This window comes from Ambystoma mexicanum, chromosome 1p (genome assembly GCF_040938575.1).
Source record: "Ambystoma mexicanum isolate Mex_15411 chromosome 1p, UKY_AmexF1_1, whole genome shotgun sequence".
Taxonomy (NCBI): domain Eukaryota; kingdom Metazoa; phylum Chordata; class Amphibia; order Caudata; family Ambystomatidae; genus Ambystoma; species Ambystoma mexicanum.
In genome coordinates, this window is record NC_090921.1 from 898,278,432 (window position 1) to 898,350,520 (window position 72,089).

A 72,089-nucleotide genomic window follows, 5' to 3' on the forward strand; every position below is an offset into this window, starting at 1 on the left:
GTGACAGTCCCGCAGCCTTGGGTAAGGCCTAACCTCCTGTACCGCAGCAGGCTCCCACTTTTCCCTGCATCCGTATTCGCCAAAATCACATACCCCTTTGATTGTTTGCACATGTTCCAGATCTGCATCCTCATAACTCTCCCTCTAACTTCTGAACGTTTTCCGGGATGCCAGCACTCCTACATTTGCACATCTCTGACTTCCTCTGAATGTTCTAAGTCCTGCCTTAATCTTTGTAAAATGTGACTTAACGTCCATGCTGCCAGAAGCAATGTTTATCTGCTCTCGTCATCTGATTCATACCTGTTTCCTGGTCAATTGGTCCGATCCCCTGCCGCGGTGCAGAATACCGCTTGAGTCACTCTGTATGTACCGTGCCCTCAATACTGCTGCAATCTCCATGTAACACTGTAACTCTGCACTTTCAGTTCTGATAAAAAGCTGTACCTTGTTGTGCTTTGACCTAGTGTATGTCTCCTTTCCATGGCTGGATCTTATTGTACCTATGCCTACCACATACTTGATGTAGCCCCATGTAACATGAGGCATGGCTTCTCCAAGGTGTGCACTTTTACCTGACTTCCTAATAATCACATCTAGATGTGCTTTAAAATCTATTGCTGCCTACCTGTACCACATACTTGATGTAGCCCCCTGTAACACGAGGTGTGGCTTTGCCGTTGTGCTACCCTACCTACTGAAAACTTACTGACATGTATTACATACTTGATGTAGCACCCTGTAACATGAGGTGTGGCTTTGCCAAGTTGTGCTACCCTACCTACTGCAGCCTTACTGACATGTATTGCATACTTGATGTAGTCCCCTGTAACATGATGTGTGGCTTTGCCAAGTTGTGCCACCCTACCTACTGCAGCCTTACTGACTTGTATTGCATACTTGATGTAGCACCCTGTAACATGAAGTGTGACTTCATCAGGTCGTATATACACACCAACTCTGACAGTAACCATATGCATATTCCTGCACTTCAATAAATTTACCGTGCACTATCTGTAACTAAATACGTTACATTATAAGATATCCTGGTGCTAAGCAGAGGGCCACAACAGAGAAGAAGGGTCCCAACAATGGGTAGTAGAAAAAAAGAAGGCAAACCCAACAACAGGGCCCAAAGATTACTGGCTACCCCGGAATGATTTTGTTGAGTGCAGATGGTGCTCAGCATTCTGAAGAGACATGGGAAGAGGATTCCACAGTGCAATATTCCACAGTATTCGGTCTCCCCTCTTGCTTCCCCACTCTTTTTGACTGCTTACTCTCTGTTCTCTCCTCCTCTCCCTTTCTCCCTTTTCCTATCTCCTCCCCTCCTCCCCTTATTTTCTTCTATGCACTTACTCTATCAGAGTTGTCCCTGGACCTAGTATTATAGCAACCTCGTCTGTCTCCTCCCCATCCCCTTACTTGTTTCCCCCCACACCCCCTCTAGCACTATCTGAAATGTTGTCAGACCTAGTTACGACAGTCACTTGCTTGTTTTGTTCCTCCCCTCCCTTTCTGCACACCACTCCCTCACCTTTTGTTTTCCCTGGCTCTACCAGAAATGTCGTCAGGCCTAGTTCAATAGTCGCCTGTCTGTTTCCATTTCCTTCCCACTCTCCCCCTCCCTTTCTTATCTTAGCTCTTGCACTATCTGAAATGTCGTCAGGCCGAGTGCGATAGCTAATTTCACATCCTTACTGTTCATGGCCTGTACATGTCATTGTGTTTTCCCTTGTTCCCTCCCTTGCCTTGAAGTGCTTTGAAACACATTGTGTATAGGCGCTATATAAATACACCATCATATCATATCATACCATATCATATCGTATCTAGAGAGGCCTCAGAAAAAGCTCTACCCCCAACAGTAGCTTTACAAAAATGCAGGACTTGGAGCAGGTATTCACTTGCTGCCCAGAGATTCTGAGACAGAGAATATCGCAGGAATTTCTGACAAAGAAAAACAGCTCCAAGGCAGTAAAGTGCCTGATGGATCCAACAAAGGATTTTAAATTTAATTTGAGAGTCAATCGGGAGCCAGCGCAGCTTCTGAAGCACTTAGATTAACATTAACATAAATTCCCTGGGGTCATCCAGTCTGGCTTTAGACCAAACCACAGCACATAATTGGTCTTATTAGATATAATGGGTGCATTTTTGCTGTTTTTGCATAGAGGTCTTGATGAAATGCTCATGCTGTTGGATCTTTTTTCAGCATTTGGCACCCTTGATAACCAAGCACTTCTCTACTTCTCTTACGGCTGGTGTAGACAGTAGGGGTGTCACATCAGCTGATGAGCGGGCTAAATGCATTCCTAAGTAATTGGATTAGTTGAGTACACCTCGGAACATTCTGATCAGATGTTACTCATCTGACATTTGGAGTGCCACAGGCTGCATGTCTCCCCCCTCCCTTTTAATGTGTATATAAAGCCCCTGCATGGTCTTTTTATGGTCCATGCTGTGGCAGCTCAGATATACACCAACGACACCCAATTCGTTTTTAACCTTCGAGCTTAGCATAATGGTGCTCTAGACAGGATTCATTTTATATTCAATCTAATTGAACAACGGATGTGAGAAATAAGGCTCTCTTTAACACCCTCAGACAAAGTCCTCGTCTCTACGATATTAATGTTACAAGCTGGGTCTGCCTCTTTTAAGACTTTGCACATTTAAGGCACCGACATTCTGAGGATAGATAAAAATACAAACACTAGAAGTCATCTTTAATTCCAATTTGTATGTGTATAAACACGCGATTAAGTAAGCAGCACTTTGTACCATCTCATGCTCCTTCAAAGGTGAGACCATTCTCAGCACAAGGTCATCTAGGACTGACAGCTCGCTCACACATAGGCTCAGTGACTCTGGTAACTCTCTATTCTTAGGAGCTCCCAGGTAGGTAACCTCTCGCCTGCAGACATTGATTACTGCAAGAATCATCACTAATGCATGCAGAGACACAAGATAACTAATGTATTATTGTATTACTACAGAATCTGCATTGGTTTGAGTCCAGGTTCCCGTTTTAAAGCTTTGGTGCCAAATCAGAAAACAATCGATGGCAATGGGCTGCATTTCCCCAAACATTCGTTTGAAGTGGAAACCCCAAGGAGGCCCTTGAGGTGACTGGGAATACGTCCTATGGCCATGCCTCTAGTTAAATGTGCTGGGATCATGTTAACATGCAAGCAGGCATTGTGTGGAGTTCCCTTCCAGAAAATATGCATATGGCCCTGAACCTATTAGCCTAAATTAGGACACCAAAAACTTGGCTGTTCTAATAACTTAGTTAAAAATGACATTGAGAAATCAAGGGTGAACACCTTTTACCTAAAATTGCGTGTTCTTATTTTCATCAGCAGTGCACTTGGGCACGCGTGTGGGTCGTAAGTGCATTACAAATAAGATCATGAAAATACAAAATATTGTGTTACTGTATGTTTTGTGACCCTGCCTATAATGTTGCCCTACGAGGGTGCCTCCCAGCTCTATACTTTGGTTTGAACGTTTTTATGAAGATTTATTGAAAGGTGCACATTCAAATGCATCTCAAATGGTGCTCTTCTTAGTATTGAGCCCAACGTATCCACAGCTACAGTGCCACTATCGCCTAATCTGTAATAGTATCATTGGCAATGTCAGCTGTTATGGCTAAGATGGGCTCCCACAGAAAGAATACTTATTTTGAAGGTTAGAAATTGGGTGTTGTTTGACAAAACGACATCAAGAAATCCCAAAAGAAATATGCATCTCACTCTGAATTTATTTGGAAAAGTTTCAGCCCAGAGTGGAGGGTGAAAACCCTAACACTGCATTTTAATTCAACCTCCTTTTGAGAATGTTTTATTTCGGCAACAGAGCATGTTTTCTTGTCCTATGTGGAAACTTCACTTGTTCCTGGGGCAACATTGGGCTTGATATATGTCCATCTTGCTGACTGATCCTGGGCCCTGATTGCCAAAATCACAGAACCAAATTGTCTTTTACATATTCATTGAACGGTCTGCAGGGCGGATAGGGCTGCAACATTAGATTTTATTAGCAACTAGAAGTACACCAATTCTGAATGGATAACGCTGGGTTGAATATTTTTAAACGTTCCACTCTTGGTCTGAGGTTTTCCATCAGGGCACTGGAGTGTCAGTACAGAAAACAGCGACCATACAAATGTAAAATCTGACTCATTTCAAAGTTAAAGAAAATGAATACAAGTTTGAATTTGGTGATATGGTTTGGGTCCTCAACTTTAGATCCACAAACCTCTATGAGGTCCATGGATCAGTATAAGGAACCATGGATATGGCAACTATATGGGAGCTATTACTGTCTCTTGCAGTGGCTGGAGCATAGTCTTTGGTCATTCCCTCTGTAGAGGGTCCATTAGCCAATTGCTGCTATTGGTCATTCTCTGCAGTGTCTACTGAGAGTACGTACAGGCTATGTGATGTCTGTGTCATGTCTGGAGCTTTAAATAAGCTCGTTGAGGTAGTTTGGGAGCCTTGCTATATTCAATGGGAATGTAAGTCTAGATTAGGTCCTGCCCCAGAAATGTGTACACTAGGCATGGCCACAGATTACAGGACACATTTCTGCCCAGAGAGGGTAGACTTGTTAGGGGGAGGAGGGGATGACTTTACATGCAATATCTATCTGGGCAAACGTCTTACATATAGCAACAACTGAGGCATGGATAGCAAAAAACTGGTTGAAGATGGTGTCTAGTCCCCCAACTGTGTTTCACCTCTTTGTTGAAAATATGGCATTATTTTCAAATATACATCAAAGTATCCATAATTCAGTGATTCTTAATTTTTAGTGTTTGTTGGCCTATTCCTAGACTCACATGAATGCTTCTGGTCTGGAGTCCTCATCGCCAATGTAGGAGTTTGGGACACAGGAAGTGTCCTCATACTTTGCCAGGATAAGTCATATTGGCTAATAACAATACAACCATTCTTATTCATGGTGTTGATCGGAAGAGTGTCTGCCACTGGTGCGTTGCAGAATTCTTCCTGCTAATAGTATTGAAAGCAGAATTTTGCACCCTCTGGGATATTGTACTGACCAGTGAGGAATTCCCATTTGGCAAGGGTCTAGAAGCTATGTTTTATTTTAAATTTCTATAAATTAATACAATGATGGGGGCAATATTGCATGAAGAATGGCCTGCTAATCAGGCCTTCTAGCCAGACACCCTTTTGTAAGCTTCATGCCAATAGCATAAGATACATCTGTCTTTTGCTGCATTAGTAACGTGTCAACACTGTGATCACCGGCCATCTGTGGGAGGCATGTGAGTAGTCCAGTCAGAAAATGTGGCATGGAGTAAGGAGGATGACAAGGTGGTATCATTTTGGCTATACACGTTTATCCAAATAAAGAAAAGAACCTACCCCTCCCTATTTCAAGAGGGGTTTTCCCTACCTTAACACAGAATAATGCGGGTGCTTGTCAGGATGTAAATCAAAACCAATATACCATCCTCTGTTCAAACCAACTACTCTACTGTACCACTAAAACAGAAACCAAGAGATGAAAGGTTTCCATGAACCTCTTATCCAAGCCACCAGGAGAATGGCTTCCTTCTCCTGGTGAAATAATCCAGTCTTAGGCTGTTTTAACAGCAGTCTCTTGCATCAGGGTCTGATTTACCAAATACACCTAGACTAGGAGAATGACTCCCTTTCTCCTGGTCTATCTGGAAAGGTTTTGGAGACTTTTCCTTGATAGTCCTTTGTAAAAGAATGAATAGTCTCTTTACTTCCTCCCAAGGATTTGCAAAAAACAAAGTTAAGACTTTATCAACTCTTGTTCTTATTGCTGGGGCTTTGTCAGGACTTTTTATATCTTGACTATTGGGGAGATTACTCCCTGACAGTTCTTGGTACTTTTGGTATCTTTCACATATGTTGGGTTTCCCACTGTGATGAAGGAGTTCACTCCCGAAGCACTCTTGAGATTTTGGTTTCTGGTGTCACCACTGTGATGAGGGAAATAACTCCTGATGAATATTTGACTGTTGTTTCTCCGTGTATAACTACTGTGAGAAGGGAGATCACTTCCAAGGAATATGTGACTCTTGGTTCTTTGGGTATCACTACTGTGATGAGGGAGATCACTCCCTAAGAAGACTGGACTCTTGCTTCTTTGGGTATCACTACTGTAACAGGGAGATCCCTGCTGAGGAATACTTTATTTTTAGATCTTTGGGTGTCACTACTGTGACAAGGGAAATCACTCCTGATGAATATTTGACTCTTCGGACTCTTCGGACAGGCTTTCCTGATACTTGTCTTACCTGTATGTTCACTGAGGGGCACTAAGAGTTCTTCCCGGGGTCTCAGGTCGCTGTTCGTTCTGCATACGTTCAGTGCTCATTCCTGTGCTCCTCCTCTTTGGTCTGCTTGGCTCCAGGGAGCCATTACTGCTGCGGTCTTGGTGTTTTTTATGGACCACCAGGTCCACATCAGAGGGACCGCATCACTGCTAGATTACTCCAGGTAGCATGGTTTCCTTCAGCTTCACCTTCCGAGTCTGACTGACTGTGACTATGTTGCAATCCTTCGGGCAGAATGTGTTTGGATTTCCTGGGCTCTGCAGGACAGACACCAGCTTCCCTCACTGCTCTTCCTGCTCACAAGCAACACTCCAGTTCTTCTTTGGTTTTACATTATATTGCTCGGCCCACCCAAGCATAGCATCAATGTTTGCCATCAATGCCATTGAAATTATCGTCATGCCTCCTATTGGCCACCTTGTCACAGGTCTTTGACTCAAAGTAGTAGCTTCTGGTTCGGAGGGAGAAGTAGCGAATAGGGCCATGGTTTCATCTCATAGGGAATGGCTCTCCTCAGGGGAAAAGTGACGAGATCCTGGGAATCATCACAAAAGCCTGTCCCTACCAGCATGCAACACACAAGCTTTGCCACTGATGGTAGTGAGCAGATTGACTGTGGGCATAAACAAGATCTCAGTCCCATATCGAGTATGGATTGAACACATGAGACCTAGCCTGAACCCACAGACCAGGTGCACAATGCTAGTAGTGTCCCAGGGATCCAGCATGCACAGTGGCCATAGCTGGTTGCTTTGGGGTGACTGTGGCTTGGCCAAAGACTGCTGTGAGAGAATTCATTCAGAGGGTGCCATGTCCTGAGCTTTTTAATTTTTTGTATGCAAAGTGAAGGCAGTTTGTCTTCAGGAAAGTTTTTCCTGCTAAACAGAAAATGTTCCTATGTGCTATTTTGCTAAACAAGTAATGTTAGCAGTTGCAGCAGAGCTGGCTTAAAGCTCTAAGTATGTAACAAAATCACTGCCTTTTAGGCAGTCAATACATGTTTTCTTAGTCTCTTCAGTTTGCAATGATCACCTTCAAGATACCAAATGATCATGTCCTTCAAGTGTGCAAATACACAAAGTGATACTCAGAGAATTTCATACCATAGCGATGTCTACTTGGCATATCCTAAAACATAATATAAACCGATACAGTAAGGCAAACAATGGCATGGTTTATAAACCAATGACCATATGTCCAATCATCATGGTTTAAAGTTTATCCTAGTCTACCTTCCTTTAGAATCCTAATATTTTGTATGCACCCCATGAGGTATGAAGTCTAAAAGTCCCCTTATGAAGGGCTATTTTTTTTGTAGTAATCGGTTTATGAGCCTTATTAGTCTCAGGGGTGTGTTACTTAATTTACAGACTACTCTGAACTTAGAAACATTCACGACCATATCAGCATGGCGTCCCTCTCTGATAAAATGCTTGGCTTATAGGAAAGAGTATGTACAACAGGGCACAAATCAGTACCAATCGGTGGATTAAAAGGGAACATATGGGACGCATGTGGGAACGACCAGTGGGATGAACTGGTACAACTACATAATAGATTAGTGTGCAATGTCAGACTGGAGCATACAATTGTGTTGGACACCAATGAAAAGGTATCAGACAATTGCAAATGGCATTTCATTCCTTTTGCGACACATTGAGCAGTAGCCAAGGTGAGGAGGGGGTTGATAAAATGTGATGCAAATTGTGAATTATAGAGAACATTTATTCAGTAACACTGGTCAATACTACTAGCCACATGGTGAAGAAACCTATCAAACTGGCACACATGGGCCAATAAAATGTCTCACTTTGACCAACAAAAAAAAGGCCCACAGTAGCATTTTGTGGTTTTGGTTTGAGCATTGCCCTAGTTCTGTTCAGCTAAGTACTGTTTGCTGCAGGTGCTGTTTTCTCTTCCACGTTGACTCTCTGGATACTTTGTTGCCTTCCTGTCCGCTCATGCTAACACGGAGTGATTTGCCCAGGAGGACGTCTTTTCTGGTGACACCTCGCGTGCCTGATCTACAACAAACAGAAAAGAAGGCTTTTCCTGGAACGAGGCTCCGCCCCCACCTTCGTGACGAGTAAACCTTTTTCTTTAAATACAAACATCCGGGCGCACCCGCACAGCGCACCAAGTAAAGCTAAGTACTGTTTGCTGTAGGTGCTGGTTTCTCTTCCACGTTGACTCTCTGGATACTTTGTTGCCTTCCTGTCCGCACGTCCTAACACGGAGTGATTTGCCCAGGAGGATGTCTTTTCTGGTAACACCTTGCGTGCCTGATCTACAACAGAAAAGAAGGTGACTAAGTCCCTGTCTACGCTTTGCTCCTTTGGACTCCTTTGGTCTCCTTTGGTCTTTTTGAACAGTGGAATTAGCTTTACATTTTTTCTTTTTTCTTCCAACTATTAAGTGTATTTTGTTTTTCTTCCTTTAAAGGCTCTTCCTGGAATGAGGCTCCGCCCCCCCGCCTTCGTGACGAGTATACCTTTTTCTATAAATACAAACGTCCGGGCGCACCCACGCCGCGAACCCGCGCCGTGCACCAAGTACAGCTAAGTACTGTTTGCTGTGCGTGGCGTTGGCCGCCCAAGCCTTTGCTTGTTTTAGTTTTTGCTTTTTTACTTTTACTGGTTTTTCCCATTTTTAATGGATTTCTCTGTTGTGGCCTATGTTCTGGTATTTGATAGCTCCAAAGGATACTGAGTGGTGTTTGAAACTTTGTCATATCATCCCTTGTCACCCTAACACACACATCAGGCTCCAGTCTCTTGACCCATCAGGTATGTGTTACTTTACCTGTATTTATGGTATCTTTATGTGACATGTCTAAATCAATAATTTCCTTAAAATCAGGGATCCCAAAAATTGGCAATGGTCCGTATGATATTCTACCCTTGGAATCCCGAAAAGTCTTCTTAGCTAAAAGACTTAAAGGGAACCAAGAAAAGAAAAAAAGGTCAATTTCCCTGACTGTTGATATTTGCTCTTTTTGTTTACCCGATGGTATAAAGTTCCAAAAATGCATTCCCCATCACCCCGAATATCATTCCAAAGATGAAAACAGTGTTTCCTTTGTCTGTTGATCCAATACAGAGTGAATCTATAGTGCAGAGTGAAGTTAACGTGTCAAATATGACTCCTGAAATTGAGTCTAGTAAGGAAATTGCTGATGCTGCCATTGCCCTAGCATGTAAATCTGGTGAGATATGCGTCACCCAAATACCTGAAACACATGCTGTTCCACTTCAGACAGCAGTTGAACTTCTACAGACAAATCCGCCATTATGTTCGGTACAGGCTCAACATTTACTAAGAAAGGAATATGAGAAATATATCTTAACGGGTGAAACAGATGCCGAGGCTCTTGAATTATTCAATTCATCTTCTCCTCATGATCCCTCTAATTCTGATGTGCAATATATTTGTTCAAACACCGGTGATTTGATACAATTAAATGATAGATCACGCAGGTCGAGTCCTCCAGTTGTATTGTCTAATCCTCTTTCTTCAAGCAAGCTGGAAGATAATGATAAACAAGAATTGTATAATTTCATCCAAGATCCTCAAACTTTGAGTAGAAATGATGGATTCTGTTTCCCCGAAGCTCCAGTCCTTAACGACAACTTAACTACCATGAACACAGCTCTAATATCACTGGCCAAGCTATATGAAACTCTAGATAGCAAAATACAACACTAAACTGACCGTATGTTACAATCTCATGACTATATCATTTGAGAGATAGGTTTGAAGGCTCAAATGGATGTTAAGTGCCCTTATCCATATTGATCAAGGTACTCAAACTACCTGTAATGATAAAGTTCTGTTAAAGCCCTTTGTACCAACTGTGCCTGTGACTATTACACTTCATTCTGCTAATGTTGTTGCTGATGTCTCTGCAAAATCTGTCTCATCTGCTCCTGTCTCTGAAATTGTTGTTGTTAATGGCTCTCACCAAGCCTCTATGCAAAATATGGATGTTAATCCACTGACTACAATCTTCAGTTCAGAACAAAAAATCGACAACTACTTTAGCTCCAATGTTTCTCAGTTCTAAATACGCTGTTTCAAACCTTATAAATGATACTCTGTTATCGAAATCAGCTCAACCTCTTAATAGGTTGCCTCCTAATATCAAACATAAAAAGGTTGCAAGATTAATTACGACAGTGAAGAAAAAAAGACGCTTACAATTTAAACAAGATGTTGAGCGTCAAACAAAAGAGCCTGTATCATACAAGCCTTTGGAGGATCTCCTGGTGGCTTCGGCCTCAATGGTATCGGCGAAAGCCACAAATCTCATTTCTAATCAAACTTTGAAAACTACTGTGTTACCTAAACAAATGACGAATACATCACAACTCTTGGGTTTTTCAGGGATGCTCTTTTCATCTGACACTGTAAATACCACTCAACGACAAGGTGTTGATTTGTCTGTTGACAATCGACCAACACAAGTTATAACAATATCTGACACAGAGTGTACCTTGCAGGAGCTTCACAATGAAATACGAACATCATTTGCGAACTATAAAAGGGAAAATTAAAATATCAAGCAGCTTATGCTACAATCGTGCCCTGGCGTGGTTAATGATACCACACATATGATACAAAGTACGTATCCAAATGTCAAAACTCTCTTGAAGGGCCCAATCTTGCAAAGCCGAGATCATGAAACCGCGCCTTTGAGCTCTTATAAATCATCAGATGAGGGATCAAATCTAGCATACCACAATGAGTCTAGACCCTCTCTTACTACATCTAAGAACCAAGCGCAATTTAAAAAACATAATCGACTATTAATTCAATGTTGAGGTTATCCCTTCAATAAGTATGATTTAAATCGCACACGTATTTTAAATATTTGTGCAGAGATTACAGCACTGGAAGATTTCACCTCTGCCGATATTGACCTTGTTGAATTTACTAACCCTCCAGACCTCTCTGAGGTTCGTGTATACATTCGATCAGGTGTAATACTCAACACTCTATGGTTAGTCCGAACAGCACTTTACAACTTACATTTCATCCTCAGTCAAGATTCTCCAATGAAGGCTCAGTCAGTGGTTAATTCTATCTTGCCGCAATCCAGGATATATGGTGATAAAACTTTTGCTCAAGCAAATTTAGAATCAGATTCTTATGAAGCGTGGCGAACCAAGATTGTAATCGATCATCATAACAATCCCAGAGGAATGAGCATGTTATCCTTTCCTGGAACACTAGGGGTTTTAAACACCTCATCAATAGTAGCAACCTGGTTACGTTTTCTCCCAACTTGGGACTCCTACGAAATATACTTGGTGCCCGCAATCATCACCCTTACTGGCAGACCAATGGTGGGTCTCGTAACTGCTTTTCGAAAAGATCGAGACTTTGCAATTATCTCACATCAATCTCCTTCACCTTGTTTTCAAATTATAAAATTCAAACGGAGCTCAATCACCTGTGTTATTGTTAAAATCTATTGGGGTAAGAAACACCTAACACCTGATGAATTTTTTAATCACCTCAATAACACTCTCGATCAACTTTCTCAAGACAAATCTATATTGGAAGTCTTCATAATGGGTGACTTGAACATGCATTTACTAGTTGGATCGACATCTACATCCTCTCATACAATTGATGAACATCACTGGTTAATGTTAATGCAGAATAGGAATTTTTTGATGTTGAATGGTGCAGTACCAGGCGATGTTCCTCACAGAGCTACCTGGCATAACGAGGGCAGTTATTCAACCCTGGATTACATATATGTCAATGATCAGCTCTTTTCTAACATCATTACTTTAAAAATAAGACATACAAAAATGAGCGATCATAGTCAATTAGTTGTAACCTGTAGATGGCCCATAATGACATCTAGAATTCATAATCTAAATCTTGCAAATCTCCACGTTAACAACCCGGGGAATCGCATAAAATGGTAAAAAGCTAAATTGCTCTGGCTTAAGCGAAATTTGCATAATGCTTATGGTGCCTCCACGGTGGAAGAAAGCCCTTGTTACATTCATGCCATGCAACTATTCCCATCCAAAACCTCAAGTGTTCCAGGTATTCGCGTAAGACATCTGCATACCTTTGACATTGAGGTAAAACATAAATAGAGTGAATTAAGAAATCATGTGAAAATTCTACTAAGAGGCCCGGAAGAAATTGCTGCAATCAACCAAGAAAAAATAAAACGGTTAAAAAAAATGATAAAAGATGGCTCGCCAATCGTTGCGCGCTTCAATATCAGCGTGATGGCGAAGCCATGATGAAACAAATCATTTTGAAATCCTCAGGGGGTATATGGGCACTCTTGAATTCTGTATGTCATCAACATCAAGTCAAAGTTCAAATCAATTCCATTTCTGAAAGCAAATGGGTATTTTACTTTACTAACATCTATAGTTCCCCGTTGCCTGATGTTAGTTTAGAATGGGATAAAATTAGTTGCGATCTTGAAATACAATTTGACCAAGAAGATATAACTGCATAGCCAAATTGAGTACTTCTAGAGCAGCAGGGCCAGATGGCCTTCATAACTCACAACTCAAACAGGACAAGGAAATATGGTCTGACATTTTACATCTTATCTTTAAAGAAATCATGAAATCAGGGAAACTGCCTCCCTCATGGCAAACATCCGTGACCCTTCCCATATTTAAAAAAGGAGATCGTACCAAACCCTCATCCTATCGACCAATTGCCCTGCTAGACTGCCCAGGAAAAATGTTTGCCCGGCTAATTCTGAAAGAATTTAATAACTTGCTAGACAGCTTAAATTACCAAGATCCCTGTCAAATGGGCTTCATTCCTGGGCTAGGTACGGCTATTAATCTAACAGTTTTGAATGCCATTATTATGCAAGAGAAAGATCAGAAAAAACACCATATGCTGCTTTTGTTGACTTTAAGTCATCTTTTCATCTTGTTCCAAGGGAACTACTCTTTAAGAAGTTATTAGATCTAAAGTGCCCTTGGTTCATATTAAAATGGTTTGTTGCGTTTCATTCAAACACATCCATTCAAATTAGGCTAAATAACCTTGGATTATTGTCCGCACCGATAAAAACTGTTTGAGGCCTGAAACAGGGCTGCCTTCTGGCATCTGCTTTATTTAATTTTTTCAGATGGGATGTTGGATTCAGGTTTTCTAATGTCATCACTGCTCCTGTTAAACTGCAAGGGTCGAGAATCAACTGGCTTCTTTACACCGATGATATGGTTCTCATCTCTCAAACACCGATTGGTGTGCGTAATATGCTGAATGTTTTGGACATCTATGCCAGCAAAAATTGTATTAGTATCAATCTCATGAAGACTCAAGTCATCCAATTTGGGGAAAAAAAACAAAAAATCAAGCAATGGTGTTTGCAAAACTTCGCTCTAAAGGTAGTGCACACCTATATTTACCTGGATATTTGTGTCAATGATGATATTACTGACAAACCGTATGAGGAGCATCTCCTGCTAAAACAGAAAACAGCTTTGTCTCAAATGAGTCTTATTCGCAAGAAGTACTGCAAATTTTCCATTAACTCTTTAATTGTGTACTTCAAACAAAAAATACATTCCCACCATACTTTATGGCTCAGAGACTAAAAGATGTCAAACTTACTCCTATTGGTTGAAATTTGAAAGCTTGTACTCGAAAAAGTCTCTGGTGTTACCCATGTCTGAATCCATGTGTGTTATCAGACATGAATTGGAGCTTCTTTCAATTTATGCAATATACAAGTGGAAAATTTGTCAATCTTTTAGAAAATGTATAATGAAGTAGAACAACAATGGCTTACTCTTCATGCTATCCAATTTTTTGTTAAATTCCAATGACAAATTTGCAAAGAATTGGCAGAGTTTTGCTTATAAAATTCGGAATGGCGTTAACATAACCCAAGAGCTATTAATTGAAAATCCAAATAAAGCAAAAACTAAACTTTGGAAGCATGATTGGATTAAAACAAGAACGGCTTGTCTGGCAATGCAAAAATTCAATCAAAACCCATTTGGTCATAAACATCTCAGGCAAACTTAGAAATATCTCATCCAATCTCCCAATCCTTCCCAAAGCTCTGATAGTTTGAGATGTAGGCTAAATGTATGGCCCACAAAAGAAATAATGGTTAAATGGGGTAGAACCCTGAAGGAACGCATTCAATGTCGCTTTTTCATGAAAGTCAATGAAACTTTGAAGCATTTATTAGTAGAGTGTGAAGCTTTATTGTCTCTACGAATCTTCTATTTTAAACACTTATTTTATACTAATCATGTATTGTACTTGGATGAATTATGGACAAGATTGTTTGTGGGAAATTCTAAATGCATAAGATATGCTGTTGTAAAGTATCTCAATCAATTGATGCATAATCCCACTAGTAAGTCTGAGGACATTGTGGGATCTTCCCGACGGCAGAGGGCCACCACCCATGTGGTAACCGTGTGATGTGTGCTTTCACAACCAAAACATTAAGGGCCTGATTCATGTAATTGTTTGCATGGTTCAAAGTGACTTGCAAAGTCACTGCATAGTAATTTTTGCAGTACAAAATACTTTGTACTGCAAAAATACACATTTCACAGGTTCATGAATCAGGGATTGTGTTGGCAGTGCAAAGTCACTTTTCAGCAGTGCAAAGCCACTTTTAACCATGCAAAACATTCCATGAATCGGGTCCTAATTGTTAATATTGGTTTACAATTTGAATGGAAAATTACAGAACCCACCAGTTGCAATACAGAAAACATAATTTACCTTGTCACCTGTCCGTGTAATTGCCACTACATCGGCAAGACCCACAGGAAATGTAAGATGTCAATCATTGACCATAAGAGTTGCATCAGAAATAAAACCAGCACTGTTGGTAAAACACTGTATGGTTTAGGGACACCGGTTTGGTTAGTTAAGCTGGGTGATTCTCAAAACAGCTAAAGGGAAAAATTAGAAGGATATCAATCGGACGCTTTTTAATCTGGAGCAAAAACATATTTAAAACCAGAAGTCAAATCATAGAATTGTATGAAAGCATTGAGTGACGTAATGTGTCACTGTAATACGGCTGAATAACATCTGTGTTGATGGGATGCATTAATCATCTTTGCCTAAATTATGAAAATTTAAAGGCACATAAGATTGGCACGCAAAGAATAGGTGCCTGGAAAAGGTTGTGTTAAGCACATAGAAACAAGTATACCAGATGCTTTGGAGAGACCAATCCTTTAGATATAAGGAACATGTGTATTTGTTCCACCTGGTCACTAAGAAATATGGAATATTCAATGTACATCTAACTGTTATATTTTTCGATAATTGATTTATGAAGCTTTTGCAGTATAAAGAGTCTCAGCTCAGTTCTGTTTAGAAATGAGATGCTTCACATATATCTTTATAGGGTTTACATGGTGAGAGTAGACTACCCATAGTCATTTGGGCACACCAAGAGGCTACTTACTTTATGAGGCTGGAATATGGGTCTCGGTTGGTTATTAAGTACAAATCTGGGTAACCTGTAGGAAAATGTAAAAGGTAAATACTTTTCCATATTCTGAATTTCAACAAGGGTAGCTCCATATTTCATCATCCACATTTTAGCAAAGATTTGAATTTTAGCTAGGTCCAAGGGCGTGAGACTCATGTGGGAGGCTCAAGCTGTGCCAAATAGATATCATGATTATAACATAAAGCACATGCCAGCAAATTTGAATTTGATCCTGCACAACAGGTTTTATCAGTTGCACCACACCACAGCAATGGACTAAATGCAATGAAAGTAAAATCAACATATTAATCCTACTAACATCCCAGGACCCAATAACCTACTCCCATAATAATATTAAATGTAATTTAGACCATTTCTCATGAGTGCAAATTGTTAATTCATTGGGGTAAAGTGACCCATTTCATAAAATGTAAAGATACTTAAGCTGTGCAAGGTCAACTGGAAATGTAGGAAATGTAGAATTAAATTTTTTTTTGGTGAATACGGGACAGGGTTGAGATGAAAGTTGATTTATTTAAACTGGCTCCATTGTTCATTTTGTATAGAAAGAAGAAAGAGCACTGGATGAATGTAACATTATTTCCTTCAGCGCTGCAGCTTGAATCTCGGCTAAAGGCACAAGGGAAATTACGTGCTATTTAATGGGTTGGTTGTCAATGGGAGGTTTCTTTGAATGACACATGAGTTTTATAAAAAGGGCTTGAGCAGAAAGGGCTGGGGGCATTCCCAAACTCACTGCCAAAGGGAGCAAAAGGGCTGGGAGAGAGTTAGTTCCTGGGCAGACTGATTCGCCTGTGTTTTTGCCGGCAGTGGTGAAAGGCTGGCTGTCTTGTGGACTGTCTACATCTCTCTTGAGCTGGCAGTCGTCAGGAGAGTTGCAGTCTCGAGCATTCTTATCTGTGATTGACCCTGGGTGGTGCGGCATGAAGAAAGGCTGGGGAAGGACTTTGTGGGTTATTTCCAGGCTGAGTCAGGGAAAATCACCAACTGAGCACTGAAGGGTTATCTTGACCATTGTGGTCCGAGAATCGACTGACCCCAACAGATCTAGGTAATTATGCAGTAAATTGAGGAGCATGTAATATATGAGAGACATATTTTATATGCTGTTGTGAGATAGAAATATGTTTGTTTTCATAAAGTAATTCACAATCTATATTTTGTTGTGAATTCGCCTTTATGAAGTGAGCTTTTGCAATACAAGAGGCTCACAGCTGCCAAGAATTGTGAGAGAAACATTCAAGATTACTGATGAATGTGCGTTAGCCAGGTAACACCAATTGTGTACTTGAATCTTATTACTAGAAAAGCTATTTAAGGTGTGTGAGCTCTCTAATGAAATGCATTTTTCCATGTTCAAGTATAAGTTACTGTACAAGTAGCACAGCATAATGCACCTGTTTGTTCATTTCCTGAATTTTAACATTTTATAAATCCACAAAAGAAAAAAATCATTTAGACTCAGTATTCTCATTATGTGCCTGAATTATTGTATTAGCACATAGGCTGAGGTCCAACAGATGGTAAGCTCATTTCACTGCATGCAGTAATTCACATTACCACATAGGGCAACACATAAGGTAAATCGCTTGTTGCGAGTTGAGTTTTTCAGAAGTGGTATGCGTGTGTTTTAATACAACTATTTTGTGATGTGAAATGATAAGTATATTTTGAAACACAGCCAAAAGGGTATACAGTGGTATTGTACATAAAATACCACAAACAGATAAGAGTGTACTAAGTCCAGTAATTACTTATCATTAGTGACCCTGGAAAAATAATCACTGAGTATTGTTCTGAAATTAGTCTCACCACTAAAAAGATACCCCATTAAGTTTACCACAATATATTACCAAGAGATAACAAAATATCACTATACCACAAAAACATTGTGAGATATAAAAACATAGTCGAAAAGACATCTAACAAACCACCATAGACATATGGAAAGGGTTTAGTTACATTGCAGGATTGTCTGCGGTCTAATCCACATCCTGTGATGACGTCTTCACATTCATGGGTGTGGGTAATTTATGGCAGCCATTGTTGAATAGATTCTTAGGTAAGAAAGTCAACATAAAGATCACGGTTGTACTTTCATGTAGGAATATGGTTCCTACTCTGTTCATCAAGTAAATATTAATACAACCATCCATAAAATGGTTTATTTACATCACAGAATCCTCCGTGTGTGGATCCAGTTCCGTAATGATGTCATCACGCCACTGGACACAGGGACTTTAACGGCAGCCATTTTGAAATAGATTCAATGCTGAGCGTGTTTGCAGTAAGATCGCAGACAAAACTTTTCAGCTCATCTTAATATTAAAAAGGTAAGAATTGGTCAATCTACTGAGGCCTTACTTTAGAGATCTTAGTAACTTGAATATGTTATGAACATTATTGCAAGGCATCCTGTGGTATCTTTTCATTTTTCTCAGGTTAGATTGTGACCCGGCTCCTTCTTAAATTCAGACTCCATTAAGGATCAGAGAGAGACAGTTACCACAAGTAAGGTTTCACCTCTTGGCAAGACAATCCTATGGGCTTTAGGGAATGACACCTTTGCTCACATAAATGTTTAGACACATGGTCAGAAACCGCCAAGAAAGAGAAGGTAAACCAGGAGATTGGCCCACATTCAAATGTGTACCCTCCCAGCCACTCATCGGTAACCATAAAAAGTCAAAAGGCATATATATTATGATGCATTCAGACAGCACACTATTAAAGGTAATGGTGGTTGAGTATGTATTTTTACATTTCATAGTAGCTGTATGGTAAATGACTAAACCACACAAGATAATGAGGTGATTATTGTAGAACATTAACAGGGTAATTCATAGAATTTCGCACAAAAGAGGCGCATGCGGCTGGCGCACAGTGTGCACGTGCGAATGTCTGTGCCAGCCGCGTGCTCTAAAATCGATTTCCGCGCACAGCGTATTCATGGTTTTAGCCTCCAAAACCAGCCGTGGTGCAGAGTGGCGCAGCGACCCTGCAGCAGCGCCAGTTACGCCCCCAAGAATGCCTTCGCGCAAAGAAAAGCCATCAAAATTCCCAATTCAGCGCAAAGGGCTGCTCTAACCCTGGACCAGTTTACAGGGCTGCCAAACAGCAAAGCCAAGCGGGGAATGTGTATTACCGGGGTGCGCGTGAAGTTTCACATGCGAAAGGGCCTGTGCGAGTGGGGTACGTGTATTACTGGGGTTCGCGGGAGGTTTCACATGCGATTTCAGCAGGGTACGTGTATTACAGGATTCGCAGGAACTTTCACACGCGAAAGGGCCTGTGCGAGTGGGGTATGTGTATTACAGGGGTGCACAGGAAGCTTCACACGCGATTTGCCTGGGTACGTGTATTTCAGGGGTGCGCAGGAAGTTTCACATGCGATTAGCCTGGGTACGTGTATTTCGTGGGTGCGCGGGAAGTTTCACATGCGATTGAAGCAGGGTACATGTATTATTGGGCTGCGCATGAAGTTTCACACGCGATTTTGCTGTCAGAGCGGGGAACGCGTATTTCGGGGGTGCGCGGGGAGTCCTACATGTGAATTGGCAGTGTGGGTTCTCTCAGGTGTCCCCTCTACCCCCTCCATGGCCCCTGCAGGCAGCCCACACCACAGGGGACTACCCTGTACCCCTGGTCATGTCCCGCAGGCTGCCCATCCACCATGGGCATGCCCCCCAGCCAAGCCACATGTCACGTTGCAATATGATCATCAACTCATGTCCCCCAGCCCCCCACCCCCATCATTGACAGGCACCTGCCAGCAGGCCCCGACACATGTCCCCCAGCACCCTCACCCCCCAGCAGTGAGGGGCACCTGCCAGCAGGCCCCCACTCATGTCCCACAGCCCCCCCACACCCCTAGCATTGACAGGCACCTGCCAGCAGGCCCCGACACATGTCCCCCAGCACCCCCACCCCCCAGCAGTGAGGGGCACCTGCCAGCAGAACCCCACTCATGTCCCCCAGCCCCCCAAACCCTCAGCATTGAAAGGCACCTGCCAGCAGGCCCTGACACATGTCCCCCAGCCAACACGTCATCACAATCCAGATCCCTGGCTCTTATGGCCACCCAAATCCCACCTCACGCCACCCCAGTCCAAACACCCAACCAAGCTTTACATCCACTCCAAATTGAAATCCCCATTACATGATAGATCACAAATAAGCAATATGCGCATGAGTACAAGTCTGTCAGACCCACACAATGGCAACACATAACTGAGAAAACCCACATTGTGACATGCATGAAACCAATGAGAGAAGACCACACATTGAAGTAAGAAACAAAAATGTATTCAAGTCAAAATGAAGGGAATGAAATCAAAACACACAATAATGCCAATAATAATCAAAATGCAGCATGTCCCAAAAAATGATAAATAAATAAAATGAGAATTCAAATTAATCCAAATGAAAATGTGTCCAAAGTCAACGTCCAACAAAGCAAATCTAAATGGAAAGAAAAGCATAATATCCATTGCTCCATGGTGAAAAAAAAAAAAGATGAAGGAGAAAAATCCACTGTAAAACTATCTACAAATAGCAAATCCAGGGCCAATGAGCCCAACAACATACATTAAACCTACAATGAAACCTACCTAATTACTAACTATATAGAAAAATGTGGGGCATAGTCCATGCGCCCCAAATGAAAGAAAAAAGAAATGAAACTTAACACTAATGAACTATATACAATGGCGGCGGGCAAGTCCAATGGCTCACTTGTTGATGTCATGGGCCAGGGAATCATCGAACTCCTGTTCAATGTCTTGGAGGCGGGCCTGTTCACTGGCCCGAGGTCTCCCAGGGATAACGCCATGTCCACCTCCAACTCCCTGCAAATTCCCTCGAGGCACTCAGTCCGCCTCAGCACCCTGCGCATGGAGTTCTCCGCCCTGACCATTGTGAGCCGTGCCTCCTCTGCCCGCCACCTCTCCGCACCTATCCGCTGGCCCAACCGCTGCCACACGGAAGACACTCCCATTCCAGGGTCCTCCTGCCCTCCGGCCGATGCCTGCCCCTCTGATGTAGATGGCCCCGAGCCATGATGCCTCCCACGTTGAGCCTGCCGCTGCCTCCAACACAACTGCCTCTGCCAGCACGACGGCATCCAGGCTGATGGAATCCACTGACGCCGTCATGCACGTGCCCTGCCCGATGATGCCGGCACATCCTCCATCTGCTGGGGGCCAGTTGCTGGGGTGTCCATCCCTGCTGGACCTCCGACTGTAGCAGGGTTGGGATCCCAACCAAGCTGGCTGCGTTGGTCAGGGCAGGTCCGCAGGGGGCCCTGGTGGCATCTGGGCCAGAAGACGGCATGAAGAACGACTGGCGCATAGTCTCCACAGAGGAGGAGAGGGCCACCAGAGTGGCCGACACATGTACAAAACCCCCGATCATGGACACTCCCAACTGGGCCATGTTGGCATGCTGGTCTTCATGATGACGTGCGTGCTCCCCCTGGGAAGAACGCACGTCATCACGAATGTCACACATGCGCAACGTGACACCAATCAGGACCTTCTCCATACGGTCAGGGGTCCCCTCGTCCGCAGGTAGAGGAGTGTCAGATGACATGGACATCCCCCCTACCTGTGGACGGGCCTGCAATGGGGCATCCCTGCTGGTACATGGTGGTGCAGTCACAGTGTCAGAAACAGTGACATGCACAGGCCCCTCCAGAGTGACCTGTGCTACCTCCTGTCCCTGCCCCTGGACTGTACCACTTGCACCAGTGGTACCACCCCCACCAGGCCCCATGTGCGGCTCAGTAGCGGCCTCCTCCTCCTCTGTGGAAACCACCAACCTGGATGGCTCCACACCGTCTTCCGCCATGGCAAGCCCCTGTGGTGGCTCACCGACCCCTTCCGGTGCAGCCATAGTGGCAGATGCAGAACCAGTCCCCTCACTCCCGGACCATCGTAATTTCTGGGAGGGTGACTGGGCCTTACGTCGCCGGCCGGTGGGGGCATCCCTGCCGCTTTGCTCCACAGCGCTGTCTCCACCCTCTTCATCACTTGCCCCTGTGTAGAGGGAGACATAGAACACAAGAATCAGGGTACTGTACAATGTTCCCCTAGACAGGAAGCAATAGCAGATGAGTGGCACTGTCAAACATCACTTCCATCATGTCCCTCCACAACACATGGGTCAGTGCAGGCAAAACACATGCAGTAACAGGCATGGTGCATGCTATGAACATTAGCATACATGTCCAAGGGACTCTTGAAACATACAATGCTGGTTTGAATCTCACATGCATCATGGGTCATGCCTATCGCATGCACACACTTCACCGTAGTTTCATCCATCTGGCCTCATACACCCCAGACACAGTGGATACAAGGATGAGTAGGCTGCATCAGTGAATCTGAACATTGTCACAGACATGTGTCATGCATCCATGGCATTTACAAGTCACAGACACACAAGTCAGGTACACAGACATGGACTCCATACATGTCCATGACAGCAGCACCCATCTCTCACACCCCATTCATGTCCAATAACAGAGACAGGCATGCATTAATGTGTGCATTCTGCATGCTGCTGCGCATGTTGCATTGTAACACATGCACCAACCATGTGGTTCACACATTACTGGTCTCACATGCATGACCATGATGTCCCTGCACACACACATACGTACATGGCCTATATCACACATACAGGCAAGTATCAGACAACCAGCACCCTGCAACATGCCCTGTCTCACACAGCAATGCTTGGCCACTTACCGCTCAACTCCAGGCGGGTCTGCCACCTAAGGATCTGGGCGTGGAGCGCTGGGCCTACGCGTTCCAGGACCTTCATCTGGATGGCACTCATGCTGCCCCGGCCCCCCTCCACGAGGTGCCGGGCCTTTATGAGGGTCCTGGACCTCAAGTCCTCCCAGCGCTTCTTGACTTGCTTGATGTTGCGGGTTGCCACCCCCTCCGCGTTGATGGCAACCACAAAGTCGTCCAGATCCTATCCCGTCCTTCCTTGTTGGCACGTGATGTTCCGAAGAGGGCCCCAGGACATGCTCCACCAGGACACCAACTTCCTTCTGACTGAAGCTGGTCTCAGATGGTGTTTGCCCCAACATGGCGACCCCCGAGGCAGGCGTGGGTGGGCAACTGTGTCCTGGGGCTGGGCTGTGGAGCGATGGTATCCCAGTCGGGAGTCTTCTGTCAAGCAGGGGTGGACACAGCAACTGGACCACCTGCAGATGGCTGATGTGCAGGCACCAAAAAGCAAGGCACGTGGGCAGCAGGCAGTCAGGCAGCAGCAGATGGCAGGTGGGACCGTGCTCGGGACTTTTGGGGGCAGGAAAATGGCCTTCAGGGCAGGAGCGTGGTCTTCGGTGTGTGTACGTGTGGCCAGCTTGATACGGAGTGATTTGGCACATGAAAAAATTGCACGTCAGCTTGTAATTCGAGGAAAGGCCCTTAGCGTGTAAGCGAGTCAGCACACATATGCGATTTCATTGGACCAAAGGCCCTTAGCGCGTAAGCGCATCTGTGATGTATCGCGCATGGCGTTGGCTTTCGCGTGTAAAACTTCCCGTGAACCCCAGGAATACACGTACCCCACTCGCACAGGGCCCTTTCACATGTAAAACTTCCCGCGCACCCCAGTAATACAAATACCAACTCGCACAGGGCCAATCGCATGTGAAACTACCAGCGAACCCCAGTAATACACGTACCCCACTCAGTATACACATGCTTTTTATTTGTGCACACTTTTGTAATGCGCAGGGACGCTACCGCCTGCCTTCGTGTGGCGGACGTGTTTAGGCCTGTCCGTGTCTTTGCCCGTGCACGGGTTTGCCGTATTAGATTCCATGAATACGTGTGCTTAGCGTGCGTGTGGGTGTTCTGTGTACTTCCCAGCAGTACTTCCCCGTTACGCCTTCTTTTTCACACGTTATTCCCCATTCCGCATGTTACGACCCCTGTTCTGCCTACTTTTGTTGTGTGCGCTGCGCTATGAGCCGCTTTCGCTGTGCGCTTAGCGCACGCTGTTTGGAGACGTGTGCGCCAGCGTGCGCCTTGCATGTTCTTGCATGGATTTGGCGCACCACCTTCCTTGAATCGCACGCATGCGCGTGCTTTCTCACGCTTGCGCCTCCTTGCGCCTGCTTGCGCTGGGATTTTTGGCTAACGTTTGTTCCATGAATCGGCCCCTAAGAGTTTATGGTGACCGGAGATAATTTGTTCCAGGTACACAAATAAGAAAGATATATAACTATGTATATATCAAATGATTTTAAGGGGAAAAATAAAAAAAAAGAAAATAAGGTATGTTCCTTTATTTGTCTAGGAAAACCCTGGAAGTATCCAGTGGACACTTTGTAGTTTATCTTCTGCACATGCAAGAAATTTAGCAAATCCACTGAGGAATGTCCTTCATACTTGTGCGCATAAGACAGAAACATGTGCATGTATTGATTCGTAGGAGTGTACAGAGAGAATTGTTGACCATCTGGGCTGGCTCTTACATTCTAAGTTAGAGTTACTAAATAAGAAAGGTATACCTTGAGAACCAACACATGGGTAAATGATAATATATGTGTAAATTCATTGAAATGTGCATTTGTAATTGTGTTCATATACATCTTAAGATTTATTATTTCATGATGTTTTGATGAACTTTATAATAAATGCATGTTATTGTATGAATTAACATCTACGTTTGTGCTTTGAAACACTTGTGTATAGGCGCGTTATAAATTCCATATAATATCATACCTTGAGGTTAGGTCAATTTTTTAAGGATCAATGACCATCTGTCCAATCTTCAGGGTTTAAAGTTGATCCTAGTCTGCCTTCCTTTAGGATACTTATATTAGATATGGTTTATAAATAGGCTGCTAAAACAGCAATATATAACACCAATTGGACTACATCTTTAAACGAGCAGCACTAGCCATTTTTGTTACCTTACTTTGGCATTACATCTTCGCTTGCCATGCTGTCTAGGAATGTTCTAGAACCCTCTAAATGAGAGGTACATTCCTGGCAATTTAAGGATATGGCTGTAACTTGCACAGAAAACAAGTTATGTCCAATGTTATGCTTACCTTTTCTTGGAAATCCAAAGTACAATGTTTTTGTTTTATTAATAAATTAACCATTGTACCTAGTGGGAGAACTACAGAGGCTGAATTGAATTAAATGCATCTCACACCGGAGCCAAACATAAATATAGTGGATTAAATGGAATTGAAAATATGACCAATACCAAATGTGCATGTTAAACATACTGCCTACATAAATTAGATTTACAGTCATTGGATGAGCAGATGAAAATACACGTGCTGAGATTTAGTTTCCTCTTGGTCAACTATGGTTGGCCACTGGTTCACATTGCCCCAGAAAATGGGATGTGCCTCCAGTGTGATTCTTGACACAGCCTTTTTGACAGTCTTAGAGCCTGCCTATGAAGCTAAGGTATTGAAATTGTGCAATAGGTGCCCCCTTCTAAGGATTTTAGGTGCCATCACTACGGGGCATAATTACCTGGCCTTGGAGGCTGGGAGGTTTCCTTTTCTTACACTATCCAAATACATTTTCATAGGATTTTCCATTGTTTTATTCATGCTGGTCTGCATTAATCAAAAACTTGCTTTCATGTTTTCTTTCCTGTATATGAATACCCATAGTGTCCAGTCTGTATATCTAGACTCGCTTATATTATTGGTGTAAGTGCCTTGCAGGGGTACATTTTACTTTTGGTATTATTATATTTGTAAAGTTCATTTTTTTTATATAACTTTCCTTGGAGATGTATTGTGGTTTGGTTCTTACCATAGCATTGTTGATTCCATGATTCTACTGCTGATTTGCATCTCTGAATAGCATAGCCTGGCAATAGCCCATGTTATCAACATAGAAGAAGAGGAGGCATACAGCTCCCTTGATACATGTGTAACCTTTCTTAATGACACACCATTGGCCTATGTTGGGGTATAAATTCAGATATAGCACATCAAAGCTTTTGCTCTCCCTTGTACTTATTTTGACCAGTATGAGGTTTTGTCACAACCATGCTCCAGGCAAAATTCCCAATCAGCATAAAAGCAGGCTATGCCCTGTCAGCACAGTGTGTCACTTACAGGTGCTGGGGGCTTGACAAATTCACATGCTTCAGACAGATTGGCTACTATATGTGGCACAAAGTCATGGCATGTAGATACTTCAATTGGCGTGTGGAGTGCATGCCAGGGGCAGAGTAGGTTTCCCTACGCAGGGAAAGTACCCAATGGGAATGACAATAGTCCATACTCAGTGGAAATAGCTGGTGACTTGGGCATTTATGGGGCACGGCAGAAGTCCTCTCCACTTGAAAAAAGTGGCCACATGGCATGGTGGAGTTCAGGTACCAGATTCAGCTTGAATTTGAGTGTGAGCTCTGCAGGGCTAGCCATGCTCAGTTGGCACACTGGATTACTTTAAAATGGAGTGGAAAGTGCCTTTGGCCATGCCCTCAGCAAAGTGGCAACTGGACATGAACATACGCTTGGCCATTGGCCACATTTGGGCTCTGTGAGGTGCCCAGGCATGGCCATTGACCATGGCACATGGAAATACGCCACTGAGGATGCACAAAATATGCCTACTGGGTTCCACACTACAAGTGTAATGCCTTAAACTATGCCCTTTGGCCACACCAGTGCTCCTATTGGTTCCTGGTTTATGGATGAAGACTTTGCACTAGGCACAGCACCTACTGGGCATGTTTGAAGGTCATGATCAGGGGTCACATTGGGGCACTGAGAGGAGCATGTATAATGTCTGAAAGCCATTCCCCAGTCACAGTGTCCACTTAGTACAGCCACAGGTCATGCCAGTGGACATAATTAACGCTGGGGAGGTGGAACAGCATGGGGACAATGTGGACTATTGGCCATGGAACACATTGGTGCTCCTGGAGGAGCCAGGTGCATGGCAAAATGTGCAGCACTCTTTTATGCAGTTTCAAAAGGGAAATGTTATTCAATGATGATTGTGTTTGGTGTCTGTGAGCTGAAAACATTTGCAATTTCTTTAGACAATGATTCCACAACTACTAATACATTTATGGATTGTGGGTCAGATTTGTCTATGAATAAACTGTACACCGGAAAGATTGTGGTAAATAAAGTTTGCAGGGGTCATATGTTACACTAAGTGTATTGACTCCATTGTTCTTCCTTGCAGTTGTCATACACCAGGAGAAGCAGCCAAACTCTATCATTACCACCTATATACCAACTCTACATGGCCTCAAAAATATATGTTGGTTAATGTATGGCTTCCCCACTAAGCGTGCACCACTGATCTAATGTCCACTATTATATGGCCCCACCCCACAATTCTGAGCAAGAAAGAGGTGTTTGATCAAGCAAATGTTTTTAAATAAAGGAATCAAATGTAGTCTGCAAGCTTTATGTAGGGGAAGTCACCACAATATTACACAATCAGAGGCGGCTTTTCCACAAAAACAACAATGACCTACCTGTTTGAATCTCACTATTTCTCAGATACAAAAGCCCATTTATATAATCAGCCCTCTATATGTTGAATCCTGAATGGCAATAGGCATTCTAGTCATAATTCTGCCATTTGTTGGGCGTCTTCAAGTTACACAGAAAGCTGCATTTACCAATTAATCAAAGAACTTTGCTTTCCCCAAAAACAGCAGCTATAGTAATCAGAGAACTGTTGCACAGAAAAAGGATATCTGCATGCATACATTTAAATCAGTGTACATATACTGGTTCCACTTACTGTAAGTGTGTGGCTGTGGATTTTTAGTGTATGCTTGTAATTGATTTGGACTACTATATGTTGTATTCTAGTGTAGCAGCTTTGGGTTAGGGAAGCAATGTTATTAATTTAGAATGCACAGACCTTTTTGACGCATCCACCCAACCTGGTAGAGTGGTTTGATCATTGTATTAAACAAGTGTAGGTGGCCCTACACTCTCACCTCATTATAGAGTGCCAATCTGTAATTTCAAGAATAAAGAGTAAATGGGATTTACGTTGACCTCATTTTTTTATAGGAGTAGAAATTCCTTATTAAATAGCAATGGCCTTCACATAACAAATATTACCAAGTAGATGTGCATTAGGCTATCGTATGGACATCTTCATATCACAGCTAAGTGTTAACTATTTATATGAAAACACTGGATACAATTTAAAGAGATTATAATTTACAAAGATTTACTCACAGACGGCATACAATGCTATCTGAACTGCTGCACACACAGCTGAAACATGTATTTTGAGCTGGATTGAAATGACATCTGATTTGATTTTAAATGGAGTAAGAATGCACTGTACAATTCCCATTTAATCAATGTATTTGGCATCATCTTTTCAAACCTTTCTGGGAATTAACAGGACAAATATAAATGTTATCATGAGAGCAGATATCAATTTATTTATTGAATTTTCACACTCACTTTGGATTAGCCATTCAGGCACAGGGCAAGCAGACACCTTCAAGTATTTCCAGGGATATCTCAGTTAGCAGGCACCTTTTCATCTGCTTCCATGAAGTTAAAACTGCCTCAGGGTCCTTTCTCTGCAAGTCCCGTAGTAGACAAGAATCATCTAATTGGAACAGGAATCCACTCTTCTGCAGTCCTTTTGTTGGCCTCCTTCATAGGAACGGCTTGTGCAGTTTTTTCTAGAGTCAAAATAATCTTCCCTTTGCTTTCACTTATTAAAGTGTAAAATATTGCCATGCATATGTCATATTTTAATAACAGTATTTGATCAGCCAGATATTTCCATTGACCTGCCTCATAGTCAAACACTCACATAGAATACACCCTCTAAGCTTCGTTGGTTTATTACAATTTCTATATTTGTAAACAGAAAAAGGTAAGGGTCCAATACACTCCTAATACTTCTGATTGCAAAATTGATTTCATTCTATAATTCATGGTAGCAACCTGCCACCTCACAGAAACAAGAATGTCTTAAATATGTCATCACACTCGCACGCCTGGCTGTGCATATAGAATATGTTCCTAACATGCTCCTCTCTCAAGCAATTTACAAAGGTGGAGGCTGCTCAAAGGGGAAACTCTGTTCAACTTAAAGTCAGCACAATATCAAGCTGAATTGAGCACAAGTGTGTTTCAATCAATACAAGCAAGCAACTGTGTTTCAACATTTTTACATTATGATATGTTATGTACTACCCACTATCTTGAATACAATAATCAGACAGTTGTCTGAGAAAATGATGCATTAGAGGAAACAAATACAGTGATAGGTCATTTTGGCTTCATTTTCAGTTACAGGAAATAACTTCACATCACAATTAGGATTTCTGTAACACATGTCATGTTTCATGTTTGGTAACCACAGTCCTTCATGAATATAACTGTTGTTTTTAACTTGTAGCTTTTCAGCATTTCCTGCTGTCAATTTAAAGTTATTCAAAATAAGTCAAATGCATTTATGGTTGGTACCATGTGTCAAATATTGTATTCCTGGTGTGCAGGTGAATACCTGATTCCCACAAGTGCACTCTATTTGCAACAATGTAAGGAATAGGACATATGGCATCACTCTCTTAGAATTAAAGAAGGCCTCATTTACCTTTGGTATTCACCTGCAGTGAACCATTCACCTCAAACTTCAAAGAAGCAGCACAGTTTTTCAGCATCAGTTTGATTAAGGGAAATATATGTGAGTTCCATGAACGTCTGTGGGTGAGGTATGGTTGCTTAACAAACCAAAACTGACATATGTGTATGTCATGTGCTGAAACCATAACTTGCCTTCCATTAAAGATTTTTATTATGTATATACACAGACCATGGGATGGCGATGCCTCGCTATGGTGAAGGTGAAGCCGATACAAACGTGTGCCTTGCCGCCCCCAGAAAAAAACTGGTGATTTTGAGAAACATTTGTCAGAAGATTAAAACGTTGTTAAGGAAAAAAACACTGTTTTCAGCCTAGCCCCATTCATTTTCCCAAGGAGAAAATGTGCATTGATTGATCACCCAGAGCATGAAAACTGGTGGAAAGATGTGTACAAAACAAGAAACAACTCGGGCACAAAGCATTGCCGATATCTCTTTTGCTGGTTTGGAGTAAATCCCAGCTGTGGTTTTTAAAATATTCAACAGAGAAGGGGGCACACAGTGCTCCCACAAAACTTTTATATATCTCCCATGGTGCTTTGCAGCAGAGAGGCTGATATGCTTTTCAGAAACTAAATGCTTACCATTTGTAGTGCTTGTTGCAAGCAATTACCATGGTAATTCTGGGGGAACCCGAAAATGAAAAGTGCTAAAAGTGCTGTTTGGAAGAGGACATGGTTTGTATTAACATCAGGCTAGAGGTAGGGAGGGGGGAATAGTAGAACGTGAAGTGGGGGGGGGTAGGATAAGCTGGGAAGCCTGATTGGGATAGACCACTTTCAGCTTCTTGGGGGAATACCAGGGTAATCTTGCAAGATTCCCATGGAAATCTTTTAAGAAGCGCTCCCAGAAGCAAATGTGTACTCAAACCAAAGAGTAAACGGGGGTAAAGGGAAAAGGTTAGGGAAGGGAATGGGGGAACCGAGAAAAGAGGATGGGGGCACATGGTGAGTGCCAGTTTTCAAACATTTTCCGACTACCAGGGCAATATGCAAACTAAAAATGATCGCAAGAATCAGAATAGTATGCCTTCATTACAACAGGAATATGAGAGGGGGATGCAATCACTGATATAGGGCCTCATTACACGGATGGTGGTAAGGGTTTACCGGTACCGGTATCTTACCAGTACCGGTAAATCCTTACCGCCTTACTACGAGGTCCCTTTGCGGGTTGGGAATTTAACGCCTGCTTTTTGCAGGTGGTAAAAAACAACCCGCAAAGGGACCAGGGAGCTAATTACGGTACCGCAATTTGCGCTACTGTAATTAGCGCCTTCCCCATTCCCATAGAGCCCTATGGGGCAAAAATGGGGAAGGGCAATGGTGGAAGGGGGAATAACTGCCCTGCCAACCTTGGAATAGGGCGGTAATTCCCCTTTCCACCAAGGCGGTGCCGGTATTTTACCGGCATGAACCATGGCGCTAATAGCGCCATGGTTCACCGCCATCCGTGTAATGAGGCCCATGGTGTTTTAAACCTGCAACAATCACATTTACTAGGCAGGGATCAATGGGTCACTGGGAAGAATTGGTGCAACATGTACAATAGACAACACAATGTCCAGTGGCATATAATGGATACAGCTGGGGCCAGTGAACCCTGAGAACATTGGCCATGGCTAGTGACCCAATGGAAATGTCCAAAGGATGGCAGATTATGAGTTCTCTAGTGGATTAGGGGCCTCAGCCGTCCCTCTTTTAAAATCATTAGGGCAAAATTGACAGAGGCCACTACTGAGGACCATGGTTAGTGGGCCCTGAAGAAAAACTACTACAACTAAAGTCACAGCACTAGGGGGCCGAATAGAAAATAAAACATAACACAAATATTGAAATGAGACCAAAGTCCCATCACAAACCAACGAGAATCACCAATGCCCATGCCCTGACGGGGAAGACAGAGACAAAGAACTGCACTTCCGCATTTGCCAATTAGACCATCTCCCCTGAAATACGCTGCAGCAGCAAACCAGGTACACGGTGCATCCAAGGAACCCGGATGGGGCGACTCGCCTGAATATAACGCAAGAAGGGGTGAAGAACCAAACAGCCCAACAGGCACTGAGTACCCAGATAACCCAAGACAGGGTGAGATCCACATAACAAAACCAATCGTGAGAAATGAATAGCTCGTAAGGGGCTGAAACATCAAAGAACAAAAAAGGGGCTGAGAAACCTAAGAGCCTAAGTTGGGCTGAGGAGGTGGACAGCCCAAGAGTGACTGAAATGTCAAAGAGCCAAAGAGGGGCTGAGAAATCCAAGAGCCCAACCGGGGCTGAGAAGCTGATATCCAATAGCCCAAGAGGGAGTGAAATGTCAAAGAGCCCAAGAGGGGCTTAGAAATCTAAGAGCCCAAAAGGGGGTGAGTAGCCCATAGCCCAAGAGGGAGTGAAATGTCAAAGAGCCCAAGAAAGGGTGAGAAATCCAAGAGCCCAAAAGGGGCTGAGAAGCTGATATCCAATAGCCCAAGAGGGAGTGAAATGTCAAAGAGCCCAAGAAAGGGTGAGAAATCCAAGAGCCCAAAAGGGCGTGGGTAGCCATTAGCACATAGCCCGAGAGGGACTGAAATGTCAAAGAGCCCAAGCAGGACCGAGAAACCAAAGATCGGAAGAGGGGTGAAAAACCAAAGAGTCCAAGAGGGAATGAGAAACCAAAGAGCCCAAGATGGGCTGAGAAGCCAGAGGCCACAATTAGGTGTGTGAAACCTGAGCCCCCAGGCCAGAGTGTACAGAGAGGGGTAGTACTCAAAGGAGTTCCCAGCCAGGCCAACAGAGACTCGGTTATCCAGAGACTTTTAGAAAAAGGGTGTTTCATTCAGAATATGAACTGTGCAAGCAGCTGGTTGGCCAGGAGACACTCACTATTCCCTTGTACATTGGGTGGGAAGCCCTAAGGCGCATCATGGAACTTTCTTACTTGAAGTGGAGACAGGGTGAAACGCCCAGAGACATTTGCTGTTTATCATAGCGATTCTTGCTGAGGGCGAGCAGACTTGTCTAATCCAGGGAGTACAGTGGGGGCATGTCACTTGGGCAGGAGGCCCGTAGGAGATCTATGTAAACATAGATGCAATTAAATGCATCTATTTTTACATTGGATGCATTTAATTTTTAGTGGAAGGGTCTGGGATCAGGATAGCTTAGGTTTCTAGATGGGCAGTCAGACTTTATTTTGTAGGACATCTGATGTGCACCCTTTTGAACTATTTTCTTTCTTTTGGCATAGGGACCAGAAGTTGGGGGTTAGTACAGGGCTTTGGCACTAAAATAAAAGAATTATTTTACAAACCACATAGAGTTCTCCGCCTCCTGATTCTGACTTGCATGTCCCAATTCATATGAATTCCTTTTAGACATGCACGGGGATACGTGTATCAGAAATACCTGTTTAAGAATCAGGCTAATGCGCTCGTGGCTCTGGGCAGAGGGGGAGTTTGCAAGGTGAACGTCATAGCATATTTAACTTCTTAACAGCCTGTTATCTGGATGATGCCTATCATACAGAGATGTCCCCTATGCCAGTGATGCCCTGCCAGATTGCACATGCAGGGGAACGCCCACAGTCTCCAGGGGACTGTGCAGACCCATGGCACCATCCCCCTGCAAGCAATAGAAATGCTCCTTCATTGCCTGATCTTTTCTGTTCATTTTCCATTTCCAAGCTCCCACTGTGAGCAGGAAAAGGGATCTTGCTTTGACAGATATGTGCCCTTTGAGGACCATCTTGTGTCTGTGGTTGGTGGCATCATGTTGGTGGACGACTGCCCTAAGCCCCCCGCCCTCATCAGTGAACCCAACCATTGGATCTATCAGTGATAGTCATGTGCCTTCCGTGATGGATTCATAGGGGGCAGGCCGAATGCACCATGAGCTGGAAGCCAGATACACACGCTTAGTGGCAAGACCCTTAAGGAATATGGGATCTGCTGTTAGTATTCTTCACAGGCACAGTACGAGGCACATATGCAACTAACACTCTATATCAGGCGTGTATGAGTAATCTGCCCCATGATCTTCAAAAATCCTGTTTGTCTTTATCCCAAAATGGACGGCTGTATAATTTGTGAAGTTGTACATGGCCTGCAGAATTATTTGAAATGGGCTGGTGCATCATTTATACCAATATATAGCGTGAAAAGAACAACACGCAGAGAGGATTGTGCAGCGCTATTGTGAATCTAGGCACTTGCCCAAACTCCTCTTCTAAACAAGCCTTCCATCCCGATTAGGGTACAACCATTCAACTCCAAAGCTGGGGTGAACGTATTGCACTTGCGTTTGGGCTCTGAAATATGTGATCACTATCTGTAGCTGCCTGGGTGATGTCTCAAATGCCCACCCTCACAACATCACAAACGAGAGACTGTTCCCTGGGTTTTCCCAGGATGGAGATTGTTGGACACACCCAGTGGTGAATGATATGATATATGATAGGTTATTTATAACGCACTTAAAACCCAGAGGTTTCTAAGCGTGGACCCAGGGTTCGAACCTGTGGTGCTTCGTGTCTTCTTGCTTCCAAGGCGAGCACGTTGTCCCTGAGCTATCATCCCCGATGTTTACCACCTGCGATTACAGTTCAGGAACTTGTTGATTTCTCTTTGGCAGACGTTGGTTGTTAAGAGCAATACACAGACCAGAGGTTGAAGAAGGAATGGTGGGAAGAAACAGACACATTTGCTGACGGAAGCACTGTACCTGGCAATGTGGGTAAAGGGAAGGCTGGAACCTTGCTTGCCAGTGGCTGAGCATGCCGGGTGTGTGCTGCACAAGCAAATGCATGCACTGCATACAAAAAGACGGCCTGTTTGACATACTGACCCATGCAGGCGGCATGTAGAAACGAGCGACATCCTCCCACAGAAAAGACTGACACTCACAACTCCATCCACATTGATTTCCACTCACCATCCACAGGAGCTGGTGAGCCTTACTGCTGAGCCCTAAAGAGCCCAGAGCAGACACCCCTCTCCTTGCTGCTGCGTCCTCCCGCATTACAGCCCTTGCTCCATCGAGGTGAGCACAGGAGATAGATAGGTAAGAAGGATTGCCCACATTTGTGTTTCTTACCCTTTTGCAATTCACATTCTTTTGTAAATTACTTCCAAACAACATAATGTTGAAGGAGTGTTGTTCAGCCATCCCTCTATACAAGGTCCTAATATGGCTTTCACCACCTGGCGAAGGGCGGACATCGGGTCTCGGCGAGGACTGTATCCGCCTCCTCCTCCCACTGCCGGTGGGTGAAAGCCATTTAGACCACGGGGTTCATCCGGGTGCGAATGGATTCTTTTCCCCCTCGGGTGATTCAAACTGCTTGCGTAGCAAATCACCCGAGGGGGCAGTGGGGGATGAAAAAGCGATGACTGCATCCATAGGGAAAAGGGAGTAAGTCCCTTTCTCATTTCTATGGCAATCGGGATCAGAAGGAGTGCACAGGTAACTTGGGAGGAGTGGGGGAGGGGTTTGGTTGTTTTGCGGGTGGGGGAGGTGGAGAGGCAACAGGGAGATTACTTGGGTGGCTGGAAGGGCCTTGAGTGGCTGGAACAGCAGGCGGAGTGTGCATATTCTCGGCCACTGGTCCAGCCACCTGATTGGCTAATCCCCCTTCTCGTACGAATGCATATTTGGGATGTGTAAAAAGACAGCTCAATGACACATTGCTGTATACAACCGAGAAGTGGAATCTGCTCGACAATAACGCATCATTTCAGTAAAACCCCAGAGCTGTGTGGCGGAGCTCCTCAGATTCACGCTGTATCAAGTCGCGTCACACAATAACCCACCAGGAAAGCGCTGCGAAATAACATCCATCATTTAACCTCTCCGCGCGCACGGATCTAACTAATGAATCTATGGGGTCTGCAGATATCTACAATATTTATAATATCCCCATCACCAGATCCTGTTTAGGAGCTGGCCCTGATAGCTATCGCCATCCACATCAAGAACAAACTATTTTTAAGGCATAAGCAGGTCACGTTCACCTCTTGCTCCCAGCACTTTCGCACCGAGCAGTGCAAGGATGAGGAATTGCGGTGCAAACCCCACAGAGGACAGCCTTTATTTCATTTTAAATAATGCATTTCTAACCTGCATGAATAAAATATGAAAGTCAAGCAATCTTACAACGGTTGTACGAGCTGATTAGTCATCGTGGGATTGTCAACAAACACCGATGAGTGCCTCGAGGGGACTGGGCTGGCAGTGTGCGCTATACAAATCTATGAACTCAAACAGTGTTTCCTAATGGTCCCAAGAAGAATATTGTCTTTGTGCATTTCTGTCAATACGTCTGATCTTCTCGGCCTATTATCCATATCTGTCAGAATATAATCTCGCCACCTGAACAGGCAGACTGTTTTGGATTTGAAGATGTGCATTTTTCATCCTCCAATTAATCAATATTCATTGTATTTTTTATGGCTAATTGATTTAGACGTGTTGCCGAGGTGCAGGCCTTGTACATGTTTTTTTTTTGTTTTGTTTCTCGGCTGTGTCATAAAGCGATAGGAATTCTGCTGCTTCGTCTGCCATGTTTGAGTTCTGTCTTACCTTAATGTAAATGGGTTGCTCACATTGAAGCGCAGAAGAGATCTTGTGGGGGGAATTCCCCATAGCAGTGTGCCTGTACCCCATGTTCGGGGCAGTGCGTGAGGACGTGGATCGCGTGCTCCATGAGCCTCGGCTGACCTCGTGCTCAGACCTTACCTTCTGCTTTCTAAGTCGCTCTTTGTCACCTGATTTCACACTAGAGCTCATGACCTCTGATTCTTTATGTGGTCATGTGTTTCTCAGATTTAGGGGTTCTCTTTCACTAGCACCCCCTGTGGGTGGGCTGACGAGGTTGCTCAGTACACATGCTGTGCATACTTGCCAACCCTGCAGATTTAGGCAGTAGGCTACTGCTTTTGAAGCAGCCCCACCGCCTACAGATTTGAGTGACAGATCCTACTGCTTTTAACAGTGGCAAGTCATTTCTGTGATTCTAAGGCAGGCTCCAGGGCAGAACATGCAACACATTAGTTAGTCTCTCTATACAGTGGACTGGTAGGTGATTACTTTGATTGCACTCAGACCAATCCACTGACCTGACAGCTGCGTGACTCTGTCCTGCACTCTTGCCGGTACAACATTTAGGTGAACCAGCAGTGAAAGCAAGTGGCAGAGTGTAACACCATCACACAGCATCTGCCGACAATTTGGTGTTAGCATTCAGAATTATACATTTTTAACACTTCAACATCTGTCCATGTTGTGCTGTTTGTATGTTTTGTATTTTCCTGTGACATCATTGTTATGTGAATTATTATTTTTCAAACTTGAAATATCCTACATCTTTTTGGTCACAGAATGTTGGCAAGTATGGGCATGTGTCTGTGGGTTTAAGGCTGTGTCCCCCTCAAGCTGCTGGCTGCTCCTTAATGCTGCTGCAAATTTCCACCTGAACCACTTGTTGAAAACAGTAATATTTGAACCTTTTCTTGTGTCGGTCTTCGCTACTTATCAGCCAGCGCCATCTCACTGCACCTGGGTCAGCAAAGACATGGGAAGGAGGCGATGTCTTTTGAGTTCCCTTTCCCTCAGTGGACATGTTGTCTTATAATTCATGAAAACAATTTCACGTGTGATCTTGAAACATACATGAAGAAGCACCCAAGTCCATTGCACCGGTTTCCAATTGCAATGATCCCATCAGGCACCAGCTGTGCCATGAAGTAACACCAGCACAATAATGGTCCACTCTATGCTAGGGCCTGTTCACTTGGCCCATGGGCCATTATCATCCTGGATGGACAACTGTCTTGGACATACATATGTTTTTCATATTTTTCATCACAGGTCAACCCTGTTGAATTCAACTTGGCTCCCCTGTAAAAGTGTGGGGTCCTGAATGTATAGACTATGTGCAAGTCATCCCAAAGTACACAATGACCAGCACACATCTGACTCGCACCGGTTTGTATTCGGAAAATAAGCAGATGCGATAACAACTGTAATTCTGCTCTGCTCTGGCTCAGGCATCTTGGTGTCACAGCTGAAGAATAATAACTGATTACAGAGCTGAAGAGATGCTATTCTCTTATTACAGGTCGGTAGTGATGTCACAATTAGTCTCAAATAAGGTGTCATCGGAGTGACTCTGTTCCTTAAAGCTCTGAACTTGTAACAGAACGAGCAAGCGAAGGGAAGCCCGATGCCCAAAGACATGCTAAATTTACATCACGTCAAAGTCTCTTCTTCATCTGAGAGCCGGGACTGAGGACAAGTCAAGTAAATGAACTAAATTAGGATATGAACTCAAGGTCATAATGACTTTCTCTCTTCTTTTTTGTAAAAATTGTTATACAATTAAATCAACAAAAAAAACAGTCTCAAATAAGATCATTATGCACAGCCTTTTATATGGGTATAGCAGGTAGCCGTGCATTATTATGCAAGTCTGTGCAAAAAGGACCACCACACTCGTCCTTGGCACTTAAGGGGTTGAAAGGGTTGAAAACAAAACAAAAACTCCCACCTGAGATATGAAGGCGAATTGGCCATTGAAGTCATGTCATACACTAATTCGTGGTCATCGGTGTAGTGCAAACTGCATCCTGCTAGAGCAACGTTACACCTGAGAATTGAAAGCAGAATTATCCGTTTCCAGCAAAATGACACACAGAACAGCTCCGCCCAGTCCCCACCACTGGCGGCTCACCAGGCCACCTAACTATATTGCAATGTATTGTGTATATACTCGTGTTCCTATGACGTACAACTTCAGTGTCAACAGCATGTGGCAACATAATTATACCACATGTTCATTTCAAGTTTGGAAAACTAACATGAACAATGTCAAGGTTTTGTCCAAATATCACGCAAATCCTAACGTTTCTTTAAAATGTCTGTTTTTATTTACAATCATGTTAAAATGGACTGCATGAAAAGCTTCTAAATGAGTGGCCTGCAGCTTAACATCAAGTCTGCCCCAGTCCTGAGCCCCCCGAACTGCAAAGCAGCAACATCCAGTCGACTTAACAGAATGGACAAAACATGCGTAGATCTTCTCCTCTGACCTTCATCGTGTGTGTTTTGTCTTCGTTGTGCCAGGTCGCCGTGATCATCCCAGCACCAGGATGGATTGGCCTCTTGTGGGTTGTCCAGGTTAACCCGCCTGGACACCATTTAACGGGTCCACCATACATGTGTTAAAAACGCGCCAATTCCGTAAAAGCGTTCACTGCCCAACTCAGGACGTGGGTCCAGAACATAAGGACATTAGAACTGAAGGAATGTATTCGTCGAGAATGGCTGGTAGTGAGGGAACAGACGCATCGCTCCGTGCAGTCAAGAATTATGACATGCCTGTGAATACGGAAACGTTGGTTCGGCAACCACATACGTCGCAAAGCCAGTGCAGTTCCATGGGCACGAGTTATATAGTAATCCGCAAATGAGGTTGGCGCATCTACAATATGATTTTCTACATCAGCAACAAAACATTCCCTCCCTTTCGGTTTTCCTTAACAGGAGCATAGCGTAGCCCACAGCAATGTCATATAGCGACTTATTTTTAAGGCTAGATGTTATAACAAAAACATGTCAAATTAAAACTGCATCTGCCTTCTTAAAGAAAGGCCAGACGTTAGCACACGCCGCCCAGGTTTAGTGAGCAATTGGGTTTGATATGAAAGTGAAAGCTATGAGCGATATAGCCGTTAGGTAATACGGCTCTCTTATTACGCCACCAGGAGGATCAAGTTAAAGTGATCAGGCACAAAAGAAAAGTCGCATTCCAAGGTTAAGGGCTGTGTCAGTGTGAGTATGGGGATGGGGCGGAGAAATGGAAACCGTGCAAATGAATAAAAGAAACTGCATACCCCAGTGTATGAAACACGTAGAATCGCATGCAACACGCGTGTAAATGCGGCAGAAAACATGTCTTCCTGTGAAAAAGTGAGATCCGCTAATACGTGGATTGCCAAAGACAGTGCCTGCGGCACTAGACCAACTTTGCGCCCGTTTCTTAGTAGGATATTTTACGGTTTCCCAGTTTCTATTTATTGGAATGCAACATTTTCAAACGCAATCACATCACTAGTGTTCACGTTCTCGTGAAGTCGATAAACACGCGCATTAGGTAAAGAACCGAACATACACGCCAGGGCACAGTCTCGACCCGCGGGTGGGTATGACAAGCCGTGTGCACTAACTAGGGTGTACGCGCGCAGGTGAATGAGTCGCGGTTGTGCATTGGCTGCTCTTGCGGTGGGCTCTGTTTACCGCAGCTTCGGCGCACAGCGGAGACTCCAGCAGAAGCGCGGCTCTCGGTCGGCCCTGTCTCGGGCGCCCTCTAGCGGGCATTACGTGCTCACGCTGCTGCCTGTTCTGAGTAGCAGCACGCCCAGCATGGCGGAGATCGATAGCGATTTAACTCTCACCAGGGGACTGACATTGGGTGGCGATTGTGCTAACTGATTATTGATCTTGGCACCAATCATCTGCATGCGATGAGTGGATTCAGATCATGTATTCCCAAGGGCGATTTACTTAAGGACTGAAAGAGGGTATGGAATATGCAGTTAAAAGTAGTCAATGCATTTCTTAATTATGTTTAGTGAACTCAATGAAATCCAACCTTTAAAAAACAGTAATGTATATAGACTCAATGCGGAAATCATAAAAATAAAAGATAGTAGATGACACAGAAAAATAAAGTCCAGGTGCACCCCTACTAAGTATATTGTTTTTGCACTGCATACATTGTTTTTAGCGCTCACACTTCCTATGGTGCCTATTTATGAATTAATAGTAAAAACAATGTATTTATTAATGCATAGTTATTATTGAAATATTAATGCAAATCGCACATTTTGGCACACACATGTTTATAAAATGTACCATTGATAACAGAGTGGAAGACATGGGTCCTTTGCAATGGGGTGAGAGATTGTGACTTGAAGACCAGACGTTGCAGGGGAAGGAAGAAAAAAAAACAGGGACATAATGGCACAGGAACGGGATGGTGGAGAAAGTGCTGAAATAAGGATGGAGGGGTGACAGAAAAGTGATGTAGTATTGTCCATGGAGTGTAGCGAGAGAGGAAAACAGGGTGATGATAGCAAACAGGTTCTCCAGAAAGAAGGAATGCTTTGAGGTTGGATTTAAATAGTGGTAGCGTTGTGGTAGTACATAGATGGAGTGGAAGAGTATTGCAAAGTAGGGGAGCAAGGAGAGAGAACGGAAACGAGAGGGAGCCCAGCGGGCACACGTGGTGGCAAGGAGGTGAGCTGAGGATGATCTTAGTGATTGAGGAGCATAGTAGGGGGTGAGATGAGTAGATAGGGAGGGTCAGCCGAGTCCATGGATAGTTTTGTAGCTGATGAGAAGAGGTTTATACTTGGCACTTTGTTTCAGAGATAGCTAGCTAATCTGGTGATGGGCAGAGGAGTTAGGGGTAAAGTTAGAGGTAAAGCAAGATAGGTTGAAAAGTGTGAGGATTTTGTACAAAGGGGGAAAAGCCTAGTTTGGAAGGCCATAGCGGAGGCCAGCACAGTAATCACATCAGAAAGGCCTACGGAGGAGATTGGCTGTTTAGCAGTATTGAAAGGAAGCAGATGATGTTTTTTTTCTGATTTTGAGGAGGTTGAGTCTGTCTGCAGCGGCTGATTTGGAGATGAGCAACAGGTTGCATGATGGGCCAAAGATGACACCATGGTTATGAGCGGAAGCCGAGTAACAAATGTAGTCAGGAGAGAAGAGAATGAGAGGAAGAGAGAAAGAGATAGCCTGCTTGGCTGGGAAGTAGAGTACTTCAGTCTTAGTAGTGTTGAACATGAGCGAGTGAGATGCCATCCAATATTGGATGGCGGAGAGATAGCTTGACATTTTTGACAATGGTTCATTGGATAAGGAGTAAAAGATACGATCTGAGTGTCATCAGTGAAAGGTTTGATTGGAGAAGATGTACAAGAGATCAGGGTGTCAAGTATAGAGAGTGAAGATGAGTTAACCAAGGTCAGACACCTGGGGAAGTCTAACAGTAGGGGGGGTGGGGGTCATTGGGGTTGTAACACTGTTTAAGGACACTTGAAACTGCTTGGGGGAAAGGCATGAAACAATTTAAAAGAAGGCCTATCTCTGATGCCAAGGAGAGATAATGTAGAGAAAAGGCCAGAATGGTTGACAGTATCAAAGGCAGCAAAGAGGTTGAGAAGAATAAGAATAGATGAAAGGTTTTCATGTTGAGAGGAAGAGATGAAGCTGCTGAGAGGAACGTTGTCTTGTTAGAATGCAGAGGACGGAAGCCAGATTGCAGAGGGTCCCAGAGGTTGTTAGTATCAAAGAACTCAATGAGTCGATTAAATACTACTCGCTCCAGGATTTTGGAATAATGTGGTCGATGAGAGACAGGACAAATGTTGGCAGGACGATTAGGATCTAGGCCAGGTGTTTTAAGGAGAGGGATGACAAAAGCTGTCTCATAGGATGAGGGGAAAGTGGCATTCTAAAAAGGAGTTGAGGGATGTAAGATGTGGAGAAACTCTGGGAACTATGTACTTCACAATGTGCGGACATAGTGGGTCTGTGGGGGGCACAAGAATAGCTATCCGTGAGGAGTAGGGCAGTAATCTAATCAGGGTTGGTGGGGCAAAAGAAGACATAGCAGCAGGCGCAGAGGGTAGGATTGCTGGAGAAAAGTGAGCAGGAGGAGGCAATAGAAGGTAATTAGCAAGGGTTTTGTGAATGGTAGACATTTTGAAAGCAAAGTAGAGAGCAAGATCATTTGCAGAAAGAACATAGGAGATGGAGGTGGGTTTAGGAGGTGAGATAATTGAGTTAAGAGATTTTAGAAGGAGCTTAGGATGGGAGAATTGAGACAAAAGAAGAAATAGAAGTCATGTTTGGCAGAGTCAAGCAAGAGTAGGGGAATCGTTTTGAAGAGCAGTGAGATTGTGTTGGAGGTCAGAGGAGTGTCATGACCCTTGCTAAGTGCACAGCTTTTTCTGTGTTGCTGTTTTCAGGGTCTGATAAGAGGTGTAATCAAAGGGGAGTGGATGATTTAGGAGCTAGTGTAGTAAGAGGGTAGTGAGAGGAAAATGTAGAATAGCGAGCAGTGTTAAGGCTTCTTCAGTAGATGGAAACGTGAGCTCAACATGCGAAGAGAAAGAGTGGTGTAGATCAGAGAGGTAGACAGGGAGTATGGAGGAGTAAAACTTGCACTTAGTAATAGTTGCAGTAGAAGGAGAGAGTGAGGAAGAAGAATGAGTTGAGATTAAGGCAAGGATGATATATTGATTGGGGAAGAAGGCACGGTTGGAGATATTAGAGGCAGAGAGTTAAGAGGAGATGAGAATAAGGTCAAGGGAGTTTCCATTTGAATGGGAGGGCAGAGAGTGGACATATGAGAGGGAGTGATTAAGTAGAAGATAATTAAAGTCAGTGGATAGAGCAGCACTGAGATATGGGAGGTGAACTCACCAATGACAATGAGGTGGTGATCAGAAGGGAAAGAGTCAAATTGTGGTGAGATGGGATAAATAATTGACCTACCACACCAGGTGGCCGGTAGAGAAGATAATATGTATGCCATAGGAGGACAGTGATTGTGGAGATAGTGAGCCTCATTACAATACCGGCGGTAGCTGAGCCGGTATAACAGGCACAGCAGGCGCTGGAATATTTTTTTTCCCGTGCCCAGGAATGGGCCATTACCAGGTTATTATGGTCCTGCACGACCCGGTAAGGGCCCAGTCCTGGGCGCTGGAATAAAATGCTCTCCATTTCCATTCAGGCCCAATAGTCCTCAATGGGAATGGGAAGGCCAGTGGTGTTGGTGGTGCCGGTGCATCCAGCATGCTCTGCTTGTGGGTGCCGGCCCCCCAGGCAGGCCAGTCCTGGCGGGCGGGAAGGCACTCGCAAGCAGAACTCATAGTTTGCCGGATGGTAACAACGGTACCAGCAAGCTTACCCGTACCGTTGTTACTGTACCGGCAAACTTGGAATGAGACCCAGTGTATTCGAATGAGGGAGAATTAGCAGGAGGTGGGTGGGTAGGAGAAATAGGAAGTTTGGAGGATAAAAACAGTCCTACACCAACACCCCTGTCAGTGGGGCATGGAGAGTGAGCAAAGGTGTTGACAGGGTCATGATGGGCAGCAGGGGTTGCATAGTCAGATGGAGAGATCCAGGTTTCACCAAAAGTAATGTGCTCAAGAGAAGGAGAATGAGAAATGAAGAACTCAGGGGTAAAGGAGGTTTTATTGCAGATACAATATGCATTCCAAAGAGTAAAAGAAAGAGAGTGAGATGGAAAGCATAGCAACCTTGAGCTGAGAAATAGAAAGGTGGTGGGGGTAGGTGCAAGACGAAGCTGTGTAATGGAAGTTAGGGTTGGAGTAGGTATTGTGAAAAGAAAGAGTAGTGGAGCGAGAAGAGAGGTGGCATTGTGGAGACGAGATGATAGTAATGGAGAGATAGTGTGATGGTTCGGAGTAGATGAGAGTGAAGAGAGAAGTAAAAGGGAAAGGAAGAGACAGCAAGAGAAAGACATGGTGAGGATAAATATGAGAAGAAGAAATAATGGGCATTTACAGACAAATAGCATGATACAGCAAAGTAAAGGCTCATAGGCAAAGAACAAAGAGGCTGGTCAATGGCTGGTCTTCACCTTTCGCTGTTCGGCCCTTAACTGGGACGCCCCTCGCTGGACACCCCTAGGGAGTTCAGAAGGGATGACACATGCTCATGTAACCTGATTGCCTGCTCCATCAGTGGTTGGTCTCTTTGCTGTTGTCTCTGGTGTTGCTGGGATGAGGCAATGTCTTCCTGATAGGTGTTCTGAGAGGAGCTTCTTGTGGCCCTCAGCCGGAGATAGTGCTGATCCAAGATAGCCATAGGAAGTGATATCCACAATCCAAGATGGCTGCAAGAGTGATGTCCTAAACCAAGATGACACTGCAGGCGAAATTCCAGATCAAAAGTGAAGCCAAAGACCAGAAAGGATGACACACCCTCTTGTCACCTGATTGCCTACTGCATCAGTCATTGGTCGCTTTGATATTGTCCACAATGTTTCTGTGTTGAAGCAATTTCTTCCTCATTAGGGTTCCCAGAGGAGCCTCTTGTGCCCTCAACTGGAGATAGGGCCGATCAAAGATGGCTGCAGGAAGTGATATCACCGATCCAAGATTGCCACAGGAAGTGATGTCACCAACCAAAGATGCCAGCTGGAAGTGAAGTTTTAGATAGAATGTGAAGCTGAAAACCAGAAGGGATGACACACAATCTCATCACCTGATCGCCTACTCCATCAGTGGTTGGTCTCTGATATTGTCCCTGGTGTTGCTGAGATGAGGCGTTTTCTTCCTGATTGTTGTTCCCAGAGGTGTCTCCTGTGGTCTTCAGCTGGAGCTTGGGGTGATCTAAGATGGCCGCAGGTCTAAGGGATGAGTCACAAATTAAATCAAAGGTGAATGTGAGATCACTTTTTTATAAATATTTGCATCTGAACTAAACAAAATGCAAAGGAGCAGCACATACTCGCAGAAAATTAAATTGCATCAACAAAAAGGCTTTTGTTAAAGAAAGTAGGCAAACATAGCCCATTCATGGCTATATACATGTATACATTCAGGAATCACTCAGTGTCAGCACATCTCTTTTCTCACTTCTTAATAATGACTCTTGTCCAATTATGTGGTGATGGATGCAAGACTCAGAGGTCAAATGAGACCTTAGCCGTGTCAGCTGAAAATCTATTCACTCTACCTCCTTCACCTTCATCCTAGAGAAACAGGAACTGCTAGTTCACTTAACTTGATTCTACCTGCCTCATCACATTGAGTGAGGGATGCTGTACTCACTCACAAGTTGATCAACTGCAGATGGTCCAAGGCTGTGTACCTTATTGAATGCAAAAAATGCCCACAAAGAAAGTATGTAGGTGACACCTGCCAGGAACTGTGTGAAAGGAAGAACCTACATTGAACAGCAATGTCAAAACACAAATTAGATATGTCAGTAGACCCTCACTTGACAAATAATGGTCACAAAGTGCAGGACCTGTCGGTATTGGTTTTGAAAGGTGACATCTATAATACCACACAACAAATAATGTTGGTTCTGAAGTACTTAAAGTAGCTATAAACAAAAGACATAGGTTCTGATCATGAGTTGGGTGGTATCCTAGCTGGGATACCACCCAACTTTATTTGCATTAGCGCCCAACCATCTGGCAGCATTACTGCCGGATCACGGGTTGGGCGCTAACAGTTACTCCCCATTGCTCATCTGGTTGATCTCAACATGTTTCAAATTTGAGAGTTGGTGAACGGGTGGAGAATAAAATTAGGGATATGGTAATAGATTAAGTATTCATAACTGTTATACTTTTTATGGAAACAGCAGAAAGGTGCCACATGGCCGTGCTACATGTTACAGACCTGGTGACGGGCTTATCTAATTCCCCTTGATTAACTGAATCAGAAAATATGTCTATCATGGCAGTTGCCAGTAAAATTATGAAACTGTGATACATAACTTGTTCTTGCCCAAAATTTGAAAGGAGAACACTTGGCGATTACAAATGGGAATTGCCATATTTTGCTCCAGACCCCTAAACCAATCCTTACTTGGAGGATGGCTTTGGGAGGGGAGAGAGAAGGGTAAATGTTCAATCCTAGTTGTGAGAATTATTGCAGGGTACTTCCCCAAGTTTGTAAAATGAGTGGTTTCATCACTGCTACATAAGGGGGACTGCACCAGGAGGAGGGGCAGTCAGACAGAGAGACAGAGAGACAGAGAGGTCTGCTGAAACTTACCATCTGACAGCTGTAAGGAAACATCAGAGGAGATTGCTGAGAGTGCATCTAGGTGGAGCTGTCTTTTTCTAGAAAGGCCTCAAAGCTGACGGGGTCCTATAGTTGAGAGCGGGAGGCCATCTTTAAGAGTGGAGTGACCAGACCCCTGCCCTATCTTTACATATTGTCCTGAGATGTAGCTGGCTTTCCTAAACTTTAAACAGAGGCTTTCTATGTAAGAAGAACTGAGCACTGGGAAAGAAAAAGTGGGGGAGTCTACTTGTCTTGAATCGTTTCCCTTTATAGTGGGTGGAGGGGCAAAACTGTGTATATCCTTAGCCTATTTAACTACAAATATGAATGTAATTAATTCCCCATTTGGCAGAACACCTCGGGGTGAATTTAGTTAAAATTTGAAATGAACAAACCTCACTTCCCAGTGTGCGCTGAAAACTATAGTGTATCATTTAATTGGGATATCCTTTTTGTCCTGTTGACCCTGACGTCTTAAAGGAAGAGGGTTGTCTTTGTTCTTTAATCAGTCCAATCATTTTGTCCGGCTTCCCCAATGCAGGCCTTTCAGTGGAGTGGGGTCTGAAATCTCAAATTCCCCAAATTACTCAAATTTTTCTCTCCAACTTCCCCAACACAGGCTAAAATAGGGGGGGTCTGAAAAACAAACAGCTAAATCACCCTGTGTTTATTTTAAACTCCAAATTGCCATATATATTTGTACCAATCTGGAAATCCTACTGTTAGCATTTTAAACCAAAATTGCATAACACTACATGATAATTGCTTTCATGATTGATCAGTGTAATTATTTCTTGAAGTGAAACTTGCAGCAAGTGAAGAATTGCGATTGTGTTCTTTTGAACTCACTTTTGTAATGTATTTATGTTGAGAGAAGTTGATTGTGTTGTGCCATGGATAAAGTGGTGTTTGACATGTTCAGGCTAATCTCTATTACTTTTATTTAAATAAATACCAATATATGTCCCTTACACGGGCCTAGTTCTTGGCTTATTCTTAGCTCAGGGGGAGGGGCCTCAGGAGCATGATATGTGTCTGAAGTAGGTCTAAAGAAAATAATCCATTTAACAGTTTGTTGCATCACACCTTAAGTGGGGATGGAAGGAAATCTCTGTGTTGAGAGTGGCTTCTCAATAAACTGTTACAATGCGTACACACCTGGGTGAAAGGAGAACCACTAGTCTGGCCATGAAGCGACCTCCAAACATCCACCAAGCCCATAGCGCTCACAAAGGAGCATAATTGAATACTAATGTCTAGGTTTCTGCCGCAGAGATTATTACGGTCTGCAGTAGAGTGAATAACATCATTAAATTCACTCCCCACTATCCACATATAAGACAGGTGTTGCACCTGCAAGTTCTGGATTTCTGCTTGGATTTCCATGTTTAGCGGAGGTGGGGTATATACATTCACAATGCCATTGCCTCCCCCCATATTTCCCCTGTTAACAGAACATATCTACCTTGGTTATCCTCAAGAGCCCTAGTGAGTATAAACGGTAGTGTTTTGTGCATCAGGTCATTACACCCCAGTAATCCATCGAGAAGCTGGCATGTACAGTGTTTCTGTAGTTGGCTCTTCTGAAGAACTTGCATTCCGTCCCTGCCTGGTGTATCTCCTGAATTAGATGACAGCTGGCACATTTTATGAATGTCCTGTAGGACAGTCCCCCATTTAATCTAATCACATAGGCCGTTAACATTCCATGTAATGAGTGAAATCCTTCTCTTATTGGTGTCAGACATCTAAATTATAACATGATCGACGTGTCAGGTTATAGTGTGGGAAGAAAATGTTGGACCCTTTCTGAAGACAATCTACAAAAACATGTATGGTAGTCATTCAAACCTGAAACAACAACACTACAACCCATTTCCCCACCCTAAACTCCAACCCAACTCAAAGTTTATTTTGCCCATCACTTGCCATCTAAGCTGGCTGAACACTAACCAGTAGTATGCACTATGAGGGTTACTATCCAGTCACCAAAATCGTTCATCTCTGACACTAAGGACCCTACTAGCTATTCTTAGTAAACATTGTTCCTTTACACAATATTCAACAGCAGCATACCAAGGAGGAAAAATTAGTCCCTTCAGCACACATTCCTAGAGGTCCATGCCAGCCCATCCAATGGACCCACAGGTTTCTTTGCTAGGGAAGCCAATACCTGTTTATGGTCAGTTTTGAGTGATTTCTGCCAGCTCTCAATACCTTGTCGGCCCCATCCAGGTGGATATCCATCCATGTTCAGGCATCATGAGGGTGTGTGACGAAATGTGTTTTTATGGTCAGATAGATTTTAATTTGGCTGCGAACAAGAGGGCATACCTCACTTCAAGACACTGCAGATTTCTTTTCACAGAATCAAATGGTTCCCATGCCTGCTGGACTGCTCTGGTGTAATCGCAGTCGAGTAATGTGACGTTTGACGTTGGAGAAGTGGAATGCACCCATTTGAATGTTGGGTCATCTGTAATAATGAGTGGCATTCAAGTAACTAATGAGAGACAATCCACGCTGACTTTATAATTGAGCAGCCAGCAGAAATTAATTGAGAACTCCACCTGATTACGGGTGTTGCAAAGTAATAAGAGATCCACGTCTACATAGAAGACACTCCCACCGAACCGTTGATTGTCAATTTTTAAAGTACTTTCACGCATTTGGACGAAAATATCTAAATAGAGAATTTATTTTTTTGAAGACTTGAAGATTGTGCATTCTACTAAGTTAGGTCTCCTGAAGAAGTTCTTGTAGATTATGTGTTAATAATGAAAGAATGAAACATGTTGGATTTCGATTGGCACTGTATGAGTAAACAGTGTTTCTCATTAGGATATTAAATGAGTGTAGAACCTTTTGTTTAAAGGATTCACCCACATGTCTACACATATGAGAAGGTAGTGTAGCCATTAATGAAATTGGCTTCCTACCCACTATCCAGCTGAGTTTAATATTAGCACACCGAACAGGCTTCGGTTAGTCAGTTGTGGTCACATTTGTTTGTTTTAAATTTTATAAAATTCCACATTTAGTGATTTGCACTGCACTTGACACTTTGTTTAAGATGTATGTATTGTTTATCAGATTATATGTGTTTTTATCTGAATTGTGTATATTTTTCAATAACATTTTATGTATTATAATGATTATGTTGTAATGAGAACAGTTCTTTACTTGTTGTATGAACTGTAGGTCTTTTTGGTTCATGGTAAGAAGAGGCACCGCAAAGGCAGTGGTATTCTGTAGTTATTGATTGTCCATAGAATTTCCATGTGGATGAATCCCATTGCTATTAAATGTTCCCATGTCTCCTTTTGGTTTGTTGCTTGGCTCTGTTATACATAATGGGACCCTTCGTACATGCCGTGAGTAATACTGCATCCCTATCACTGTAATTCAGTATTTTGCCACAACTATTCTTGGGGTGGCCCAGGTGTTGGAGGACCAGTTGAAGTCTGGTGAGCCCGTTCTATGGAGAAGAAGTTTGATGTCACCCGTGGCTTCATCAGCTCTGCCAACCATTTCTCAAGGAAGAGTTCCTTGCTGGACCCTTCAGATTTTTCCAGAAGCTGTAGTATTCGAACATTACTCCCACGGGATCTCCCTTCAGCTTCCTCAATTCTGTCATCCATCAGCTAGATCTTTTTTGACATGTCAGTCACCAGGCGTTCAAGCAACCGCACAGTGTACTCTGAATCATGATTGTGTTTCTCAGCCTCTTCCATCCTTGAGGATATCTTCTGGAGGTCATGACGAAGCAATAGCACATCCGATCTGATAGTATCAATGTTCCCTTCCATGGACATCCGGGATTCAAAAATGACCCTCATTACATCTGTAGCGAGAGAGCCAGAAGATGGCTGTTCAGAATCTGCACCAGTTCTAGATCAAGAAGCCTGTGCAGGGATTTCATGGTGAGAGACTGTGTTTCGATCCTTTTTTTTCTGCATACATTGCTTCCTACACGTTTCCTTTGCCACGATCAGTGTGCACCATGGCAGCAACCAGCATGCGCTCCTGCGACCCAGAGAGGGCCGTGCCCCTGCTTCAGGAGTATAAGGGCAGGCTAATGGCCCCCGATCATGGTTCTAGTGGGTCCCTTTTGCAGCTTCCAATAGCTGCCCCCCTCACAGATGGATAACATGATTGTAGGCAGAGGGAGGCTATTAGTTTCTTCTGTGGCTCACTGGCATCAAAGTAAGGCCCTTTGGCACAGTCAGTCCCACCAAGCTCCTCACCTCCTCCCCGCTGCTTCTGCTGTGAATCTTCCTTTGTGTATGCATTCACTGTGCCTAGACGGATCTCCGAGGCTCTGCTGCCAGTGCACACATGCATCTCATGAGCGGAGCCCGAAAGAAGCACGTATCCTGTGAAGGAGGTGAGGGGTTGGAAAACAGATGTGGCGGGCAGCCCAATTATTCCGCCACCACCTTCACAGTGTCAGCAAGTGCACCGCACCACCACCTAACATGCCAGGAGAGATCCTGCTCCACCAGAAACTCGAGGGGGCCACAACCATGCTTTCTCCCACAAAAGGTTCTTCTGCCAATGAGAAAACACTTGTGCCCCATCCCTTTTATCTCTGCTCCCTGTCAAAGAACACATCATGTTCAAAACACTATCTCTGACCCGCAAATGTCAAACACTGCCCGACTTACTTGTTCAGAGAATTCTTCAAGGCCCAATCCATCAGACCTATTCGGGCTGCCTACTCACATGTACTCACCATTCCCAGATTAAGGCGTCTGAATGATGGAGGCAGCAGCTTCTCTGTGATCACTGCCAAACACTGGAATGCCCTGCCTCTAGCTTTAAAATCAGGTGCCTCCTTCGGTCCTTGCACAAGGGCTCCAAATCCTAGCTCTTCTCCCAAGACCTCCAAAAGTAATTGAACTCACACAACTCTATAAGCATGTGGCAATTGTCACCTCCACATAGATATGTTCGTAGCCATTTGTAACCACTACTTTCATGTGAACCAGCACCCAGATGCCCGTTGTTCGGTGCACTTTATAAATATCAAAATAAATAAAATAAATAAATAAAACCAGGTTTATCCTTGATTTGGTGTGCACAGAAAGGATAACATTGCAGGATATATCGCACCGCCATGGAGCCTCGTAAGCTCCTGTCCGCATGTATCGGCTTGCCAAGAGCAGCCCACGAAAAGTCACGTAATTTAAATGGTCTTTATAGCTCGTCAAATTGCGTGGATGTTCTTATCATCATTGTGGGCTCCTTAGGTAATGCCATATGATTAACTGTCCGATAACTGTGAATCTGTATCTTTGATAGTATGGAAGGGGGCTTATTTCGAAGCCCTGCCTCCTCTCCTGCAGCTTTTTCTCCTGGCTACTGTTACATTGTCATTCTCAATTATGGATATTCTTGTGTACCACGGATTATGCCTCTCACCTTCAGTTAGCCAGTTGTCTTCCCTCAAACAATAACTCTCTCTGCGTCTGTGTCTTCCACCAAGCATACCGGTATCCCTCGGGTTAATGCCATTTACCTGTTTGTTAGGTGGGTCTGGCTTTCCTGTTGATCCCACCTCCTTGTATGATGTTTCCTGACTAGGTGGCAGCTCTGTTTCCACTTTCTCACTGGATGTGGATGTGCCAGCAAAAGGGTTCTGTCCTTTAGATTCCAAGGGTTGTGATGAACATCCACCATAACACTAAGTAGCATTTGTCTGAGAACACACACTTACATGCATACAACCATACATGAGCACACAAACGCAGACAAAACAAGTACAGATTTGCTTACAGACACACATGCACACACAAGTTTTGCACACCTGCCTAATTAGTCGATTCCCAGTGGCCTTTTCTCTGCCTCCATTGGCCTTGCCAAGCACGTGCCACACACAAGTAATGAACCAGAGTGCATCAGATTTCAGACACCATGGCATGCAGAAATGTCACATTTGTTGAGATTTGAAGCGTTAATACCCCAATGCTTCTAATCAGCTGCATAGTGAGGGGGTGAAGCCTCCTTTGACAAATTCCATTGGGCAATGGAGTAAAAACACTGAATTATTTTATTTTTAATAATATAATACAATTATCTGGATAATTCAATTTCTGAGATTCAGAATCCCCTTTCATAGGCTCCATGCCAAAATCATAGGGTGTACTGTGTCTTGCTGCATCACTATCTTAATTTAAAGCACCTGCTCTACCAGAGGCACAGAGCAGCTTCAGAGGTTCCAGCTGCCCATTTGATAGCTGCAGTGACAGCCAAGTTTCTGCAGCACAGAGGCTGCAGTTAAGATATGCCCCGCAGTACCACAACTATAATAACCATAAATAGCCCATGATGATGGCACTACTTATGATCATGGTAGCCACATCCAATTTGATATCACACATGTCTCAGCTCCTGTGACTCAATTCTGCTGTTGAAGGTGATCTGTTTTCTGGCCGGACAGGCTAAGCCTAAAACATGACAAGGCAGGAACCTGAATGGACATCCCTCTTCTTTGATCTCTTTGTGTGTGTAGGTAACTCCCGAAACCAGAGACCACCACCCACCAGGGAGCTGCCCTGGGCCCAGGCATAAAGGAGCACACCCATTCAAAGGGAATAGCCTAACACCACGGGTACCATGTAATAATGTCCCCGCAAAAATGTCACCTGACAAAAAAGTCACAGTTTTTTGTAGAGACATTATTACATTGAAAATGTGGGGGCACCCCCGCAAACCCTGATTATTATTATTTTTTTTTACAAAGGATGCAGGGGCATCCCTGCCTGCCGCCCCCATATATAATGTCACCATATATAATGTCGCCAATGGCTTTTCCCGGCGACATTATGAATGGGGACATAATGTATGGGAACATTATTACCTGATACCACACCAGGTTGCTGCATTTCAAAACGTCTTTGATCCTACTGAGAAAGGAGTGGGGGTAAGAGTAGTTAGGAGAGATCTTTATCATGGAAGTAGACTTCCACCATTTTGTTTCTCTCGAGATCTGTACCATGGAAGTAGACTTGCACAATTTCTTTTTTCTCTGACTCTCTCTCTCCTTCCTGCCATCCCCACTTCCTCTAGAGCAAAGCATTTTGGTTATGATGTCAGAAAGGCAAAGTGCACTTCTTTTAAGAACATGGATAAACCCACTAAGGTGGGCCAACTTGGGTCCAATCATCTCTGGAAGTTTATCTTTAAAAGAAGGGTTCTACCATGACTTCTTTGATTCACTCCACAACAACACCTGAGAAGGATTCACTGGACTTCTTTTGGGAGAGTTGTACTTTCCGAAGCCCTCAACCATGGAGGTGAATAATGAGCAGTCCAAGCAGAAGAAATCTCTGTGCCTTACTCTCTCAGGAAACATTGGGGTTGCCTTTTGCTGTGCATCAGGACCTGCCACTTTGCACCAGACTCTCCCAAGGCTGAGCGATCAGACCATGAAAGGACTAGTGTTGTTGTAGAGCCCCTGGTGAGGGTCTCACAGCATCTGGGGGACCACATCAGCTAAGGCTCCCTGTTGTGCTGCACCAAACTGGTTGACCTGTTATTGAATCATGTTTGCGACACATCGAACCAGAGGAATCCCACTGATGCTGCTCCTGGCATTCCTCTGAACCACCAAACAATTGCTTACACATTGAGCCACTGGACACTGCACGGTGTACTCAATGAGCTTATTGCCTGCTAGGCTCAGATCAAGTGCTCAACTCCAGATTGTGATTTAAACTGCTAGAGAGTCAAACGCCAGCTCTAACCAGGTGTTACACCCATGACTCATCCCAACTTACCTGTGTGACAGCTGCTTTGCCGAACCACACCTCAGAGAAACAGGATCACCATTTCAGCCACCTTCGCCTACCGATTTGAGCTGCTGGAGCATCACGTATCAACCTTTCCTTGCGGTTACACAATGACTCAAAAAGATCCTGATGAACACCCCGCCATGTATTACTGAAAGCGGCTTTCGAGCAGCACAGAGCTGCCACATTTAAACCTGTCTGACACCAACTTGCTGCGTGAGCCCACATGATCCACAGTATCTGAACTGAACTTGATCCACTTGCACAACTACTCGAAGCCGAGGTGTGACGCGGTTGAACTGCTTAAGAATGGAAACAAGGTACTGTTAACCATCAAAGTGCTCCCTTTGTCAATTTGGGCCCTAGAGACTAGTTAGGTCAACTTTGCAACTTTTTTCATCCAAGAAACAAATTATTTTAAGAACATTGTAGTTTCCACTTACCTTACACCCCCTATTCATTATTCAGAGTGCTGCATTGTGGTATCTTTGCTTATTCTCTTCCCTTTCCTCAGGGGTGGGTTCTGCGTAGTTTTTTTTCTATTTAGTTATTTTGCAGATGGTGTGTTTTATTAAAGTACATCTGATTTTATAGGACCTTTATTTGACATTCCCTTTATTTTGCATTGTTATGCTTTGCTGTTTGGGTCGCTACTGAATCATATCCTTCCCTCTTCCCACTTTACCACAAAAAGTCAAAGAAGGTATATCTTTTAACTGTGCCTGTTTTACCTTTATGATTGTGGTGGATCTTGGTTTGAAGATGTACGAGGGCTGAGTAGACATTCCAGCCCCTACTCACCCTTTTACTCATGCAGAGTAGAATCCAATTTGTCACAGCAACCCCTTTGGAGACCCACAAGCATGCCCATTGGCGTTGACTGGATAAGGAAGCAGTGAAGCTGTGTCACTCCTACACAGGCCTACTCCTCCTTTGAATGGATTGTCTGCAGGCTCTACCTCTCCTCAAGAAATTCACTTACTGTGGCTACTATCTATCGGCCACCTGGTCAGATTTCATCCTTCCTCTCTGATTGGGCCGACCTCCCCTCCTCACGCCTAGCCTCTACTACTCAACTTCTCCTGCTTGGAGACTTCAACATCCACCTGGATGCCTCTTGTCCTCCCTCTAGACTCTTTTGTGGCCTCTGCGACCATGAAGCGTGTGTCAGCTGAGGCTTTCGCCGCCACCTTCTCACCCCGCTCCCCATATGGGTGACTCTCACTCTCTGCACTCCACTCTGCTATTTCTGATACTCTTGATATCCTTGCCCCTGTCATGAGAATCCGCATGAAGCCCGAAGCCAAGTGCAACTCTGCATACGACTCAGACCTCGTCACCATAAAACGCAAGTGTAGGGTAGCTGAGAGGAAATGGTGTGCTTCATGTACATGCTCTGACAAACTGGCCTGATGCCTACTGCAAAGGAAATACCGGCTCTCTGTCCTAACCAAGAAGAGAGCACATATCCAAGCCCGCATCTCTGCAGCATCTAACAACTCGGCTGAACTCTTTAAAATCTGCAAGGAACTTGCCAATCCATCCGCAGTCTCTACCTCTCCTGTCCCCTCCCAGGTCCTCTCTCTCCTCCTATTCCCTCCCTCCCCGACTCCCTGCTCTTCCTCTAGCTTCTCTGCAGCCGATTCTCCACCCTCCTTCTCTGCCTTTCCCCTGTTCAAAGCAGACAAGGTTTCTAGACAAGTCCGATCTATGAAAGTCTCATCGAAACAGGTTCACCCCTGTTCCTCCAAAACCACCAAGGACCACATTGGCTCCCTGGCTCCTTCCCTGGCTGATTTCTGCAATCACTCCTTTGCCACTGGAGTTTTCCCATCCCCCCTGAAGCACTCCCTTGAGCACCCTCTTCTTAAGAAACCCACTGCCGACCCCTCCTGCCCAGCCAACTATCGCCCAATCTCCATCACTCCCTTCCTGGGCAAGCTCTTGGAGAAACTGGCTATCTCCCAGCTTAATCTCCACACTGAATCTGTTGGTTATCTTCATGACCATCAGTCTGGCTTCAGAGCTGCCAGATGCACGGAAACTGCATTCCTGAACATCTGTGAATACCTGCTCTCCAACTTTGACTCTAATACCTCTTGTGTCCTCATCCTGCTTGATCTCTTCTCTGCCTTTGACACTGTCAACCATGCCATCGTGCTCAACCGTCTCTGTGATAACCTTGGTATCGCTGGTCAGGCTCTGGTGTGGCAGACTTCATTCCTCTCTGACCGTCCCTCGAGGTCCAACTTGGGTCCTTACTCTCCGATATCTTTTTCTCTACCTGTGGGGTCTCCCAGGGGTCTAACCTCTCTCCCTGGCTGTTCATCCAATACCTGGCACTCCTGGCTCACTGCATCACGGCTCTTTTCCCCAACTTTCAGTGTTATGCGGATGACACCCAGGTCATCTTCAGGCTACCCTTGGCTTCCTCCTCTGCTTCCTTCATCTCTGACTGTCTGTCTGCTATTCAGGAGTGGTGTGCCGCCAATGACCTCTGTCTTAATGCCACTAAGACTGAGATTCTCCTCATCAGCACACCCGCTCCTTCCTTTTCTGCAGCTCTCTGGCCGGCCTCCCTTGGCCCCCTTCCTGTTCCCACCTGCAAGGCTAAAAACCTAGGGGTCATCTTCGACTCTACACTCTCCTTCTCTCCTCACATCTCTGACGTCTCTAAGAAGTCACACTACCAGCTGCACCTTCTCAGAGGTATTTTTCATTTCCTCTCCTTCCCCCAGAAGCTCACCGTCTCCAGAGCTCTGGTTCTCTCTGGTTCTCTCTAGGCTGGACTACTGCAACAGCCTCTTTCTAAATCTGCCTGCTTCTACCCTCCACCCCTGCAACCTATCCAGAACAGGACTGCGAGACATGTCCTTGATCTCCAGAACTGAAATATGTGCACTGGCTCCCAGTGGCAGTGAGGATTACGTTCAAAACCTTCTGCATCTTCCACAAGGCCTTCTGGGGCCCGGGGCTTCAAAGCCTTCAACTCTCTCTTCCTAAACACCTTCCTTCTCAAGCTCTTTGCTCTTTTGCCTCTAACTCCCTCAGGGTCAGTCGCTTCTCCAAGCAAGGAGTTGGTGGTAGATCTCTTTCTTCAGCTGGGACCTCTCTCTGGAACAGCCCTCCTACCCCTCTGAAACTTGAGGAGAATCACCTTCGGTTCCGGAAGCTCCTCAAAACCTTTCTCTTTGCTTCTGTTTTTTCTCCTCCTCTCCCTTGCTGACTTCCTGGCTGACATTGAAATTTCACTGGTTACCTGGCTACCATCTGATCTCAGGCCTAGGACCCCCTCCCCTCCGGTCACACTCCTGCACTGCCTTCCTGGCAACCCCAGCACTCGGGGACTGTTTCTGTATCCCTACAATCCCACTTCCAGCACTTGACACCTGATGTTTGCACTTATCCTGCACTTGCCACAGGCTGGTCGTACTTTCACTTATTGTTATGTATTCCTATCCCTTGTACTGCACTGTCCTCCCCCATGCACTTCTCCCCCTCCCCTTCTCATGCACTTGCACAATCTCAATGACACCTGGCCTAGTAAGATCGTCTGTCATCCCTCTGTCCCCCTGCCTTGCCACGTCGCACCTCGAAACACTTGTGTATAGGCGCGTTATATATGCCATATCATATCATACAAGCCTGCTAGTAACAGCCCATTGGGCTTGTACAGCAGCTTGTAATTCCTGTGCACTTCTTTCACACTCATTTATTGTGCTGCTGGCTCCTGCATAAAGGGCAGATTGCTGTCAGGGGACAATGCATGAAACCCCTCAGAGAGGGCCTGGTTCCGATGATAAAGTGATTCATGATGCACATCTAACATGCCACCTAACGCTTACCTACTTTCAAAAATTGCTGGAGGGACTGATGACCCCCGATCGATTAGTAACGACAACTCATGGGGTGGCATGGTTGTGCACATTTATCTCGGTGCTTAAGGGCTTCTATGACAAGAGAATCGATTCGCAGTGGCATCACAATGGTTAGGGCTGTGGATAGGAGCGTTGTAAATGTAAAGGCATGTATGCAAAGTAGTGAACACAAATTGCAGCTTTAATGCCTATTTGCTAAATTGCTTCTGCTACAGAATAGGGTAAGGTTCATAAAAGTGTTGATCTGCCTCAGAACAGTTCTTTATAAAGTTGGGGCCCAGGGTATTTGAGTCTGCTTTCAAGTAAGCTCTAAGTGGCATTGAAAATGGAGCTGGAATTTGAGAAATGTAAAAAAGGAGAAAGGAAACATTAATACATTCAAAAAGAGGTAGGGCAAACGAGAGACATACAGAGACAGACGAGTGAAGTTTAGATTTAGAGAATGACAACGGGTAATATCAAGATTTTCAGAGAGAAACTAGGGGGAATACCCGAAGAAACAGCAGAGTAAATGAGAGACCAAAAGAAAGGGGAAGAGTGAAATAGAGACTCACGGGAAGCCCATGGGTACAAATGAGGCTGGGAGATTAGGTCAGCGTCAACTTGCTCGACGGCACGGAGCCAAACAGGTTTGATTGCCAGGGTCCATGCTTATATGCCTCTGGGTATTAAGCGCGTTATAAATAACCTATCATATCTGTCATATCAAAGCAAGAGAAAGAGTAAAAGAGAGATTCATGGAAAAACAAACAGCGTAGAACTAGAGAAAAAGAAAGTGTCACATACAGAACAGCCTGCTTCATGGAAGATAAACTGTAAAAGGAAGAGATACTTGGCAACACACAATAAATAGTGGGCCTACAGAATGTAAATGGCAGTGATGCAAAAGATTAAATGAAAAGGAGGAGACATACAGGTTGTGAAATGTTAAAAGAGAGAACTAAGGAAAAATAAAAAGTAAAAGAGTTAACTAGCTGCAGAGTTGAAAGTGAAAGACCCAAAGAGATACAAAAGGAAAAAAAAACATAGATAGAGAATAACAATCAGTTTCAAAGTAAAAAGACAAAGGGCCTCAATACGAGGCTGGCGGCCGGGGAATGAACGGTGCCGGTAAGGGACTGGCACCGTTTATTCCGGGCCACCACATTACGAGGTCTGCAGCGGGTCCCGCTCTTCACGCCTGGTCAGAACAGACGTGCAGAGCGGGACCCGCTAGCAGACCACATGCTAACAACGGGCCTGTCATTAACGGGCCATTGTTAGCATCCTCCTCTTTCCCAAATGGGAATGGAGATGTACCAGGTCCGGGTCCCGAGAATGGGAATTACCTGGCCCGCTAAAGTCGTCATGGCCAGGTAATACCCTATTTTTAGGACCCGGACCCGGTACCAGGTTTGGGGGTAGCCATGCCGCTGAAAAAGGCATGGCTACCTCCAAACTCCTAATCAGGCCCAAATTCCCACAAGAAAATAGAACAATGTAAGAGTCAGAATAAACCACCCATTTTGATCGGATTTCTTCTTTTGTTTACCGGACTGGGGAGTGTCAGTCTTTCTACAGTGTGCTTTGTAATTTCTGCATGCTCTTGCAGTGTCAGCTTGTGCTGTTCAGTTGTCACATTAGTGGCCAGTATTCGGGCCAGCAGTGTTACCGCTCTAAAGTGAATCGGTCCAAAGGTATATTGAAAGGCGCAACTCTACGGCATGCTCATTAGCACATTTTGGTTGCCAGTGGCCAGTGGGATTGAAAACAAATCTAGCAGGTCGAGACTATTGATCTGTCTGTTTTTTTAATTTCTTTATGTCCATGCTGATGGAGCATGTTCACATATTGGGAGATATGAGGGAAACCCCAAAACAACTTCTCCCATACCCAACTTTGCTGCTGGTGGAGAAGTATGAATCCAATGCATTAGTTTGGCATTGAAGTTCCCGGGGTGGGTTGGCGTTTAAGCAGTCAAACATTGAATGTAAAAAAAAAAACAGTTGGCTGCAACGAAAACATTGAGCAATGTAAAGGAAAAACATATTCCACACTGTCTTGTGCCCCCATGAAGCAGACTTCAGATTGCTAGACTTTTTTTGTTTAGATCAAACCTGATGAATACGGACAATGATGCATCAAATCAACTTAAATGAGAAAACGAATTTAAACAAAGTATGTTGTGCTTCACTGGATATTTATTAAAGTACAGGCAATCTTGGAATGTTTAAGTCAATACAAACAGCTAATTTATCGATTGTCCAAGGATCATAAAAACAGGAGCTTTTCTCAAACATCGCATTGCAACATGTTTTGCATCTCTGTGCCAAATTATGTGGGAGTCAAGTATTCATTGGTACCACAGGTTATATGATCACTGCAAGAACGTGTTGTACATCTGGTTTGTGGGATGGAAAATAGCATAAAAATGGATTGTTATTGGTCCCTATTCTCGGAAAGCGCCACATTCCAAAGGATTGGGGGCGAAATTGCAGAATCTGCCATTTGGGGGCTGGGTGAAGGTATCAATCGTTTAACTAGTGCAATATTTGTCCATGTGTGGGTAGGGAGAATCTGTGGCCATCAAGGGCTCACAGAACTTCCACCATTCTCTATCAGATCAGGGCCCTCATTACGAGGTGGGTGCAAAGGGATACCGGGCACCGTTAAAGACATCGGTGCCGGTAATCCCTTTGCTGCCTATTCCGAGGTCCCTTAGCGGGTCCCTTCCTTAACGCCTTGTTTTACCAGGCGCTATGGACGGGGCCCATTAAGGGACTTCAGAGCTAATAACGGTACCATAATTTGCAGTACCGTTATTAGTGCTTTTCCACTTTCCATTGAGCCCTAAGGGGGCTCAAATGGGAATGGGGAATGGCTTTTTCAATGGGGATTCACGGGTCCTGCCAAGGTCGGACTGGACCAGTAAATCCCCATTGAACGGGACCGCAAACGGTCCCGTTATTGGTGGTAGTCATGGCGCTAATATCCCCATGACTACCACCAACCTTGGAATGAGGGCCCAGCTCTCCAAAAACATGAGCATGAGATTACAAGACTTAACAATGCAAGAGGAGAAGGCCATCCAATCCAATCCAATGGTGTTGCTGTGAAACCCAAAATATACCCCATGGTGTACAAAATTTCCCTGTTGTGATTGGAATGATTCGATGTACATGTAGGGGCTTGTTAAATAGTAACAACAATTTTCCTCATTTGGTTAAGTGGATATCAACCAATGCTCTGAGGTTGGGTGAGATAGAGACGAGATAGACAGCGTCGTTATTTACAGCACTGTCATTCACAGCACACCCTCCAATTCACAGAAAGAGAACAAATAGCAGAAATAATCCCTTTTTCTGTTCAGAACTGTGATGAATTGTTATCCGGCAATAATGTAGATGCCCAGACCTGTTTTATTTGTATTGATAATAAAATGATGCAGGTATTTCTGTCTCACAAAGGGTGGCCTGCTAACCAGACCCCCCTTTCAACAGACTCCATGCCAATCACATAATGTACACCTACAACCTGCTCAATCAGTATCTTGATCTGCCATGCCTGCTCTCCAGTGGCAAAGAGCAGGTTCAGTGGTCATAGATTCCCTCTTCAAAGCTGCCGTGACAGCCACGGAACTTCAGCACAGGGGCTGCATTTAAAATATGCACCCCAGTTTCCAAATCAAAAAACTATGAGATTTACTATCCAAGTGACAGTTGCAAACATTAAATATAAGCCACGTCTGAGTGTAAGGTATGCTGGCTAGTATCTCTCATAAACATTAAAGCCACGACACATTGGGCCTCATTATGAGTTGGGCGCAAAGGGATTACCGGCACAGGTAAGGACACCGGTGCTGGTAATCCCTTTGCGCCCTATTCCAAGTTCCCTTAGCGGGTCCCTTCCTTAACACTTGGTCTGACCAGGTGTTAAGGACGGGACCCGTTAAGAGACTTTAGAGCTAATAACGGTACTGCAAATTGCGGTACCGTTATTAGCTACTTCCCCATGCCCATTGAGCCCTATGGGGGCTGAAATGGGAATGGGGAATGGTTTTTTCAATGGGGACTTACCGGTCCCTCCAAGGTCGGAATGGACCGGTAAGTCCCAATTGAACCAACCCGGAGGCGGTACCAGTATGGGAGGCAGCCATCGTGCTAATTGCTCCATGGCTACCACCATACTCGGAATGAGGCCTATTGAGATCATACTTGTGTCAGCACAGTGAGCCCAGCTCAACTGTCCCTGCCACTAACAATGCAAGTGATTGAATGGCTGTGCTGCTCCTTTGATCCTTTATGAGGTCAGGTAACACCTTCTTAGCAGGTGTTGCCCTGGGAAAGTAGCATCAAATGGCACACTTTATACAAGCGGACTAGCTTTATACCATATGTATGCCAAAAAGGGCGTTTTATGCTATGAACAAGAAAGAGGGTGGAGTTAGTATACACAAAGGTAGCTCATCATAGTTGGAGGAACATTCCACAATTGTCCTCTTTTTCCTCCCTGTCTCATTCACTTCTTTTACTTCAAAGCACTTTGGGTATGATGTCAGAAGGCAAAGACCACTTGTCTCAAGAACATGAATTGGACCCTTTAAGGATGGTTTGCTTTCGTCCAATCACCTGTAGACGTTTGCCCATAAATAAAATAGGGGTCTCCCAATCCTTTTTGGATTCACTTTTGGACTTCAAGACTTAAGACAGAATTAATTTGGACCTCCCCTGGGAGACTTAAACCTTTCATAGCCATCAGCCATTGAGGTGAAGAAGGAGGGTTCCAAGGCAGAGGAAAGGTCTGATCTCTGCACACTGCCAGGACACGTTGGGGATGGATCGGGACCTGCCATTCTGCATCAAATCTCATTTGGCTGGGAGAGCAGAAACTGAAATGATCACCCCTGTATTTTCTGTCTATTGCATATTCTGTGATCTCTCACAGGAGTTGATTTTATCGTGTTTAATAGTTATTTGTACAGTGGTGTATTGAATTAAAGCACATATATTTGTTTTAGAATACCTTGATACCACAATCAGTTTCTATTGGACTGTTCTTACTTTGCCGTTTGGGTTGCTACTGGATCACATACACACCCCTTCGGAGAGTATTGTCTTACCTCAGTCCACGTTACCCAAAAAGGAAAATTAGGTATATCTCTTGGCTGTGCCTATTTTACATTCATGATTGGGATCACTGTTGGTATGTAGAATAAGGACTGAGTAGGTTGTTTAGCTACTACTGATCCTTATATTCCTGCAGTATGGAATTCATTTATTCACAGAAACACTTACCTCATGTGGGCTGTGCGGCCTGAGTGAATCTAGCCTGTGGCTAAGAAAGGAGGCTCGTTAGTGGTGTGTAATTAGCTTCCCGGCTTAAAGGCAAAGTGGAATGAGCCTTTAAGCAACCACTTGAAGCCATGTTGGATAAGTGACCAATTGTTATGATTGCTGCCCGCTTTTTCAACATGAAACTATAAGGCAGAATCGATAGAGATTCACTGTATTTTTAGATTCCATGCGCATACATGTTTTTCTGTGCTACTTCTCGTTCAAAGGTTTGGGAGAAAAAGGCATGGGAACACCTAGAATCCTGTGATGTCTTTCTGTCCGAACTGCTAAACAATCAAAAACCATCCAGAAATATAAGGGGGTCCCTCCAGGTTATTACGCTCCTTTTGAAATGAGCCGCTATGTGGCATGCAGAAAGTGCCTTTCATTACCTAAACGAGGTGCATTTCAGCAAGTGCTCTTACAATTCATTGCAGTGGAACCTGAGACATTGGGCCTCATTCCGAGTAGGGTGGTAAGGGATACCTGGTACCGGTAATGAGACCGGTGCCGGTAATCCCTTACTGCCCTACTACGAGGTCTCTTAGCGGGTCCCTTCCTTAACGCCTGGTTTGACCAGGTGTTAAGGACGGGACCCGTTAAGGGACTGCAGAGCTAATAACCGTACCGCAAATTGCGGTACCATTATTAGCTACTTCCCCATTCCCATTTGAGCCCTATAGGGGCTGAAATGGGAATGGGGATGGTTTTTTCAATGGGAATTTACCGGTCCCACAAAGGTTGGACTACACCGGTAAGTCCCCATTGAACGAGACCGGTGCCGGTACCTTTATTGGAGGCAGTCATGGCGCAAATAGCGCCATGACTACCCCCAGTCTAGGAATGAGGCCCTTGTTTGCATTATAAGATTAATTCAGCATGTGCTGTCTAAGGTAGAGTGACCCGGTTATACAGCTTAGTGTATCTACTTACCTGCTACTGAAATCGATGCAAATTGTTAATATGGGCTACGAGCCCCACATTGTCACCATCGTTTTTTCAGAAGTTTATCATCTAAATAATGTTGCTCTAGTTAATATTCATCATTGTTCAGGAGGTGCTCCAAATGGAAGAGTACTCTGTGTGATGTTCACTTGAGACTGGATCACAAAACCGGTATGTGAAGGGGGCAATGCAGCCCTGCAATATACATGCAGTCCTACAAGGTTTAAATGCATTTCTTACTCGATGCAAATCATTACAGATTCTTAAGCATGAGATTGTAATGATTGAGAGTAATGTGCTCCAATCAAATGTTACATCCCTGACGAGTTTCTGGCTCTGATGATACCAAGTCTCTATCAGAGGACATCCACTGTCATCTTCAAAAAATAAACACAAACAACGGTCACACACTCATCCTGCAATCCTCTACAGATCTAAGTGTGCAACACTTATATGTATCCCTTTCACATACAGAAAAAAGTGTCAAAGAAGTTCCAGCCAGCGGTACGTCAATATAATAGTGAGCCCTTTAACCACCAAAGTGCATTGCTCCTTGTACCAAAGTCGAGAACCACATGCAGAGAAACACTCCAAAGCCACTCTAAGATGACACCAATAGGCCATACATTAAGGTGTGCAGGTTAACACCTGGTTCAGCAATTAGCTAAAATGCAAGAAAAGCAACCCCCTGCAAGACAATTGTTAGTTTTTAACAAAGATGAATCTGTGATTTAAGATGCAGATGACCCACTTTCCTGAGCATTCACATGTTCAAATAATATTTAATATTGTTAAGCAAAATGATATGTAAATCTAAACACTTTTTTTCAAGCATGCTTTTTATTTTATGCTAATTATGAGGCTGCTTTCAGTGGATGAATAAGGAAACATAATATATGTGGGTAACTTTTAATATATGGATAATATACACTTTATATGTTCACACTGAAGAACATTGATATGCTGTTATGCTAATTTACTAAAGTAGGAGTTGCAACTCTGCACAATTATTGTAAATCAGGTTATTGTTTGAACATCGTAGTTACTCATGCATGTTTTACTATGATTAGAAGCGATAACACACAATGGCCCTCATTACGATACTGGCGCTAAACCATGGCGCTATTAGCACCATGGTTGGTGCCGGTATCGTAACGAGTCCGCCAATGTTCAATGGGGAACTACCATCCCATTCCAAGGTTGGCGGGGCGGTAATTCCCCATTGAACATTGGCCCTTCCCCATTCCCATTTTTGCCCCATAGGGCTCAATGGGACTGGGGAAGGCGCTAAGTACGGTACCGCAAATTGCGGTACCGTACTTAGCACCAAGGTCCCTTTGCGGGTCCCTACTTTAACGGCTGGTCTAGACCAGCCGTTCAGGTCGGGTCCCGCAAAGGGACATCGTAGTAAGGCGCTAATGGGTTAACGGCACCGCAGCCTTTTACGGCGCCGTTAACCCATTAGCACCAGGGTCGTAATGAGGCCCAATGTTGTCAATGGGCCTCATTACGACCCAGGCGGTAAGTTACCGCCTGGGCCGTGACTTTACCACCATGGCGTAAACTATGTTTACGCCATGGTGGTTGGCGGACTTACCACCCCATTCCGACCTTGGCGGGGCGGTAAGTCCCCAATCCCCATTTACCCTTCCCCATTCCCATTTTTGCCCCATAGGGTATAATGGGAGTGGGGAAGGCGTTAATTACGCCACCGTAAATTACGGTGGCGTAATTAACTCCATGGTCCCTTAGCACCATGGATTTTAACACCTGCTAAAAGCAGGTGTTAAAAGCGCCATGGCGCTAAGGGACCTCGTACCTAGGCGGTAAGGGTCGGCGCTGTTAACGCTGCCGTTAACCCCTTACCGCCTGGGTCGTAATGAGGCCCAATTCATGCTCAAAACTGTAGAAACGTTCTAGTTCCTGGCCTAAATGTCAGTTATATGTATGGTGCACTTTGGACACAATAGTTTCCACACAACTTTTATCATTTATTTATAATTGGCTCAAATGACTTGCAAACAAATATTGAAAGTGCTTCCTTGTATTGGATGGTGAATGGAAATCCAATCGGATGTAGGCCTGATTGGAAGTAAGGATTATTTTCCAATGAAGCATGAAGTGTTCCCTAGTCATATCATCATTCTCTTAGAGCAGGAGTCTGCAATATTAGGCTCTACAGATGTCAGGAACAACAGCTCCCATCAGCCCTACAAATCAGTCAACGGTGAGGGATCACGGTAGCCATAGTCCAAAACAACTGGAGAGCCGCTGGTTGCAGAACCATAGCTTAAAAAGATCAAGGGCACATAAGGATGCTGCTAGGTGCAATGTCAACATGATACACACCGTGCCAATGACTTCAACCCTGATCCCAAGGAGCAAATATGCAAGGTTGGGGTGTCTACTCGTATCTGTTTCAGTGTAATGATTCTTCACCCGGTGTTTCAGATGGAGAACACTGAATGACAGCATTACTTATTTAAGCCCATTCATTATTCATTCTAGAAATGATGACCCTTTTAATACCTGCCCTGGGAGCACTATTTTGCTAATGTGGAATCCTAGAGTCAATCAAAGCTGTCATTGACCATGGCAGGGTTGGGGTCCATAATGCCACCTTAGGTTACATGTTTTGAAGAGGTCTGGAATGTTAGACAGCTATCACTGAACTCGTTTTATATATTTAAAATGATGGTCATAATATCCTTAAGAGCATTTTCTGAGGTGTCCAGGGGATATTATTCTCTGTGCAATCCATTCTATTAGTCCCCTAAGAGTCAATAGTTTAACCATCGGCCAAACTCCATAGATCTGCCTGAACAGGTTGATTACAATCTGGCTTCTATACGGACACTTTTTCTTTAATCTCAGGTCTTTCTCAGTACCATCCCTTGGCATACAAGGAAACCTTGTGGGGAGATTGCTTAATCTCATTGCTTTGTCTAAATGGCAGATTCAACAAACAATTTCATCTGAATAATTCTCACTGTGTATCTTCTTGCACACCCTCATTGTACTGACCTAAAACTCTGTGAAACTCTGATAACTCTTGCTGAGGATGAACACCTGCCATTCTGCAACAAACCTCCTTTGGCTGGGAGAGCAGGCACTGAAATTATTACCTCTGTCTTAGAGCCCATGAAGGTGGTTTCACAGCATCCCAAGAGACATATAAGTCAGGATCCCTGTCAAATTGCCTCAGGCACCCTCTGAGCACCGTTTGATGCTGCCAAGGCAATGGGTACCGATGGAGCTGTCTTTGGTACTTGTTCAACTTCAAATTTGAGTGATCATGCTTGCATCATCAAATTGGTTTGGTGCCGTAGATTTCCAACAGAGTCTTGTCACTTGCCCTGCTCATGTGCAAGTGCAGTGAGCACTCGGCTCGGAATCATTGCATCAGACACATCATTGAACCATCAGGTCTTCACACTGCAGCTCGACCCAAATCGCTGGATCATCGTGTGACACATCAGCTCACACCAGGGGTACTCATTGTCTCAAAACACGCCCAGTTGCTGAACCACTTCAGGTGATGCTTTTGAACTGCACTTCCAAACGCTGCTTCACAACCAGTTGGAGCACCAGCTCCACCCGATTTAAGACACCAACTGAGATAACACGACCTGAAGGCACCGATTCGATCCAAAGACACATCTGTTCAAAATCTAACTTGATGACATCGACTGCAGAACATTAAATTAAGGTACTCTGAACTGACCGTGTCCCCTGTGCTCCTTTTGGAATCTTATACTTTGGGGAAGACTCGTTTGCTCCTTTTTCAACTGAAATACATATCCTTTTAAATTCACTGTGTTTGCGTGTTGCCCTTTCACCATTATTTTTTTTTACCCAGAGTGCTGGTTTTTCTTTCTATTGCATATACTGTGTTCTCTCTTACAGGAGTCTTTTCTTTTAGTGTTTTATAGTTAATTGTAAGAGTGTGTGTTGAATTAAAGTACGTATATATTTTTTAGAATACCTTGATACCACAATCCCTTTTTATTGGACTGTTTTTACTTTGCTCTTTGGGTTGCTACTGGATCACAACCACATCCCTTCTGAGAGTATTGCCTTGCATCAGTCCATGTTACCACAACATTACAATTAGGTATATCTCTTGGCTCTGCCTACTTTACATTAATGATTGGGATCACTGGTGGTTTGTAGATGTGTGAGGACTGAGTAGGTTGTTTAACCACTACTGATCCTTATATTCCTGCAGTATGGAATTCATTTAATCACAGAAACACGTACCTCATGTGAGCCGTGTGGGCTGAGTGAATTTGGCCTGTGGTTAAGAAAAGAGGCTCGGTAGTGGTGTGTAATTAGCTTCCCGGCTTAGTGGCAAAGTGGAGTGAGCCTTTAAGCAACCACTTGAAGCCATGTTGTATGTCCAATTGTTATGATTGCTGCCTGCTTTTTCAACTTGAAAATAGAAGACAGAATCTATAGAGATTCACTGTATTTTTAGTTTCATTGTACATACCTGCTTCCCTGTGTTACCTCTCGTTCTCAGGTTTGGGAGAAAAGGGTATTTGGACACCGAGAATCCTGTGATATCTTTCTGTCCCAACTGCTAACCAATCAAAAGCCATCCAGAAACATAATGGGGTCCCTCCAGGGTATTACGCTCCTTTTGACATGAGCCGCTACGCGGCAGGCAGAAAGTGCCTTTCATTACCTAAACCGTGCATTTCTGCAAGTGCCCTTACAATTCATTGCCCTGGAACCTGAGACATTGTTTGCATTATAAGATTAATTCAGTATGTGCTGTCTAAGGTAGAGTGACCTGGTTATACAGCTTAGTGGATCTACTTACCTGATAATGAAATCGATGCAAGTTGTTAATGTGGGCTCCAAGCCCCACATTGTCACCATCTATTTTTCAGAAGTTTATCATCTAAATAAGGTTGTTCTACTTAATATTAATCATTGTTCAGGAGGTGCTCCAAATGGAAGAGTACTCTGTGGAATGTCCACTTCAGACGGGATAACAAACAGGCATGTGAAGTGGACATTGCAGCCCTGCAATATACATGCAGTCCTACAATGTTTAAATGCATTCCTTATTCTGGGCAAATCATTACAGATTCTTAAGCATGAGTTTGTAATTATTGAGATGAATGTGCTGCAATCAAATGTTAAATCCGTGATGAGTCTCTAGCTCGGAAGACACCAGGGCCCTCATTAGGACCCTGACGTTAAGGGGTTAACGGCGCCGTAAAAGGCTGCGGTGCCGTTAACCCCTTAACGCCTTACTACGCCTTGATGGCAATTACGGTACTGCAATTTGCGGTACCATAATTGCCGCCTTGCCCACTCCCATTGAGCCCTATGGGGCAAAAATGGGAATGGGGAAGGGCCATGGAGAAAGGGGGAATTACCGCCCCGCCAACCTTGGAATAGGGTGGTAATTCCCCCTTTCTCCATGGCGGACTCCGGCATGGACCATGGTGCTAATAGCACCATGGTTTAGCGCCGGAGTCCTAATGAGGGCCCAAGTCTCTATCAGAGGACATCTACTGTCAACTGCAAAAAATAAACACAAACAACGGTCACACAGTCATCTTGCATTCCTCTACAGATCTAAGTGTGCAACACTTATATGTATCCCCTTCACATACAGAAAAAGTGTCATAGAAGTTCCAGCCAGCGGTACTTCAATTTAATAGTGAGCCCTTTATGCACCAAAGTGCTTTGCACCTTGTACCAAAGTCGAGAACCACATGCAGAGAAACACTGCAAAGCCACTCAAAGATGACAGCAATAGGCCATACATGAAATTGTGCAGGTTAACACCTGGTTCAGCAATTAGCTAAAATGCAAGAAAAGCAACCCCCTGCAAGACAATTGTTAGTTTTTAACAAAGATGAATCTGTGATTTACGATGCAGTTGACCCACTTTCCTGAGCATTCGCATGTTCAAATAATATGTTATGTTGTTAAGCAAAACGATATGTAAATCTAAACACTTTTTTTCAAGCATGCTTTTTATGCTAATTATGAGGCTGCTTTCAGTGGATGAATAAGGAAACATAATATATGTGGCTAACTTTTAATATATGGATAATATACACTTTATATGTTCACACTGAAGAACATTGATATGCTGTTATGCTAATTTACTAAAGTAGGAGTTGCAACTCTGCACAATTATTGTAAAGCAGGTTATTATTTCAACATCGTAGTTACTCATGCATGTTTTACTATGATTAGAAGCGATAACACACAATGTTGACATAGTGTATTGTCAATACATGCTCAAAACAGTAGAAACGTGCTCATTCCTGGCCTAGATGTCCGTTATATGTATTGTGCACCTTGGACACAACAGTTTCCACTCAACACGTATCCTTTATTTATAATTGGCTCAAATGGCTTGCAAGCAAATTTCCAAAGTGCTTCCTTGTACTGGATGGTGAATGGAAATCCAATCTGGTGTAGGCCTGATTGGAAGTAAGGATTGTTTTCCAATGAAGCATGAAGTGTTCCCTAGTCATATCATCATTCTATTACAGCAGGAGTCTGCAATATTATCCTCTTCAGATGTCAGGAACAACAACTTGCATCAGCCCTACAAAACAGAGTCAACAGTGAGGGATCACGGTAGCCATAGTCCAAAACAACTGGAGAGCCGCTGGGTACAGCACCCTTACTTAAAGAGATCAAGGGCAAATATATGAAGTATTTCCCTTTCTATAGCATCAGATAATCATCATACCATTATGTGTCCACACAATTACCCCAGAACATTGTGCAGCTGTATCAGTGCTTTGAATAGAGATACAAAGCTCAACCACCATACTCCAACTATGCATATCAGTGATTCCCATTGCATCAGACCAGGTGCAAGGAAGGAAAGAACCAGATGACAGGCATTCTCTGTCTCCAGCCGTAGACTCTGGAATCTCCTCCCTGTCAACATCAGGCCTGCCCAATCGCTTCTACATTTCTTGAAGGAGCTTAAGACCTTCCTCTAACACCTAGGTCCAAACACCTTCCAATCCCCACCATACCAAAGGTTCTATGATCTGATCCTCACTGGTTCCTCCCCTGGTTGCTTGTAGATCACTTCTGCTAATTGCCTCTCCTCCCCCTGTTGTTGGCTCCCCACTCCCTTTTTCTCTGCTTCCCTCATAGTATTCTTCCCCCTATCATTGTAAATCACTCCATTGCTTTCCAAAGCAAGATATGTGTTCAATGTAATAATAATAATAATAATAATAATAATAATAATAATAATAGTAATAATAATAATAATAATAATATTCAAAGGCCAGTGTTGTGTAAGCATGTATCTTGAACAAGAATATCACATCACATGACAGACATTGTCTACTCAATGCTTAAATGGATAGAATGCTGGCAATTTCCCTAATCCTCTGTGGTAAACTTTGGATTCTGGCAACATGGGAAAACTCAATTATCATTAGAAAGTTCCTGCCCACTATCTCTTCTCTCAAAATGTGATACCGGAATTGTATACAAAGGGTATGGCTACATTTGTGGGGTCTACTCCAGCATTGCGTGGGAGATAAACTCCACTTCACCATGGAAATGTGGACCTGTGCTCTGAGCTTTAAGAACATGCATCATAGCACACTGGAATTGTGACATCTGGTAGAAAGGGGTGGAGCCACGGTGGCTAAAGCCTCATCATTTCCATTTGGGTTTTGTTACAGAAGACAATCTATCAAATGTTCTTGCTCCCTTATGTCTTGTCAAAATAATGCACATTCCTGATTTGTGCATGTTCTTCACCTTGTGGTCACATGCTTCATCAGCAACAGTTTAGAACCCGGTATTGTATTGAATACGTTTTTATGGTATTAAAACAGGTCTGACAT